At 38.8% G+C, this 72,089-nt stretch overlaps 1 protein-coding gene across 4 annotated transcripts; it reads left to right on the forward strand.

Annotated features, from left to right (window-relative positions):
- The first annotated feature begins 16,274 nt into the window (after positions 1–16,274).
- HAPLN1 (hyaluronan and proteoglycan link protein 1) lies at positions 16,275–57,961 on the forward strand. Of its 4 annotated transcripts, none has more exons than XM_078067087.1 (5): positions 16,275–16,474; positions 26,023–26,148; positions 45,283–45,654; positions 53,373–53,675; positions 55,683–57,961. In XM_078067087.1, exons 2-5 carry the CDS (start codon positions 26,049–26,051, stop codon positions 55,970–55,972), a joined length of 1,065 nt encoding a protein of 354 aa, XP_077923213.1. In that variant the 5' UTR covers positions 16,275–16,474; positions 26,023–26,048; the 3' UTR covers positions 55,973–57,961. The 4 variants fall into 4 exon arrangements, with proteins under 4 accessions (XP_077923213.1, XP_077923214.1, XP_077923212.1 ...); XM_078067088.1 differs by lacking the exon at positions 16,275–16,474 and adding an exon at positions 25,085–25,424 and having other exon boundaries at positions 45,286–45,654; XM_078067086.1 differs by lacking the exon at positions 16,275–16,474 and adding an exon at positions 25,150–25,424.
- The last annotated feature ends 14,128 nt before the right edge of the window (positions 57,962–72,089 follow it).

The raw sequence follows: 72,089 nt of genomic DNA on the forward strand, positions 1-72,089 counted from the left end.
ATTATAAAATAATAAAAAGTTGATAGCTATTTATATTATTTTCATAAACTACTACTAGGGGACATATAAGTGAATATTTGGCCAATAGTGACAGAACAAATCATTGAAATATATTTAGTTAACATAAATGCTTGTAATTCTATTCATAAAAAACACTATAAATCAAAATGAAGGGAAAATGTTTTCAATACGCATTGAAGACAAAAGGAGCAGTACCTTAATATGCAAAAAGTTTTTAAAAATCAATAGCATAGTTTCAACAAGACTGCCAAGACAATTCAATGGAGGAAGTATACTCTTTTCAACAAATGACACTGAGACAACTAAATAGCCACATACAGAAGAATTAAGTTGGACCTCTACCTCATACCATACACAAAATTAATTATATAGATCAAACACCTAAATGTAAGAGCTAAAACTACAAAATTCATAGAAGAAAACAGAGAAATCGACATTCATGACCTTGGGTTAGATAATGGTTTCCGAGATAGGACAGTAAAAGCACAAGCAAACAAAGAAAAAACAGATAAATATGGCTTAATCAAAATTGAAAACCTTTGTGCTCCAAAGGACAATGTCAAGAAAAAGAAAAGATTGGAAGATGGATTGGAAGAAATATTTGCAAATCATGTATCTATTAAGTGGTACCTAAAATATATAAAGAACACTTACAACTCAACAATAGAAAGACAACTTAATTTAAAAATGGGCAAAGAATTTGAATAGACATTTCTCCCAAGAAGAGAATGAGCAATAAACAAATGAAAACAACTGAGCAATAAACAAATGAAAAGTTGCTCAACATCATTAATCACTGGGAAATCGCAAATAAAAACCAAAATGAGGGGTACCTGGAGGTTCAGTCCGTTGGGTGGCCGACTCTTGATTTCAGCTCAGGTCATGATCTCAGGGTCAGTCCCATGTCGGGAGGGCTCAGTGTGGAGTCTGCTTGGGATTCTTTCCCTCTTCCTCTTCCTCTCCCTCCCCCCTGCCCCTCCCCCCATGCATGCACACTTTCTCTCAAATAAATAAATGAAATCTTTAAAAAAAGAAAAGCAAAAAACAAAATGAGATGCCACTTCACACCCACTAGCATGGCTATAATTAAAAAGACACACAATAATTTGTTTAATTAAAACATTCCTGGTGAGGACATGGAGAAATTGTAACCCTTGTGCATTGTTTGTAGGAGTGTAAAACGGGTGAAGAGCAATTCCATTACTAGTTCATATCAGCATTATTCATCAAAGGCAAAAGGTGAAAAAATAACCCTAATATTCACCAACTGCAAATATAAGCAAATGTGATATATTCATGCAAAGGACTATGAAAAAAAATGATGTACTTATATATGTTACAGAATGGATGAACCTTGAAAACATGATGCTAAATGAAGGAAGCCAGTCATAAAAGGACCACATACTGTATTATTCCATTTATATGAAAAGGCTAGAATAGGTAACTCATACAGACAGAAAATAGATTTGTGGTTGTCAGAGAATGGAGAGTGACCATCATGGGTATAAGGTTTCTTTTAGGAGTAACGAAACGTTCCAGAAGTAGATAGCACTAATGGTTGCACAACTTTGTGGATGGATGTATATCTTTAACTTAGTAATCTCACATTGTAGAATTGAGAAAATAAATTTAGACTGCTAAAAATTTACCTATATTTATGTTATTATAATGTTTTATGAGAAAAACAATAAAAATATACTTAAATATCAAAAAATAGGTAATTGCTTAAAATATTTTTGGCATATAAAGTTTTGGCATCCATGTAAAAGAAGATTCAATGAAATGGAAAGATGCCCATATATATTCAATTTTAAAGATCACTTTTTGAAACACCACATAATTTGGTTTTATTTCAGTAAAAATAAAAGGAGCATTTGTATTTGGCTAAAGGTATGCAATAAATATCTTGGCTATTGTAAATAACACATAGTGGTACATATATCGTTTTGAGTTAGTATTTTTGTTTTCTTTGGGTAAACACCCACTAGTGGAATTACTGGATTATAAGGTGGTTTTATTTTTAATTTTTGGAAGAGTCTCCATACTGTTTTCCACAATGGATGCAACAATTTACCACCAACAGTGCACAAGGGATCCCTTTTCTTTACACCTCACGAAAACTTATTTTTGGTCTTTTTGATCCTAGCCATTCTGACTGGTATGAGGTGGTATCTCACTGTAGTTTTCGTTTGCATTTCCCTGATGATTAGTGATGTTGAGCATCTGTATGTCTTCTTTGGAAAAATGTCTATTCAGATCATCTGCCCATTTTTAATCAGATTATTTGGGTTTTTTGGTGTTATGCTGTATAAGTTCTTCATCTATTTTGGATATTAACCCCATATCAGATATATCGTTTGCAAATCTCTCTGCTCATTCAGTAGGTTACCTTTTCATTTTGTTGATGGTTTCTTTTGCTGTGCAAAAGCTTTTAATTTTGATGTAGTCCCAATAATTTGTTTTTGCTATTGTTTCCCTTCACTGAGGAGATACATCCATAAATATGTTGCTAAGGGCAATGTCCAAGAGATTACTGCCCCTACTTTCTTTTAGGGCTTTTATGTTTTCAGGTCTAACATTTAGGTCATTAATTCATTTTGAATGATTTCATTCATATTTTATAAGAAAGTGATCCAGTTTGTTTGTTCCTTCCTTCCTTCCTTGCTTCTTTCCTTCCTTCCTCCCTTCCTTCCTTCCCTCCTTCTTTCCTTCCTTCCTCCCTTCCTTCCTTCCTTCTTTTCTTTGCATGTAGTTGTTCAGGTTTCCCAATACCTTTAAGTGAAAAGACTGTCTTTTCTCCATTATATATTCTTGCCTCCTTTGTTGTAGATTAATTAACCATATAAGTTTGGGTTTATTTCTGGACTCTCTATCCTGTTCCATTGATCGATGTATCCATCTCTCCTTTTGCTATTGATTTCTAACTTAATTCTACTATGGTTAGAGAGTATATTTTGTATGAGTTTGATCCTTCTACATTTATTGAGAATTACTTTATGGCCTAGAATGTAGTATCTTGTAGAATCTTGGTACATACCTGGTATACACTCGAAAGGAATGTATATTCTGCTGTTATTGAAAAAATGTTGTATACTATCAATGAGATCAGGTTGATTTATAGTGCCCAAGTCTTTTACATGTTTACTGATTTTTCTGACTACTTATTCTATAAATTATTGATAAAGAGATATTCTAATCTCTCCTTATAGTTGTATCAGGTTAAAATCTTCATGTATTTTGAAACTCTGTTATTAAGGGCATACATTTTTAAGACTGTAATGTCTTACTAATGATTTTATCATTTTATCATTATAAAATTATTCTCTTTTCCTTGCTGATGTTTTTTGTTCTGTAATCTACTTTGTTTGATTTTAATACAGTCTCCCCAGCTTCCTTTTTATTAGCGTTAGCATGTTATATACTTTTGCATCCTCTTATTTTTAATATATTTTTGTCCTTTTCATTTGAAATGAATATCTTTTAGGAAATACACAGTTAAATCTTTCTTTTAAATTCAATTGACAATCTCTGCCTTTTAATAGTTTTTCTTGGATCATTTACATTTAACATAAATATTGATATGGTTGGTTCTGACTCTATCAGCTTGCTAATTTTTCTATTTGCCACTTCTATTTTTCATTCCCTCCCCCCTCTTTTCTTTCTTTCATTTATTTTTTTTTTAGATTAATTTTTGCATTAAAAAAATTTTCGGTGTGCCTGGCTGACTTAGCCGGTAGAGCATGCAACTCTTGATCTAGGGGCTGGAGTTCAAGCCCCACGTTGGGGGTACAGATTACTTAAATTCTTTCTTTGAACCACTCTCTCTTCTCCTCCTCACCCCTCCTTTCCCCTTTCCTCCCCTATTCTTACCTCTCCTCTCCTCTTCTCTCTTCTCTCTTCCCCATTATTCTGCCCTGTGATCTCTGGCTTCCTTGGATTTCCAGAACTCTGGGTTCCATCCCCTCAACTCAAGCTTCCCAATGGCATTGGTGTAGATTCCATCATCCAGCACTGAAGCATAGAAAATTTCTTTAGGCCATAACCTGAGACAATCACACAGCTCACCTCAATATTTTGAGTGCTGTGTTTTTTTCTATATTTTGTCCACTTCCCTTTTAGTTATTTTAGACAAGAGGGTAAATCCTGCCCCTTTTACTCCATCTTGATCAGAAGCTGAAGTTCTATATGGTTTTATTTTCATATTTTTGCTCTTCTTCATTTTTGTAGTTTTTCTAAAATAATACACATATACATAGAAACTTGTAATAATAAAAATATGTGACTTATTTTAATAAAGGAGACAGGATCGTATTAAAGGATTTATTTGAAGATTAATCATATTAACATGCTTGAATATATAACAAATAATTAGATAGTTTTCAACTTTTTCACCAACATCCAAATTATATCAGATAGCTTTTCCCTTGGAGGAGAAAATCAAAGGCACACAAATATCATAATTTAAGGATGAAAAATGGGAAAAAATCTTTAAAAAAGACATGTGGCTCTTTAGATACATAAAACTCATGTTTAAAAACCCTAAAATGCTACAATGGTACTTAAGAAAATAACATTAACTTGGCTCTAAATTACCCAACATTTTTCTTATTCTAGGTTCCAATGTGTTCCCTCAAGTCCCCATTTACAGATGTTTCTCTCATGACCAAACAGCTAATGAGAATTCCATGGCCTAAGTACTCTACTTTGAATAACATCTTGCACTTTCCCCAAACTCAGATTCATCACACTACTAAAACCTGTTTCTACATCTGTGACTTTGGCTTTTATGATCTCCTTGGGTGGCTCGTTTAATCCTGGCATTTCTAAACCTCAAATTATGAAACAATTTCTCTGAAAAAAAGCATCAGAGATTCTTAACTATGGGTGCTTTGGGTTTTTAAGGGCAAAAAGAAAAGACCAAGCTATTTTCAAAATGATTATCCTTTGCATTATATGCAAATAGATATGACAGAGGACTAGTGCCAGGAATGTGTCCCATGCAATCTTTCCTCTTAAGTAAGCTGAAGATTGCTTCCTCAATTAGTTCAAACTTCTGGGTGGTCTTTTAAAAAAAATAGCTCTTTGCAGAAAACAGTGAACTAATAATACTGTAAATATAAAATAGTATTAATTCTTTAACTTTGAAGCAAAGAAAGAATGAATTGCAAGTTAGTGTTTTTTTGTTTATTAATACAGAATTTCTTATCTCTAACTTTTAAGAGGGAAAAATTCTACATAAATCCAATGGAACAAAAAATATTTTTTTAAAGATGTGTCTATATTTGGGCTTAGAATTAGCTGAGTTTAATTAATTGTGTGTGTGTTTGTGTAAAGTACTTGTGACAATTCAAGAAAACTTTGTCTTTTTAACTGAAAGAAAGCTGACTTTCAATCTTATACCAGCGTACTTTTAAAAACCATTCATTTCAAACTCAGTCCATCCTGACCACACATAAAATACCTTTCCAAAGATTTCCCTTCACAAACCTTCTACAACTTTCCTTCGTATTCAAATTTTGTACCAAGCCATTTTTCTCTAAACAACCAGTCTCATTTAGGACAAAATTACTTTCTTTTACCTTCACCAAAAATGTATTCCCATTCCTTAGATCTTTCTTACACATACAGACTTGCTTCCCTTATTTCCATCAGTCTTAATTACATTTAGCAGAATTTTGCACTCTTGGAAACCTTAGTGAAAATAAGTAGTAACCAATTGTGAACTGTTACACCAGAGCTCTTCAGACAGCAAATTTATGAATCAGTTAAGCACAAAGCATGTTTACCAACAGACCCAAATACCTTTAGTTTCTTTGCAATAGGAAGTCAAAAGCACAAACCTATATCCACTAATCAGTGCTTTAGCACTTTATCCTATTTGGAAAAGACTTAGATGTCCGGTGAATTTAATCCCATTTATCACCCAAGCAAACTTTAAAAAGTTTCAGGTTACCAAAGACTGAAAACTATCTTAAAAATTACCCATGAAAACTTTGAGACAGACAAGATTAACCATCATTTTAAGTCATCTTTTTGCTAACAAATTGCAACAGAGATAACACAAGCTTATTTGCCTTTCAACAAAACTAGATAGAACAAGTTTGATATTTAAAGCTGGTAACTCCAAAGATATATCTATTTTAATTAAACCAACAAACTTAACTTAGTTTAAATACTGAATTATGTTCCACCTGAGGCCACTCAAAAGTCAATCAATTTGGGGGTGTCTGGGTGGCTCAGGCAGTTAAGCGTCTGCCTTCGGCTCAGGTCATGATCCTGGGGTCCTGGGATCAAGCCCCACAAGGGGCTCCTTGCTCAGCAGGGAGCCTGCTTCTCCCTCTCCCGCTGCCCCTCTCCTGGTCATGCTCTCTCTCTTACTTGCTTTCTCTCAAAGAAGCAAATAGAATCTTACTTAAAAAAAAAGTCAATCAATATGTTCTCCGTTATCAATTTTTACCTGGGGCACCGATGGGGAAATCAGAAGTGGGCGGTGTGTGCAGGCCGCATGGCACCCAAGGTGGTGCAGAGACAGGAGAAGGAGCGGGGGAGGCGGAAGAGGCAGAGTGCTGCCAGAAGGCAGAGAAAGAGGGTTCCCGGTTCTAAACCTCGTCAGCTCAGAGAGATGAACAGACGCCACGGTTTTTTCCACCAACGTGGGAATCTGCAGTCCACCTCCGCTGGCTGAAGACGGAACTTGCCCAAAACAAAGGGAGTGTTGTCCGCTGCTTGGGAATATTCCTTAAAGCCCCAGTCCTGAGGTAGAGTAACCGTAGTTAGCTCCAATTATACCTATTAACCTGGGAAATGAGGGAGAAACCACCACATCCTTTAGGAGCAAGAACAGTGAGAGAGAGTCTGCGTCCCCTCCATTACAGATGGCCTGTGTTTCCTCCAATCTGGGTTCTACCAGGAGGAGGCCTATTTAGATAATTATCATCCAGTGTGTCAGGAGGGAGTTGACTAGTCTGGTTACTGACTAAACATATTCTTCCCTGTTTCCTGCAGAAGAGATCTAACTGATAGATTCTACGGAGGCCATGCAGTGTTACAGATCAGTCTTTTCCTAAATTTTGCAATTCATATTGTTTCCAGTGGATTAAAAGGCATCCCAAGGGAGAGTCCTTGGGGACTGAAGAAGCCTATTGAAGCCATACTCCTAGAAAAGTAGAGAAAGTCCATTACCAAAAATTGCCCCGCCCCCGACTCCCGGGTGGCGTCCCATGCAGGATATGTCAAAGATTCTGTGTGTCAAAAGTGATCGGAGGCATCCCTCTAACAAAAATCGCTACTGATCACCACCCTGCCTTACCATGAAGGCATTCCTGTCGTAAAAGGCCCCATCACAGGGATGCTAGCGTGCCCCCGCTTCTCCATTGCATCCTAGGCTACAGATGGGTGCCTAGGAAATGCACCATGCCATCCCATGCCCTGAAGCCTGCATTATTGCCCTGCCCTGAGGGTCGTGCCTTATTTTACCTTGCCTTGAAGAACCTGCCATTTTTAACCCATGGAAAACACTAGAAAAGTTTTAAAAGGGGAAATTACCCAATTTTGTAACTTAAGTAGTTGGTAGAGGACACTGACAAAAAACAGTAAAGACAGAAATCCATTATGATCTAAGAGATATTCTAACACATGTGGTCTTTACAGGCATCTCCTCTAGGAAATGTCCCTGGTTGGGTTTTAATTCAATCGAGTACTGGTTTCAGACAGCTCCGAGCAGAGGGCCGGCAGTCAGAAGCAGCTAGACCAGGGACGTGAAGGGGATCACATTAGACCAGGGAGGAGGAAACCTCACACGGGAGTCTCATGATTGGCAACTCTCCTGGTGACTTAGGTGGCTGTCCTGTGCTCAAGACAGACGACTTTGTATAAGGACAGAAAAAAAAAAAGAAGGTGTCAAGTTGCTGGGTCTTATTACCATCCCTGCCATGGTACTAACTTCCAGCCAAAATGCAGGCTGAGCAACCAACACGAAAGTGTCCCAATGGGGCGCCTGGGTGGCTCAGTCATTAAGCGTCTGCCTTCGGCTCAGGTCATGATCCCAGGGTCCTGGGATCGAGTCCCGCATCGGGCTCCCTGCTTGGCGGGAAGCCTGCTTCTTCCTCTCCCACTCCCCCTGCTTGTGTTCCTGCTCTCTCTCTCTCTATCAAATAAATAAAACCTTTAAAAAAAAAGAAAAGAAAAGAAAAGAAAGTGTTCCAATAAGACCAATAAGACCTTACTCCTTGAAAAGCCCCTGAAATGAAAGTAAAGGAAGAGAAGAGAAAGTACTCACCAAGTTTGCACCAAGACTCATAGTCTGGATGAGAAGACTGTGTGTCTCCCTTTGTGGTTGCCAAATGATGTAGGAAAGAAGTTGGTGTTCAGAGCCCATGGCTAAGAAAGAATTCTTGAGACGTCTTTGGTGGAAAAAGGTGGTTTTATTAAAGCACCGGGACAGGACCCATGGGGAGAAAGAACTACACTGGGGTCATGTGGAATGGCTGATTATATACTTTCAAGTTGGGAGGGGGTTAGGGATAGAGTAAATTTCTAAGGAATTTGGGAAGCAAGGTTTCCAGGACCTTGAGGGGGCCAACTATTGTTAGTAAAATGTCATTTATTACTGTCTAATAAATCTATTAGTCATGAAACCCTTCGGATGTATTTTAGTGGGCCATATGCTTGGGGGATGTTTGCCAATATGTGTCTTGGGAGGTAGAGATACAGGAAGTTTCCAAAGGAATTTTTGTATGTTAAAGTAGGCTTACAGGATCCTGGGGGTCAAGCTAAGGTTGCTTTTTGCCCTTAACGAAGTATTAAGGGCTCTTGGCCCTTAGCAAAGTACCCTAGAGGAATGTCACACCACCTGTCTCAAGGACTTGTCAGGGGGCTGTAGTAGTAAGGACATTTAATTTTCCTTTTGTCTTTGTTTCCCACATGACTTAGTGTACTTATTTTTATATGTAAATAGATGCCTACACACATACTGCATTCTATATGAAAGTCAATGTATAATAAATTAAAATATCTAAGGATATGTAATAAATAAAGAACTTCCTCCATTTCTGAGAAAATTGTCCATGACTTGGCCTTAGTCTGCATGTTTGAGTCCAGTTTCAAGACTGAAATCAGCCCTGTGTGTTCTATAGATATTACCCACCCTCAAGCCCTGCCAGTTACAGCCTGCCCTAGGCAAAATTGCTAAAGTTGTTGAAGTTGTTTTTGTCAGTACCCCATTCTTCCAAAGACTCCTTTTTCCTTTTTTACACTCCGTGGCTGGTCAGTGAAAAACAATTATATTTCAGCTGCAAGGCCATTTATTGCCCAGAAAAATAACCATTTAGGCAGCTATCCCCTCCAGAGAAACATAGGACAGGCTGACATTCTTCGTAATCTTCACTACTCAAATACCCGTAACTGTGGTTTTCATTACTACACTGGCTGTGTCTACCTAAGGGTTGGACGGTGAAAATAGTCACCGTTTAGGCTCAGAATGTTCAGTTTGGGCCTTGGCTAAATCCAGTGACTCCAACCCTCCCCACCAACCGCCCCAAACAGGAAGGATGATCAAATTAATTTTGTCATGAAAAAAGAAAATCTTCCCTAATAGTTGGGATGATTGGCTAATGGACTGAGCAAATTCAAATAAAGTAGACCATGTACCCATTGTAGACTTTGCAAATCCTCCAGGCAAGCTCATTCGAAATGGCATTTTGGGCTGTACTAATGCAATGTCTGTACTAAGAATTGTACATCAGCCTGAGTAAGTTCCCCCGTGGCGCTAAGTTCATCAGCTATTGGCCAAATGGGCCTTGGTTGGCAAACGAATATTGCCGTGGCCTTCAGCTTAGTTTTCTTGGTTTATGGCTTTATAGTGGAATTATTAGTAACTATTTCTCACTGTATATAAGCAGAAAGTGATAGAAGTTTTCTGCCTCTCTCCACCATTGCCCAGAATGCATCATTTTCCACTGCTATTGTCTCCCCAGTCTCTATTAATGCCTCCTATTTAAATAAGCTTTCCTCAAATACCCATTATCCAAAGTTAAAAAAAAAAAAAGACCCAAAGCTGCCTGCATTTGGCATATACTATCCCAGGAAATTATCCACAATTGTGGGTGCCCACAAAAGAGGTCAACAACCACTTGCTTTTCATGTGCATTTAATTATTGGAGAGAATTTGATTTGCCAATTATGGTAGTATTTTGAAGCAACTTCATTTTACAATTGAGAATGAAGGCCTCCTACAGTGGGGATTATGCCAGTGATTTCATGCCAGAGCCATTGTGGATACTGAAAAGTTTAACTTGTGAAGAGAACCAAATCAAGAATGGCATCTCTCTGCTACAGAGAGATAACCACAGCCTGTGCCTCAGAACAGGCAGCCAAGGCGGACGGTGTGATTGAGTGGTCACTGGGATGACTTCTTGAGCGAAATATTTCTCTCATTGCCTAAAATGTTCACTATGGAAGATAAAAATCAAAGGCATTGTTAGAGAAGCAAGAGACCAACAGAAGACTATAAAGATTAAATGCTGGATTCAAGGGCACAGGGGGTCAGAAAGGAGCGATCACTTGGGTCAGGAAAGCAGGTCTGAAGAGAGAGCCTGAAAGTGTAGATCCATGAGTAGCTAAAATGTGCCAGACATCAGGATGTTTTAAAGAGAGAAAGAAGAAAGAATGGAAACAAAGAAGGAATAGACGGATAGGAGAGCAAATTTTTTTTCATCCCATTTGGCCTATTTTGTGATTTAGAAATTCCTGTCTCTCCAGTATTTGTATCCTAATGAAAACCAAGGGGGTAAAACCAGCCTTCTGATGTGTCAGTTGAAGAGCAGTAACTGGGAATGTTCTTATAAATGCATTTCCATAATTTAGATGTTGGAACACCAAAGAACACAAATAAAAAGTTAATCAATTCTCCTGATACTTTCTTTTTTATTCCATTATCCAGATTAAATAATAGGATGTTCTAAAACATTAAAATTGACAAATAAGTTGCAAAATAGTATGTGGGCATTCTTCCAGCCTGCATGCTGGAGATTCGAGGACTGATACACACTCTGGGCAAGGCAGTTGCATTCTAGTTGAGGAAAATGATAATCTAATCACATTAGTATGACACCAAATGCAATCCGATGGGCTTTAAATAAGTCATTCCTGGTTTGGATTCCATAATGGTGAGAGATCTTTGGAGATATGGATTGCATTTTACATACTTGTCTCTGAAATATTGTTGAATAAATTGTTTGAATATGATGCCAGTAAGAAGATATTTATTCTGTCCATGCAGATGACTAAACAGAAATTTATGCTTTTGCTGAATGGGTTATTTTGCAAAGACCTGCCTAAACTATCACTAAAAATGCAAATTATGGTCAAGGTTCCTTAACTGAGGGCCATGCTATTCCTCTCACTGGGAGAAACAGCAGATGGTTCCTCAGGCCATTCACTACATACTGAGAGAATATTTGCCAACTTTACAGTTTTTAAAAATTGATTTTGACTTGACAAGATCATTGAGGTTAATGATTCAATGAGATCATTGTCTTTTCCTCTTTTCCTGTGTTTTTTTTTAATTCTTTTTAATAACCAGTTGCCCTTTCTATACCAGTTATGTTGTAGGCCTTTCATTATTTTTAAGTACATTTCCTCTTTTGTATATATTTTACAATGTATATATTTTAAAATACCTTTCACCTTAACTACCTTAACAGCCAACTTAAGCTATTAACTTTTTTCCCCCCCAATGGCATTTTTACAGAATGAAATTCTTCCCTTGAAATTCAGGAATGAAAAAAAAAACACAACACACCCTTCCAGATGTAGAGAAAATAAGCCCTCTCCTGCTTTGAACTTCCTGAAATTTAAATGACCTTCTTTTTGTTTTGTGTCACTTTGAACCCCACCTGCTTTACTCTCTTCTCCAACACTTTGGCCCCAGCAACACGGATTCAAAGGCTTTCCTAAGTTCACTTGCTGAGTCTCTAAACTGGCCCGGGTGGGGTGGGGGATGGGGCACATGTCTGTGTTGGCATCGGATTTGCTCTATCTCATTTTCAGTCAGCATTAGCAGAATGAAGAGGTGACACAGTTGCCTCAGAATTCATTGCTAGAAATTTCCACCTGAAATCCAGCGATATTGAGCCTTTTCATGTCATCACTGCTCTTGATCTTACCGACTCAGGTAAGAATTCAAGTCTGGGGATTTCACTATCTTTGCCTCTTATACAAGCCAAGGGAGGTTTCTAGAAGCTGTGTAGGAAGAGACAAGCAGAGTTCAGAAAGCCTCACTGAGGTGATTATATTAGAACGACTTGTCTTGTTCCCTCTTCTACCTTTCCACCACAAGTAGCAGCTGCGTCTTTGTGGGGTCTGCCATGCCTTTTCCTTTTTAAGACAAGGTCGGAAAATCATGCAAGGAGTGGATCAAAGGGCACAATCCTTAAGTAAGTTTTAAATTAGCAGATAGGAGGAAATGAGATAGGTAATTTGGTCTCAAGTCTTGTTCTCTCCCCCCCGCCCCGTTGGACTACATTTTACATCGGTGACAGTACAACTTCCAACACTTCCCAGAGCACCAAGGCGAAGGAATAAAATGGTAAATACTGACGAAGTATCAACCCACTCACATGAAGCCTTCGGTGGCTTATGCTCTGCTTCTTCTCCATCAGCGCGAGAATATTCTCTCACTAAGATGGGCTGGGAATTGGCGATGGAGGTAGAGGAGGCGGGCAGTCAGCAACGAGAGCCTGTGTCCGTGCCTTAGTCACCTTTATGCCTTATGTTCGCCCACAAATGCTACAGAAACATGTGTGGACATACATTCTTGCAGGAAGGTATAGGCAGATGCATGCCCTTGGCCCAAAGCGGTCTTTTTATGTTAGAGGAGATTATGCTTTTCAGATGAGCGGCAAACGTGCAAGATCTGCCCGTGGCAGGCTGAGGCTGGGGCAGGCTAGAAAGGATCAGAGCAATTTAGTTAATTCTGGCTCGCCCTGGCATCAGCTGTGCTTAGAACCGCAGAGATGTCAGTCTCCTCTATTCCTTCATTGTACACTCACTGAAAACTCACTAGATGCTAGGAGTACCTTTATAAAATATCATAAACTCACAAAAGATGGTTTTTGTCCTCAGTTGGGTATAAACTTTTGTCCTCGGTTGGGTATAAACTTTTTTAGCATGGAATCACTTTTAGGTGCTTCATTAATCATTTGGAAATTATATGATTGTTTCCTTCACTTGTGTGAAATGTGATGACTTGTTCAAGAGGTAAGTTGTGTGTGTATGTGTGTGGTATGTCTAATATCTAGGGGGCTACAGTATAGGGTTGTGCAGGTTGCGTACTATACAATACCAGGGGTTACCGTTCACTCTGCAGTGCATGGTACAAAACCAAAGCCTCTGAGCTCCTAGTGGGTCCCAGACGATATCGTGGTACATAGTTTCTACCGTTTTGGAGCTTGCATTCCATATGCACCCATGCAATGGGTTGGATTCTGCTCTTGAATCCCATACAATATTCCTAGAACTACTTTAAACTAGTTGACCATCTTTTGATAGAGCCCGATATGGAAATGTACTAAAATTTTGGTGTGCTCTGTGATTACACTGATGCTGAACTTACAGCAATATCTGTGTTCATCTGGCATTCCTGAAGAGTAAGTGAAAATCCAAAACTAAAAGTTAGCCTGATATATTTTGAAATTTTTACATTTTACTTTTGTAAAGCATTGACAATCTTCCTTACTAAATAGAGTATACATGACACGATTAAGACCATCCTTCTTTGTAATGGGTTCTAACAGTTACATTTTTAGGGTATTATTTTGAGATATGTAAAGATAAGGTAAATAACTTGTGGTGGTGGTGAAGCTTTGTTTAGATTACCTGCTAGCATCAGGAACAATGCAAATAAGCGTGACGTGCAAGGCCTTCTTGTCCCTGCCCTGGCTGCCCCTCCAACCTGGCCCCAGCTTCTCCACGTCATCACTCTGAGTCTCCTCCTCTGCAGTCCCGCGGAGCTGTGCGCAGCCATCCAACAGCCCAAGGCCTCCCCAGCTCATTTCCTTGGTGCGTACTCTTCTGATAGACAGCAATACCTGTCGCCCTCTTCTCGACCTCCTTGTCTTGCAGATCCAGCTGAGCCATCATCTCCTTTGTAAAACCATTCCTGCCCCCACATCCCCCCGCCCAGGCTGGGTGAGGGGCCTGCCAAGCCTGCTGCATTGCACAACCTCGGAGGGGACCATCCCCATTGCATACTGGGGAACCCCTCCTCTTTCTCCAGTAGTGTCCTGAGTATGCCTCCATGCACTTAGCATTCCGCTCTGTTCTACTCCTTCGCAGCCACCCTGAAGAGTGACCGCTTTGGGATCTGAAGCCTTATCTCTACTTGAATAAATTGGTGCTCCGTGGATAAGTACTTGAATTGTGGCTAAATATGGCACAGGACTTAATTCAGGGGCCCTTAAGCTATATAAGGCTGGGTTTTCGCTCCCAAAATCTGCTCAGATTGTTCACTTAGCCTATCTGGCGGGTTTTTCTTTGTCGTGATTTCTGTCCTTCAGGTCATTTCTCCCATTTCCAGGGACTGTTGCTGCTGGCCGCTTTTTTCAGGTGTCCATTAGCACAAAGGAACACTGCTCCTTCTCCTCTTCCCAGCTGCTGTGTTTTTCTTCTCCCTTCTCCTCCCCTTCTCCCTCCTCCCAACTCCTCCTCTCCCTCTCCTACCTCCTCTTCTTCTCTCTCTCTCACCCCTCTCCCCAATTCCCCATTCCCCTCTTGCTCCTCCCCTGCTTTGTTCTCTCCTTCTTTCCTCTTCTGAGGGCTTCTCAGCAGTAGGGGCTTTTGCCCTTCAAACAATTGCTTACAAAAGCACGCATGCTTTTTTAGAAGCCAATCTCTGAATCAGCCATTGACATTTTATTTCCCATGACGTTCGTATCTTTAGTGGTTCTCTCGGTATCTGTTGTATGGTATGCACTACAGATTATTTTCAGGTGTGAAGTTGTTACCAACGTCTGAATGCAATGTCTGAGAACTGTGTGTGTGAGGTGCGTATGTGCTGTTTGGGGATAGCGGTTTCTTTTTTGAAGAGTTGTGCAATGCTACCATGTCTCTTGCTTTCTAGGTACTATACTCTCAGGATTACATTTCATCACCTAGGTATAAAAACAGCTGCATAGCTGCTAAAGTTCACAAGGTGAAAGAGAATATTCAAAGGTCATTACTACACAAATAATCCTCAACTGTCCTTTGCTCAGCAGTGATGAGAACTTGGGTCTTTTATGTTCATGGAATGATCTTTGCCTTCTGTGAAAATTATGGAAGAGAAAAAAGGTGGTTTTTACGGTTGCTCCTTTCCTCTGAACTTTGACAGAACCCAACCAGGTACAATGTTTCCTCTCACTGCTCTCACTAGCATGGACTTGAGACTCTCCTTGAAAATTTACAAAGCCATGGTCACATTTGAAATGGAAAAGACCTTGGCAGACTTAGTGTTGGTAACTCTAGTGGTGGGAATTTGGAGCCAGGTTGAAAGGAAGGGTCTGTGGGAAGGGTGGGGGTGGTAATTTTATGGTATTCACGGATTGAAAAACCTTTGAGATTTAGGTGTACATACTTTCCCTACTTCTTGGGAGAATACTGCCCATATTTTTACGTTTTGTACTCGTAGATGGTTATTTGGTTCTGAGTCAAAGATGAGCCTAATACTTATGTATCTCAAAAGTATTAAATGGCATTGTTATTTATGAAAGAAAGTTATAAATTATGTAGATATCTTTGGATCTAGAGTAGTCAGTTCTAAGTGACTAAGTAAATCAGTGCTTCCGTGCCTATAAAGAAGGTTGGTTAAATGGTATTGGTTGTTTTCAGAATGAACAAATGCCTCAGCTAAAGATGTAAATGAGGATTATTTAGTTTTAAAAGCTTCTAAAACACTTTCAAAGATCACTGTCTCTTAAAAACCTACCAGTGTGAATTCTTGGGCTGTATCTCACTTCATAAAACCAATTTGGAAACTTAATTTAGTGAGCTTAGCTGTTGATATTTGCCAAGTTAATTGGAGAGTATTGTATTCTCCCTCTTTGTGCTGTGTAGACACAGCCTTTTGGACTGGGACAGGCTTTGTTACTCATAAGCCAATGAACTGAATTCTGATGAGGATCATGCTTTGACGTAGGATGTGAACCAATAGTAAACTTGCTTCAGGGTCTTGGAAGAGACCTTAAAAGTGGCAGCCAAAAGAGGTGGAGATTGCATCAAGCCCAGAGGAGACAGAAGTTTCTGCTGCTACCGAACATTAATGGATTTTTTTGTTTTTATCATGACTTAGTACAATCAGATACCTCAGTAAATCATCGATCATAAAACTCTTCCTTGTATTTTGTAAAAAAATCAGAATTGATATATATTTAAAATCTTTCTACACCTTCTCAGAGTCTGATCACCGTATAAAATATATGTGAGTTGCCTGATTCTTATTTTTTGTCAACTAGTTTAGAATTACATGGGGGGTTGAGTGGTGAGTTGAGAGTTGGATTTTGTGTTATGTAGAAAGCTTGTTCCTGTTGCCATCACTCTGTGATGCCACAAAGCTATCTTGTAGATGGTTTGCAGTTGTATTTTTAGATCCAGTATTCATATAATGTTTACCTGAGAGCTGTTGGAATTTGGAACTTTTTAAGAAATGCTAAAATTGTGAGTGAAACAGTCTTAAAGATTTTATTTATTTATTTGACAGAGAGAGAGATAATGAGAGCAGGAACACAAGCAGGGGGAGTGGGAGAGGGAGAAGCAGGCTTCCCGCGGAGCAGGGAGCCCGATGTGGGGCTCGATCCCAGGACCCTGGGATCATGACCTGAGCCGAAGGCAGATGCTTAACGACTGAGCCACCCGGGCGCCCATGTGAGTGAAACAGTCTTAAAAATACTGTTTTGCTGGCTCAATTAGAAATACTTTCAAAAACAGTTTAATTAAAGTGATGTTATGATCAATTTTCTACTCATATAAACCCTACTTCTAAATATTTTACTTAAAAACTTTTGTTTCAAATTATAAGGGCCTGTAGACGTTTGCATTCGTTTAGTTGAAGGCATGTGAGCTCGATTCTAAATTCATTTTTACATGACCCACATTTAAAAGCAGTCCTCTCACTTGTCAATTTTATTGATATTTGCACATTAAAATATAAAGAAGAGAGCTATTTTCCATGGTTTTAAAATGATGCCAATGAGTAATAAAAAAATGGAAGTTGTTTTATTTTATTTGCTATAGTCTGTTTTTGGATTTGTTATTTGTAAGGGAAACAATGAGTTAACAATCTAAGCTCTTAATATTCTTTTATATATATATATATATTCATTCTATTAGAGTGTTTCAGAAAAACCTGTTTACTATACATTTTTGGTTAAAGGGGGCCTTTCAATCTCTTTTAAATGCCTGTGCTTAAGTTCTATTTGAATTGCAATTCACTAGGAAATATGTCTACCTTTGCGGAGTTCTTAATGTAGTGCCAAATTCCTTGTTCAGTGTTCAGAAATCATTTATTATTACTGATAATGACAATAAGTCATTTGATTTTTTACATTAAGAAAAAAAATTTTGAAGTTTAATTTTATATTACTCAATATAATGCCTTGTTGTTGACACTACTGAGATTTTTGATCATGGAATCAAAGAATGAATTATAAAATAAGGTCTTTCTTACACAAGTATGCCTAGCAAGAATAGTCTTTAGAGTACGCTTATTCACTTTTAGAGAAAACTTTTTTTTTTCCCCAGAATGACGCTAACATATGTATATGCTTTATTGTTGGTTTTGGAGGAAATTACTCTTGGCCAGAAGAAATGAAGAAAATTTTAGTGAAACTTTCATTTTAGTCAAAATTAATTCTACTACATAGAAGTAATTATTAGTCCCATAATCCAGTCATTGTTATAATGCCAACACGCTGTGTCGGCATTGAGCACATTAAAATATAAAGAAACTCTGAGATAGCCTGAGAAGGGGTAGCAATGTTAATTTCTATCCTGACAGATTTAGTTATCTTTTAAGAATTTTTCATGATGTGGCTTGATTTTTTTTACCATTTTCTTTATGTGTAATGATAGAAAATGAATATTTTCTTCTGTATTCCATGAAGGCTACACTTATAAGAGCATAGCAATATAAGATTCGTATCGATTACAGTCTAATTTTTAATGTTCTATGGTAAAATTATGGTTTTCAGGGCACCAAATGTAGGCTACATTCTCCAAAGATAAATAGAAGGGAAGAGGTTGATTTTCTTTTAATATTACTGTCATCATCAAAATGCATTTATTGTTAATACATTAACAATGTATTTATTGACTTCCTCTACTGACAACTATCTGGTTAAGAAAAAACTATTAATTATAGAAGACATGTTCCTGCCCAACCCTGAAAACTTAGAAATCTCATGTAACTGAAAAGCTTTTGAGTAGATGGTGAGAAGCCCACGGATGATATCTAGACAGAGCTGGCCACAACATGCCAAAACTGCTGGAGCCATTTCTACTACCCTCGAGAACTTGGAAACCATAGGTCTTCTTGTCCACCTGTTGTACCAGTTCTTTCTCCAACATATTGTGAATTATCCACTAGAGTTAGAATTAGAATATTGGAATATATTGAGAGCAAGTCTGTGATACCCTCTGAGCCACCAGAGAGGAGAGTCTTGCTGACTGCCCATGTAAATGCACAGGGAAACAGACGTTTTTAAGTATGTAATGTCAGAATGAGTTGGTGTGTCTGAGTACACTTGCCATCCCACCTGTATGATGTGGCTACACGCAAAAGTCACTAAGAGCACACAATGACAAGAAAGTCCTCTTTTACTAGAGTTACAACTTATATTCTCTCCTTCCTGTCATAGGAGTGAATTTTGAAATTGTCTGTCCGGTGGTATTAACCCATTTTAAGAGATTCCTGGCTGAAAGGGCCACACCACAAAATTGGAGAGGCCTAGTGTACCCTGCTTACTGTTTTCATAGTAGAAAAATGAGTCAAATAAGAGGTAAAATAAGTATATAATACTATCTTTATTATACCTATAAATGCATCCCCAACCTCAGTGTGAGATGGGATAGAGAACACAATTCCAAGTGAAGGTATTGCATGCAAATAAATTTTGAATGAAATGTTTGCAACTTTTAAGCATCACTTTAAGGTTAGGGTTTTACATAGTTTACAACCTAGAAGTGTCAGAATCCTACTGTATGTGCTTTATTCATTTATTCAACCAGCAATGCCAGACTGTTACTTGGAAACAAGAAAAGGCCCTACACTTGTTAATATGTGTCCGCACTGCTTCCCCCCCACACCCTAGGTATTCAACAAAAACTTGCAGAATCGAATACTATATGGAACACCAAATACAAGTTGTACTTTTATTCATGTATGCCTTTTTTCAATTTGTTTTGGAAAACCTATAAACAAAACCACTGCGGAATCCTTTCATAAAACTGGTTTGGGGGAAGTCTAACTCTCATCTCAAGAATTATTTAAAGCAGGTTCAGATGGGTTAATGAACAAATGCACTTTGATTAAAGGAAGGGATGCTGAGTTTGTCCCTAACTCCATCAATATTCTCTGAGAGAGAGAGATGGCAAAGAATAACCAGCCAAAAGCAGCAAGTGAATTGAATTGCTATTTCAACAAGCATTACTGATATTATCCCTTTAGAATCCGTCAATTTATTTGCTGAGGACAGTCCTAAAATGCGATATGAGTAGAATGGAGGGCCTGGACTCTCCAGTAAGAAAAACATCACATAATAACAATAGTAACTAATTAACTACCGTGTATAAGACATTGACATTTGTCATTGACTATTCCAATTGATGGCTAAAAACACATGACCCAAAAGCAGCCGGATGACTTCTGTCAGGATGACACAACTAGAAAATAGCAGAGCCAGGACTGAAACAAAATTTTCCCTTTCTTCCTTTACACTTAACACCATATCTCTCCACCTGGCCTAGGAGAGCTCCAATGGACATGCTACTGGCTTTCCATCGAGCTAGAAATTGTTCTCCTGTTCACTCTGTGCCCTGGTTCGGATGATAAATCATACAATTGTGTCAGATATCAAATAATGTGATAAATATTATAAAACATAGGAAGAGGAGAAAAGTGGAGAGAAAAATGGAGAGGTTGGGTGAGATTCATACGCAATGAATGGAGAAATAGAAGGAGAGAAGAAAAACAAGAAAAGATAAAACAATGATGGAAAATTTAGAGGAAAAATGGAGATAAAGTAGGTGATTTCAAAATACAGGAGAAGAACAGAAAAAGAAATAACCCATAAATTTTAAGATGCAGATTATTCTGAGAGTCATGAGGATCCTAGAAAGCAAAGACTGAGCACGACCAGATTAGAAAGGGCCCATGGCTGGCCATCTAATTCAGGACATCATAAATGCTCTTTAGCTTCTTCAGTAGCTTGTGCTTTCATAGAACAATGCAAGATAATAGGGAAAAACTATGTTCACTTGAAGTTTATATAGACTCACTCCCTGAGGGGAGTTGTATCATCCAACAGAGATTTTTTTTTTTTTAGTTATGGCTTCTCTCTTGAGCGTTGGGTATATTCCAAGCAGTTCTGCATTACCCCATTGTGTGCGATAAATCCTGGGGCTTAGGTAAAGAACCAATTGTCCCTCTGCACACTGAACAATTCAAATGCATCATTAGTCTGAATTCTTTAGCTATCCTTTGGGTCAGAGGTCTGACCTCGGGATTGCGCATACCTGGAGAGTCGAAGCAGAAACCAAAGCCGACCAACAACAGCAGAACACCTGAGGAGCCAGCATAAGGTTATCATTTTTTTAAATCGTTAAACATGAAAAAAATATACAGTTTGAGAAGCCTACAATTTTTAATTCCATGAAATAGAGGCCATTCTAACAGCAATAAGGTAAAAAAAAAAAAAAGTTACTTCACAAAAACCCCCAATTTTAAATGAATTAATGTAACCTAATGAAGAAGTGTACTTTAGCAGTCCCTTCTCTTTCTTTCTTTTCTTTCTTTTGTATTTTTTTTTTCATTTCACTGCACCGCTGACCAATTTTTAAGAAACACTGATCATGAACCCTCTTCTGCCTATAGCTGGATCAGATTTAAAAGATACCAAGGAGGAAAAGATTCAGTCTATTTCAATGTAGTTCTGTTAAATGAGATTCTTATTCAATCTTTAGCAACCTTTGCATTGATTCTTATAATTTTTAAACTAAATTTCAAGTGCTAAATTGAAACCTGGTTTAGTTCATTATGTCCTCAGTGGAGGAAAAAAGTAACTCTCAACATCCTCCATATAATAATACAGGTAACTCTTGAAATAGTGTTAAACTCTCCTCAGTCTTGGCTGCTTTAGTCCTTATAGCTGTTTCTCCCAGGTCCAGTTTTCCATTCATTCTTTCTCTTGGCACAGGGAGGTCCTGGGTCTTGGGCCCACAGTGAGGAAAGCATTGAGACTTTGCACTCAAACATGCCTTGTGCAAAGAGGGCTGTGATAAGTGCTACTCCTATAACCCAGTGAGAGAGGGATGAGGGACAGCATTCTGACCTGTGTGAACTGTAAGAGATCTGGGAGAACCAGCTAGGACAGCTGAAACCGTTCCTCAGGGCACACAGGACCCCATGGATGGTGCTGGAGAGTGCAAGTTCTGGGGTCAGACTGCCCAGATCCCCAGGACCTCGCTCTGCATGCTTGGGACTCCACCACACTGACTCTATTGCAGGAATTACAAAATGTGTATAATAACATACTTCTTTGGGGCGCCTGGGTGGCTCAGTCAGTTGGGCGTCTGCCTTCAGCTCAAGTCATGATGCCGGGGTCCCGGGATTGAGTCCCACGTCTGGTTCCCTGCTCAGTGGGGAGTCTGCTTCTCCTTCTGCCCCTCACCCTGCTTGTGCTCTCCCTCCCTCCCTCCCTCCCCCTCTCTCAAATAAATAAATAAATAAATAAATAAATAAATAAATAAAATCTTAAAAAAAAATAACATCCTTCTCCAATTGGGTTGTTTTGAGAAATAGTAATTAAATGGGTGAGGTCCCCAGGGCAGTGGCTAGCATGTAGCAGTTGCTCAGGAAATATGTGGCCTAGCTCTCGTGGCACAGCAAACAGCACGCATGCCTTCCAACTGGCTTAGCTCCCCACTACCTAATACAGTAATTTTATTATTATTTTTTAAAATTGAAGTATAGTTGACAGGCAATGTTACGTTAGTTTCAGGGGTACAATATTGTGATTTGACAAGTCTATACGTTACCTTGTGTTCACAAGTATAGCTACCATCCTAACACTAATTTTTTTAAAGGTTTTTATTTATTTATTTGACACAGAGAGAGAGACAGCTAGAGCGGGAACACAAGCAGGGGGAGTGGGAGAGGGAGAAGCAGGCTTCCCGCTGAGCAGGTGCCCGATGCGGGGCTCGATCCCAGGACCCTGGGATCATGACCTGAGCCGAAGGGAGATGTGCAACGACTGAGGCACCCAGGTGCCCCACTAACACTAATTTTAACACAGTAGTTTAAGGACTAGCAATTGGCCACTTTGGTATTAGACTGTTGGTATTTATCTTTATTTCTATCAAACTATTAGACTTTTATGTTGGCCACAGTATCTTGCTTCTGAATAGTGGTTTAGTTATCACCCAAGCAGAACTGTAATATTACAGTCCTATCATAGGTCTTTGACCAAGAACACAGATACTTCCACGTGAACTCCTCTTGAAACTGGTTGTGGCATCGGGCGGCAAGGTTTGGGAGGCTGTAAAAAGAGACCATTGATGTGTGAGTTGCAGCTAAACTGAGCACTAGTTCAAGGCTGGTAATAACAGGTTGTATGAAAGTCCCCCAAATTTCCCAAGTTCTACTCATATCAAAAATGAAAAATTTTTACCTAACATAGCTGGATACCCGGAGAAAACATTGTTACAAAATGCAAACAAACAGGAGTCCATTCATTCACTCGCAAGACCACCCGCTATGCCTGAGGCATCCCTCACTGAGGCCCAGCGCTCAGCTCAGACAACGTGCACAGCCCTTGTCCTCAAGGACCTCCATCCAGTGTGCAGTACCTCATGTTGTACTGCCGTTTGCTTAAACACTGAAGATCGTGTCCCTAGTGTTCATTTGTCTAGTTTCACCTCTTTTGGTAAGACAGTTGTTATGCTGCTGGGATAGCAAAGATAACTCCCACTCTCTCCTACCAGGAGTGTCTGAATGCCTGGTGGGCGCTCAGAAGCGCTCACTGACATGCGCCTCTCTTCCAATCACAAATCACTGAAGATGTGCAACATCCTTTTTAAATTGAAGATGATGATGGGGTGTGTGTGTGTGTGTGTGTGTGTACGCATGTGAGCCACCAAGGCAGTGTTCATGACACCCGATGGTATTATAAATGAATAGAAATGAAGCAGGGCACAGTCATGTTAAAGAAAATACCATCTAACTTCTCCCATGTAAGTCTTCGGGCAAAAAGTGTATATTCACATAGAACACAAGTTAAGGATTTAAGACCATAGTAGGTTCAAGTTAAAGAGCCTAAATAAACAAGGCAATTAAACAAAGAACACATTAAGCTTCACTTTCAGAAAAGTAAGTGCAACTTTTTAAAGTAGGTGTTGCTTTTGCTTGAAAGCAAATACAAACTTTACTGCTTACTAGATATGGGACCTTCAGCAAGGTAACTGTCTGAATCAGGAAATACGGAAGTTTTGGTCTCATGAGCTCAAGCATCGCATGAACCATGGTCGGTACCATGCCTCGCATAGCACTTGGCAAATAGACTTTCAGTTAAAAGGAATTGCTGTTAGAATTATTATTTATCACCCCCACACCACCTGGGATGTTTGCAATTAAAAACCGAGTCCTTGGACAGTTAATATGTTAATTCAATGGGATGAACCCTTGGTGATATAACTTTTAATACTATGGTATGGAATTAAAGGAGATATATAAATTTGTGTGTAATATATTTTGAGGAAAAGTGAATAAAAATCAGGATGACTGTAGTGATAGGATGCACAAGTCTAAAAGTGTGTGTGTGTGTGTGTGTGTAAATTATGCTGTAAATGACCACACAAATGGGAAAATTAATATAGCAACTTCTCCGCCGCTGTTCCTCTGATCCCTCACTTTTCGAATTTCTCCTTTCTTTAACTGCTGAAATTGTATGCTTTCCTCACACTCTCTTCCACATTTTCCTTTCCTTTGATTCCTGTGGCAAGCAGAGAGCCCCCGATACCTCTTGTGCTGGTTTGCTCATTGTTTTATGTTTGTGTATATAATTGCAATGATATCCCAAATTCCAGGGGATCACCTTTATTATGTTTATTCACCCAAAGTGCAATTCTGGGCTGAAAACTGATAATATTTGTAAGTAATATTTCCATGGACAAACATCTGTAGCTTCAAAAAAAATCATCATTTCCCAAAAACCCTCAGAGGAACAAGCAAGTGAACTTCAGAAAATAAGATTAGCAACTCAGGTAGAATTTTGAAGGTGACACTCTGAGATTCCTAGAAAAGTAAGTTTCTTAATTTGCTCATCCATCATCTTCTTTCTGTGACATAAGGAAGAGAAAGAAAAGGAATAAAGCTAACACGAACGACTGAAGCCGTAGGCATCCCAGTGATGCTGAGTTTTAGAGGGAAGAATGCAGGGAGGTGGCTCTGTCCCAGGAGAGACAGGGGACACCCGTGACTCGTGTTATCATCACGCTCCGGAGTCGAGGCTGGCCTGCAAGGACCTCCAGGAACAGACTCAAAGCTCTTTAATAAGTATTCCAGGGAGTCAAGCTTTCCTGGAAAAAACAAATTAGTGTGAGAAGCCAGTACTGTGCAATTTCAGTTTTAAAAATAGCCAAGTGTTGTTAGGGCTGCTATGTGACGAGAGAAAAAGAAAGCCCTTGTTAATATTTGCCTCAGCTTTCACATTAAAACGGAGGAGCGACCCTGAAATTCTTGCCTGGCAAATACGGCCAAGGTCATGAGGCTTGTATCCCTTGGAGTCACTTTTTAGTCCTTCAGATGACAAAGTTTGGGGTGACCATGTCCCCTTTTCTCAAATTGGTCTTGCAATAAAGGACAACCCAGCGATGGCCCTGCCTCTTTCCCTTAGGACCAGAGCTGCGCTTTGCTGTCCGGTTCTGCTCTCCATCCGCCCCATTGCCCCGGGAGGCTGGCAGGGACGTTGCCTGCAGCCGGCCGAGCCTCGGCCCTCTGCAGAGACCCTACCTGGCGCTCGGAGTTGGTGCGTCAGCATTTCAGGTAGAAATGAATGAAAAATCAATCAGGATGACTGCAGTGGTAGCATGCACAACTCGAACCTAGTTTGTCCCTCATTTTCAACTCTTCACCATCGACCCAAGCAAGGTTTAAGATGGTAAGTGAATCTGTAATAAATGTGTTGCTTTTGCTTCACCAGGGATTTTTTTTTTTTTTTTTTTTTGGTCTTCTTTTTTTATTCAGAACAAGCAAATCTAACCTGCTCAGGAAGCTACATGTAAAATGAATGATGATGTCAACTTTCAAGCACGTATTCTTTATTTGCCCTGGTTGAAGATTCTAATTAGACCAGGGATCACTCCCCTATAGATACATCGAACGGTTGTTCTGTCAAGTAATACTTCAAATTCAGAGATTTAAATATTTTTTAAAGTCTTTCTATATCATTGCCATAGCTTTTTGTAACCAACTACAACTCTTTATATCAAAACAATACTGATTTAAATTTCTAGATTTACAATTCTGCAGAGATAGAGTTAAACACTGTTTGGACTCTGGCTACATAAGGGAAACTGGAATTTTTCAAAGCTGCAGTCTTCAGCTCCCAAAGACAGCTACAGTAACTTTCTGAACAGATTGGGTTAAATATTTTTACAGACCCATTCTACGATGATAAGGCGGTAATAGGTAGTGCAGTGCAACACTCCAAAGGGTTCCAAATCTCACAAGCCTCTTTGTATGTGATGCTCTCACAGTGAAGAAGACTCCCTGGGTTATAAAGATGAAGAGTCTACTTCTTCTGGTGCTGATTTCAATGTGCTGGGCTGATCATCATTCAGACAACTATACTCTAGATCATGACAGAGTTATTCACATCCAAGGTAAGAAAACACAGGTTCTCTTATGAAAGTCAAATTAATTTCAGGTCACTTGGAGTTCGGATGTTTGGTTGGTGCTTCTGAATTTTAGTTCTGCTGCATTGACTTTTTCTTTTCCTTTCTGTTAATTGGTGAACATGCTCTCCGGCTTTTGACTGCTATTGCATTACAGTAGGGTTAAGAATTGAGGATGATTAAAGTGGAATGGCTTACGAATGTCCAGCTGCAGGGGGGTTGATGCCATTGTTCAAGGCTTTGTAATACAGTTGCTGTCTTCTAAGTAGAATGCAGGGCATGAATTTATTTAAATGTAAGCGAGAGAGGGGAGACAGAGGAAGTAAAACTCAGGATGTAAGGTCATTCTGTGAGAGTGATCATTAAGAAAAACAATGTGAAAATGAAAGTCAGACAAGCTAAGGTTCAAGAGAGATTAACTCACTTTCTGACACTCTCCTCTGCTAAAGCTTTAGTTTCCCATCCAGTATATTGCTCCTGCATATTTCTTTATTTTTGTTTTTTGGGGTTTTTTTTTTTCTTTTTCTTTTTCTTTTTTTTAAATTTTATTATGTTATGTTAGTCACCATACAATACATCATTAGTTTTTGATGTGGTGATCCACGATCCATTGTTTATTTCTTTTCAGCTCGGCTGAATGCTAAGCCTGAGAGCTGTAGCAAGATTTGAGGCTGCAGTAAAATGCAGCTGTCTCCTCAGTCCCAGCTTCAGATGAGGGACATCCTGCATTAAGAAAACTGAGAGACTTATGCAATAAGAAAAAGAGAGTTTTGTAGCGTCTCTCTTTGCCCTTGGATGCTGAATAATTCAAATAAGAATTATAGACCATAACAGCTTAAACATATGATGATATTAATTTTAGATGAACTCAGTTTGGGGACAAGAGGCATTCTAAGTTTGCCAAGAGACATAAAACATTAAGTTATATCTTCAAGGTCAAAAGTGTACTCTCACAAAACTGCCATCCACTGTTGGAAAGTATGATTTGTGAAGGTCAAATGATAGTGTAAGTCTTGCTAGAAGTATTTTCCTGCCTACATTATGACTACACAAATAGAATTCTGAATTTGACAATGTCTAGCTATTTTAGACATCTCTCTTACAGTTCTCTTTGCTTCCCACAGCTTTATGTTTTCCAATGTTGGACCGTGAAAAGGAATTATATAATCGTAAATTTTACTATGCAAGCTGCTGACTCAGCTATTTCTTTTAATGTGTATAGTAGAATCCAAGCTGTCTCCCAAAGGCTTTACGGTATTTACACACAAAGATTTCTTGAGGAGGGATAACATCCTTTAACATCTAATCGCAGAATTCAATTCAGCCAAAATAGTAATACCTACTCATTAACAATAGCAGTTTTAAATCCTCTGTAAAATAAATTTTGGCTGTGGTTTCAAGTAATTATTAAATTCCTGTTACATTATTAACCATGTATAAAACATTTAGTCTAAATTGCACCCGGAGTATGAAAATATCATTTTTAAAATACTCCTGGGGAGTCTGTAAGTCAGACTCAAGTGTTCTCAGTGAGGAAAAGTTCTGTTGCTCCAGCCTTTCCAACCCCATATACTCTGCTGAAATTTAGTGCAAAGGCATTTTTGACACAAGTGATCAGAATTATCCAGATCATTTGCATATACTACACAATTTTTTTTAAGTGACTTAATAGTCCACTTCATTTTAATTGTAAATTCATATGCTTAGAAAGTTACTCACAGCTTTCAAGTAATAAAACTACAAGGCCTATACTTTGCTTGTGGAAGTTGATACTGAAATGTGATTTGGGACAAGATTATGATGCTACATCCATGAGTCGGAATTTATTTTAAAATTGCTCTAAATACCCATCATCGTTATTTTTATTCAATAAAAAGTTTTCTTTCTCCTTTATGATTGCATTCAGATCGAACTTTCATACTCTTCAGTCCCTCAGAAAAATACGTCCAAGTGGTCTGCCATACTTTCAGTTGTATTTTACAATGCAAAAGTGAACCACAGAGCACAGTAAATAATCATTGAAGCAGATGACCTTTACTACGTACTGAAATACTATATTATTTTCTCACATTTAAAACTGTTATTTATCAAACTTGGCCCAGAAGGAATTTAAGGGAGCTGAAATCCTCCTAAAATTTTATATGAATTTTACAGTCAGAAGATTAAATTAGTAATCTAAATCTCAAATTCCTGAATTGGACTGATAAGCAGTATGAGCTTCTCTCAGTGATAAGAAATTGTTCAAAATTCATGTTACTACAAAAACAATTTTTCTATCTCCTGTTTTTCATTAAATTTCTATTTTTGTACTATAAGTTCTCCAGGCCTAAATAATACCAGAGGAATAATGCTCATCATCCTCGAATTCTCCTTTGCTGCCATGATAAAGATGTTCAACACTTTAAGACATTCTTGAGTCACATGCGTAAAAGTTACCTAATTATTTTTCTGAGGGCTTCCTCCCAGTTTTGTTGTGGGAGCTTTCATAGAGATAGAGGCACAAGAAACTTAATCTGGGTTAAAAAATAAAAATAAAAAAGTCAGGTTAGAGGGGGAAAAAACAGCAAGTGGGGGTCCCTGTGCAAAGTGTTTCTAGTGAAAAGCATTTTCTTGTGATGAGAACTCTCCCAACTTCCCATGGGGAAAAACACAGATTTAAATAAAATTGCATGAGTACTAATTCATTCCCTTTATTTTTTTTTTTTGTTGTTGTTCAATTTGGTTACACGAGAAAGCAAATTCCACTTGTCCATGAAGTCTGTTGAAAATGCGTAGTCAGTATATTCACTTGTATATCATACACTGTCCTCAGTGTAGGGAAGGGTAATTTCCTCAATTACTTCTACAGGAAGAGATAGCTTTCGCTAATGTCTTCTCCATAACATTCTCAACTAATGGATTAGACTCCTCATTTCATAAGGTGCCTCGTCAAACAACTTCTAAATCCTTTGAAACTTGAGATCATTAGGAAGAATTTTGTATGGAGTACCAAATCACACAGAAGCACAATTTTTTTAAATATTTGGATCGGGTCCAAAAACACTTTGTGTAGACTTTCAATTTCCAATAGAAATTCAGAGATGATGAATATACTTTTTAAAATACAAGTCTTAAGACAGCAGAGAAATGTTATGACCACTTGCCCATTAACCAATGTGAAAAGCAAAGTAGTTACGGTTACACTGAATATTGAAGTGCTTGACCTTACCCAGATTGGAGAGCCAGCACTTCCTGCCTCTGATGTTCAAGAAAAGGGGTTCTGATGGCAAGTTCAAGATTGCTAGCCTTACTGCCACTTACTGGTTTTAGACCTTGGACAACTAACTTCATCTCCTCAAGTCTCAGGTACCACATCTAGAAAACTGGGCATGATCACAGATTCCACAGAGCATTGTGAGAATTAAATTAGATAATACATAGAAAAGTGCCTAGTACTGAGCCTGGCAAACAATAAGCTCCTGATAGATAATAGTTGTTGTCGTCATGCTTATTACTTCCCAACCATCACGGAAAACTGACTTTTATGGGCTTGGGGGGGATGGGTTAAATGGGTGATGGGGATTAAGGAGGGCCCTTGTGATGAGCGCTGGGTGCTGTGTGGAAGTGTTGATTCACTAAATTCCACATCTGAAACTAATGTTGCACTATATTTTAACTAACTAGAATTTAAATAAAAACATGGGGAAAATATTAATGAAAATAATTCAGCAACAAAAAAATGACTTCTAAACATAAAAGGGAGCCCAAATACTGGTGAAAAGATGTCAACTTGTCAAATTCATTTGTTAACAGAACCGTATCATTATCTTAGTTCTAAGGAAGTAAATATTTTCTAAGTTGCCTTCTTTGTCCTCTTTAATTTCACAATTTAAGATTTCCCCATCATCTGATCATTTTTACTTTCCTTGTGGAAACTGAAGCTTTCCAAACTTAAGTAATATTTAAGGTGAACACATATAAGCTACCTTAAATTTTTTGAAAGAATAATAAGAGGAAAAAATAATGTATATCTGGAAGCCCCGCGGGAAGTGGACACTCCCACTCAGGGTGGTTGGCCCCTCCATCCAGTGTGTGTCCCAAAAAACCCCTCTGTTCCAGTGTAACATGTGTCCCTTTGTGCTAACACGCCTCCCTTGCCTCATCACACTGTGTGCTTTGGAACACCCCAACTGTATAGTAGTGCTTGGCACAGAGTAGGTGCTTAACATGTTTGTCGAAAACTGAATGAGTGTACTGAGTACTATCATAATGAGGACTTCTGAAATCCTGTGGCATTCACAGCATTTAGTGACACATGGTGAGGGCTGGATGAACATTGTATGACTGCTTCCATTCTGTAACGTTGGCATAAGTTAAATCATCATTTATGGGATTTAGGAACTTAAAAGAACTAGTGTAGATCATCTAGATCAATATCCCACCATACCAATGAGGAAATCAAGACCCACAGCTTTTATGTTGCTTGTTCCAGGTGGCATGGCTGATGAAGGGAAGTTTCTCTCTGCTAATCTCCTCCCCTTCTTCAAATCTGGGGTCATTTCCCACTTTCTTAATGAATTCTCCCTGTCAACTGCATTCTGCCCCTCCTCTGGCACCCCAATCTCTCTCATACCTTCCTTTCCTTTTCTCTACAGCACTGGGGTTATCTATTCTACTTATTTTTATGTAATTGTATCCATCTCTGCCACGTGTGTCCCTCAGCTCCACAAGGGTAGGTAGGGATCTTTGTCTGTCTCCCAGTCACCTAAACGATGACCTGGCACATAGTAGGTGGTCGATACATGTTTGTTGAATAAATCCAGGACCAAAATCCAGGTACTTTTCCTAATCAAGTCCTAGTCAGTCTTTCCAAAGCTCAGAGATGTCTTTCTAGTTCATGGAATGAGATGAGGAAGAGGATTATGAGTTTGGTAGCAAATTCGGTTGTATGCATGGTTCTCACACTGCACATGGCATCTTACACTCCATGAGAGTCCACCCAGGGCAGGAGGCAGCAATCTTCCTGATGTGTGCATGAAGCTTTGAAGAGTATCCAATTTACAAATGGCCACTGCAATGCTATCCTGTTCCTTGTAATATCCGCAGAGTCGGGATCTGGTGGTGCAGAGTGGATCAAAGAGGGTGGAGTGAATTTAATAATGTATGATCACAAATGATCCACAGAGCCAAAATTTCATGTGAGAACTAGATAAGTGTTACTCCATCTTAATTTTCTCTCTTCCACTTAAAACTCATTTGGACTCTGAGTCTGTTTTGAAAAGTTAAATTAATTCATTTTTATATTTTTGAGGCAGGGTAATGCTATTTGCCACAAATGCAAAATCCACAAAGATCAAGTATATTTTCCAAACTGCATTTAGAACATATACACTATTAGTAATTAATATGAATAATTCAATCTAGAAATTATTGGCTATATAATATCAACTAACTTAATCATGAGATTATAAAAATTAGCAACATCATAAGTATTAGATGACCTTTCTAAAATCTACTAGTTTATGACAGGACATAAAGCCAAATACAATAATAAGAACCAATTATATTAAACACAGGCTTATCATTTGATCAAACTAAGAATATCACCATATGAATATAATAGATGAGTCCCCCGATGCAGGCAAAGTATATATAGGCATACACATACATATGTAAAAATACTCATACACTGCACACATACATATATACATTTATTTGGGCTGCTATGAGACAATACCATAGACTGAAGTGGCTTATAAACAACAGAAATTTATTTCTCACAGTTCTGGAGGGTGAGAAGCCCAGAATCATAGCTGTGACAGATTTGGTGTCTGATGAGAGCTAGCTTCCTGGTGCACAGATGGCTGTCTTTTCTCTGTGAATTCACATGATGGAAAAGAACAAGGGACCCCTCCTGGGTCTTTTTTTTATAAGGGCACTAATCCCATTCATGAGGGTTCCACCCTCATGAACTAATCACATACCAAAGGCTCTGCCTCTAAAAACCATGACATGGGGATCACCATTCCACATATGAATTTTGAAGGAATACAAACATTCAGGCTACAGCAAGCTCCTCCTCCATTAGGCACTGGGGGTAGAATGATGAAAAAACACCTGGTCTTTGTCTTCATGCAGCTTTTAATCTAGTGAGAGACAGACATTACTAGGAATATGGAACTACTGACTATGATAACTGATGGAAAATTATGGAATGCTACAGAGAGAAGACAGCATTATCTTGTTATTACTTTTTTTTTAAACAGAAACATACAAAATATCAGTTTCTCTAAACTATAGCTAGAAGTCAAACATGACAATACCTTTCTTCAACTACATAGTTGCTACATTAGATACACACCCATATATAAACATATGTGTGTATATATATATGCATACATAATGGTTATAAATAGAAAGGCAAGGAATGAGAAATGGTTATAGATTAATACACAATTTCTATAAATTCCTTCATCTGGATTCAGAAATATGTATATTTTCATACCAACTTTGCATCTGCTAGCCCTGCCCTAGTCTTCTCTGCATTTGTGTGTCCTTTTGAGAAAATCTGCAGTCACTTAATAAACATTGGCCTCTTTCATGCAAAGCATTGGGTTACTCTCTGAGGAAGGACAGACCATCTCCTCAGTGAGCTTGCTGACAAGAGTATCAGCACAAGAAAAAGGTGACAAAAAGGAGTAAAATAAGTAGTAAACAGAGGGAGAAATATAGAGAAAAGAGTAATTAGCTACTAAACAAAAAAACTCTTACTATTTAGAACTTTATATCCATACTCACTGAACTTTTTTATCACGTAGATTTAAATCCATAAAATACATCTTAAGAATATTTCTAAACTTGTTATTGAGTACCCTAGAATGCTGATTCTGTGTTATGCTATAAAGCATATTAAAGCAATATATTTTACACTATTTCCAGGTATAAAAACCTACATTTAATAATCTCTTCAGGTAAAAACAAATTCATACTACCAGCTATTGCTTTCTCTGTTCCATTCTGGGTGCTGAAATGGGCAAATCATGTGGGAAGCCAATAATTATTTGGAAACTTTCCCAAGTACCCAGAAAATCCATTAAACAGAGAAGCCTTTCCCTTTGGTTGCAACTTTTCAAGAACCAATGTTGACTCAGCTAAAGCACTGACTTATAGCTTAATGGCTTAACGTTAATTTTAACATGCTGTTTCTCTGACTTTACTAGATATCAAGAAAAAAATAGATTTAGATTTCTTTATTGCTTTGGCTCTTTATTTTAAACATAAAGTGGAAAATTACTGTTTCAGGAAAGTCTTCTGGCATAGAAAAATCTACCAAAATGCTAAGTTAAAATATTCAATTAAGAGGTTATCAAAGTGATAATACACAGGGGGGATAAATCTTTGTTTGGAAATATTTTTATTTCAAAATGAAGACACTGAAAACATTAAGAAATCTAAAAGTTCTATAAAACTTCTTCAAAAATATTTTGTGTGTGTTATAGTAGCAATAAACATGTGTGCCCCCAAAAATGATTCTCAAGTAGCCAATACAAATAGTAGCCATTTTAATCTTGTTTTAATTACACATGTTGGTTACTTGACTTCAGCGTTTACTCAGTGACTAATTACCACATGTGTGAGTTCTGAGCAGTATGTTTTCACACACTTACAGATTACTCTGTGAAGTTTATTGAACAACTTAAACAAGAATTCTCCCTACCTTTTCCAAACACTGTCGACTCAAAAGGGACAGGGACATTACAGGTAAAAACACAGAAAGTCCATAGTCCATTGCATATGAAATTAACAAGGCATCTTAGAACAGGGAGCGTTCACTACAGTCAAGTGTGTCAATTAGGTGAAGAAGGTGGGAAAAAGAGGAGTGTCTTACCTTGTTTCTAAAAGAGACTATAAATTTAAAATAAGAATACCATTGAAAACATATCCTTGAAGTGAGCAGATTCCCACTTCTAGATGATTCTATTTGTAATGGTGCTCGCTTTGCCTCCTTGCTTTGCCTTGTTCCTAGAAAGCACTGGGAATGATGTTTGTGTATTTGGCCCAGAGTTACTGAATGCTGGTGAAGGCACAGGTGAACGAGAGATATGGCAGTTAAAGACAGGTGTCTTTACAAGTCGCAATAGGCATTACGTAAATTTCTTACGTTCTTAGTTATATGACTATTTTTTCACTATGGGTTTATGATTATCTGTGACTAATAATGTTACTAGGAAAAATAATTAACATTTTCACACAAGGGTCTTTTTTTTCTGGTTTTTTGCTTTTTTTTAAGAGGAGAGGGGTAAATTTTAAAATTTTCTTCCCTAGTGTAATGTGGGTTATGAGTAATTCTTACTTTCTCTTGAAAAGTGTCATAAATTATGCTGACAGGCTTTAAATCTCCAAAACCTGCATATGAATATTTTTAATTCTCACTTTGCTTTGTCTTTTATGGCACAATCATTAACAAAGGGTCTTATGGCTTAAAGTACTGAAAAGCTGATTAGATGGTTAGTACTGTACTTCGCTGAAATTATTTTCATGTAAAAAAAATACCTTATCCTAAAAGATGAATAAAGTAACAGGTTTTTATAGACTGCCCACAATATATTAAGATCAACCTTGCTTCAAGACCAAGCTTCTTGAACTTTTCTTATATCTATTTAATATTGGCCTGTATAGTAATTAAATCAGTGAAACAAATGAACTCATAAACAATTAATATAAAAGTGTTTTTAAGGGAAAAAATGTTATGAGGGGGGCCCCAAAGGGTCATGGGATGAATCGCTTTAGAGGGGAGTCAGGAAGGGTTCTGTGAGGTGAGATCTAAATAGTAAGCAGGAACCAGTCACATCAAAAGCCAGGGACAAAGCTCTCCAGGTAGTGAGTGAGAAATGAAAATTCTCTGAGATGGGAGTAAACATGGTGTTTTCAAGCTGGAAAGAAGCTGGGGGCACTGCAGTCTCACCGTGACGAGAGTATGGTTTTAAGATGAGGTGGAAAGAGTAAGCAGGAGGAGACCATAGTACTTTGTATTTGGTCTATAGTACAGAGTTCAGATTTTATTCTAAAAACATTGAAAAATGGAAAGATTTTGAGCAAGAGAGTGCTGTAAGATGATTTACGAATACAAAAGACTACATGACTACTGGATTATGGTGCGCCAAGAGCAAAGGTGAGATCTTTCTGAGGGTTTTGAGGTAGTTTAGGTGAGAAATCATAGTGGTGTGGACCAGGATGCTAGCAGTAGAGATGGGTGGTAGAGACAGATGGAGATCAACCAATTAGGGGGACAAAGAAAAAGGAGGTAGAGATGGCAGCACGTGCTGACAGACTGGATATAGAGGTTAAGGGAAAGGGATATATCAAACACACCTTCTAGATTTTGCCTTGAACAAATGCATGGATGATGGAGGCATAAATAAATTGAGGAAGATCAGGGAAAGGACAGGTCTGGGCAGGGGAAGAGGGACTCAAGTTGTCCCCTCAGCATCCAACATATGCCCAGCAGGTAGATGGATTTACTCATTTGGTACTCAGGGAAAAGTACACTGCTAGAAAGTTTTGGAATCATCAGCACACAGTGCTATTTTTGGCCATGGACCAGCTGAGAACGTCTGGAGAAGGAGGAAATGAAGGTAGAGATAAGGAGCTAGCCTGGTCTGAGCTTTGGAGACCCTTAGCACCAACAGGTAAGGTGAAAAGAGGATGCAGAGGTCACATATTTATTTTTTCTCACATAATTTTTTTTAAAAAATCTAAATTAATTGCAAGCATTTAAAAATAGGAGACATTTGCATGAAAATCTGCATTTCTGGCATCTGTTGTAAAGTCCAAAGACCTGCTGTTTTTCAACCGGCATTCGCATTGGACAACATCAGCGGGAACCAATACCCTGCTCCCCTTCAGAATGGAGCATGCGTGGACAGCACTGGCATGGTCTGTTCCACTCCCTGGTGTTCTCAGCACCGTGGTGCACCCGTCACTTCCCTCAGCCCTGCTGCCCACCTGGGTATTTGCTTTCAATTTACCTTTCACTTGTTTCAGTTCTCAACACTTGACACATTATAAGTTATCAATTTCATTGTTTATTAAGAAGCAAAAGATCCCTTTTGCCTCCACGATTGATTCTGTGATAGTATTATCTTGATGTCTTGCATACTGAGTGAAGACATTAACCATACCAGTGTATAAAACCAACAATGTCTTTTCTGCAAATTATGGATAACTGGACCTTACATCTCACCACAAAGTGGAAGTGGTCTGAGCAGAGTCAAGTAGATTTGAGCTCTAGCCCTTTACCACATAAAGACACATTTCCAATAATTAAAGAGTGTGTGGTTAATTACAGCCAAATGAAGAAGAATGACTCATGCTAATGTTTTGGTTTCCCCGTACCCTTTGAAAGAAACCTGTATGACAATTAAAATCTTGGAAAGTGTGTTTATATTAAGAATGCCATTGACCATATTAGTGAAATATTCAAATTTTATTTTTCATTTTTTTCCTGTAACATATTCCTTAATCTCTCTATCACTGTGATAATCCAATTTGGTTTTTTAGTCTAAAATTATAAGAATTAATTACTATTTTTTATGCATAAGTCTTTGATAACATAGATAAATTTAAACTCTGAAAACTATTAACCAGAGCAGATAACCCTGAGTTGACAACAATACTGTCTCTAGTTCTGGGGCGAGTTATATTGGACTTAGCAATGGCAATAATATTAATTAGTGAATATTAACATTTAAAACCACTATGTGTGACGCACAAGAGAAAATGCCCTACCTAGGTCATCTCATTTAGTCCCCACCACAGCTCTGTATGAAGGTGGTTATCCCCACTGAAGTTGAGAGAGGTTCAAAGCTTGCCCCTAGTCATATGGTTATTAAGTGGAAAGCTGAGATTCAAACTCAGGCAGGCTGATTCTCATGCTCCTAATACAGCTTCCGTCTAAGCCTTTTCTTAGAGACTGTTGAGTCAATCAGTGGGTAAAAATGGCTCTCATTTTATTCCATTCAGTTGATATAAATATGTCTCAGAAGAAATCAAATCACTATAAAAAAAAAAAAGTTCAAGGTGCCTGGGTGGCTCAGTTGGTTAAGCGACTGCCTTCGGCTCAGGTCATGATCCTGGAGTCCCTGGATCGAGTCCCACATCGGGCTCCCTGCTCAGTGGGGAGGCTGCTTCTCCCTCTGACCCTCCCCCCTCTCTTGTGCTCTCTCTCTCTCTCTCATTCTGTCTCAAATAAATAAATAAAATCTTTAAAAAAAAAAAAAAGTTCAGTGTTGGACCTTGGAGAAACTATTCTTTTTTTTTTTTTAAGATTTTATTTATTTGACAGAGAGAGAGACAGTGAGAGAGGGAACACAAGCAGGAGGAGTGGGAGAGGGAGAAGCAGGCCTCCCGTGGAGCAGGGAGCCTGATGCGGGGCTCGATCCCAGGACCCTGGGATCATGACCTGAGCTAAAGGCAGACACTTAACGACTGAGCCACCCAGGTGCCCCTGGAGAAACTATTCTTATGAGAGGTATTCCTATTTCTATTTTTTTTTTAAAGATTTTATTAATTTATTTGAGAGAGAGAGGGAGAGAGAGCAAGAGCGATTGCACAAGCAGCAGGGAGTGGTAGAGGGAGAAGCAGGCTTCCCACTAAGCAGGGAGCCCGACGCCGGGTCAATCCCAGGACCCCGGGATCATGACCTGAGCCAAAGGCAGATGCTTAACCGACTGAGCCACCCAGGCGTCCCTAAATTCTGTTGTCTTTTAGCGCCCCATACAGCACCTTTCTTCTGCTACTTTGTGAGTAGTTGGTCTTACAATTCAAGTGAGACAATTTGCCTGGATTTTGTGTTGTGTATGAAGATACATGGCCGAAGGCAGACACTTAACTGACTGAGCCAGCCAGGCGCCCCAAGAACCGTTCCTATTTCTTGGAGAAACCTGACCACCATGGTGATTCTTAGGAGTTAGAGGGGCAAGGTGGGGTGGTGACTGCAAATGAATACATGCCATCCCTATCCACAAATGAAGACTATCTGGAACCCCCAGGGAAATGGAGGAGACATGAAGAAGTTGGATTATATAGATATAGATTTGGGGTTTTTTGAAAAGTCTTCAAGGTGGTGTTCCTGAATGCACTCCTGTCCTGTTAAGCACTAGTAGGTTAGAAGAATCATCAAAAGCTGATGAGACGTGGATTTCTCAGGAACCAATGCCTTCCAGGAACTGTCTTCAGAAAGAGCACAGGAAAGAAGTCAATGTCGAAGATAGAAGCCGGTTCGCATACCTGCCACACTCTGGACCTCAGTAAACGTTGGGCAGTAAGAGCCCCTGGGAACTCACAGTGTGCCAGGCACGACGCTAAGTTCTCAATGAACCACCTCACTTAACTCTCATAAGAAACCTAGGAAGAAGGTGGCTTAACTCCATTTTACTCAGGAGGAAACTGAGTCACAGAAAGGTTAAATAACACAGTTCGAGAGTCCATAAGCTTAACCAGTAAATTATAACTGCCAAAAAAACAGATGAAAGAATCATGAACGTGGAAAAACAAAACCCACAAAGAACTCAGCAGACAGAGTTAAACACCCTCATCACACTTTACTTCTTCCTGCTAGAAAAAAAAGATGAAGAAGAGACGGAATATCCTTCAGGATACTAACACAGCTTCAGGTTTACCTCTGAGAACAAAGAATTTTAAACAGTGGATCCCCTAAAGCTGCTTGGAGGCTCCCAATGCTTGTTTCAAGCAAAGAAGCTCACCTTTTATCAGATTTATGTGGCAAATTTTTGTCTAAGACATCCTGTGGGAAGAAAAAGTTCTACCGTCCCAGAAAAAAAAAAAATCTTTTTTTTTTCCAAATAGTGCCATAGATCAACCTCGAGTCTCCAAAACAATGATAACATTTATCCTTATTTTTTACTATGAAACTTGGATAAAACAATAACATGGTACACATTCATGATAAACATCACTCAAAACAATACTATAGTTTGGTGTTGGGCAGTTTCCCATTACAGAATCAATTTAGCTCTAAGGCAAGGAAGGCGGATGGATATGGTCAATACCCAAGAGCATGCCGTGAGTGTCTTCACCACAAGCATTTTTGCTGCAACCATTTTCATGGTCTGATTGGTGGTAAGGCAATTGTGCCATAAAAGATAAAATCACAAAAAAAATTTTTAAAGGGACATTCATGGGGCACCTGGGTGGCTCAGTCGGTTAAGCATCTGCCTTCAGCTCAGGTCATGATACCGGGGTCCTGGGATCAAAGCCCTGCATCAGGTCCCTGCTCAGTGGGGAGCCTGCTTCTTCCTCTGCCCCAGCTTGTGCGCATTCTCTCTCCCCCTCTATCAAATAAATAAATAAAATCTTTTTTAAAAAGGGACATTCATTTAAAAGGATATAATGAAACATGAAATATGAATAACAAAATTAAAAAGATTTTATTATGAAATACAAAATATTTGAATACTTTTAAAATGTGTGTAGAGTCATGGCAAATCTGAGCAAAGAACTGATTTTATTCTGTGGATTACACCTAAGCACTCGTCTTCAGAGTCTTTCATTCATGGTATTATGCCTTTTTGTGTGTGTGGTATGTATGTATGTATGTATGTATGTATGTATTTTGCTCTTGGTTCATTTCCTTGTTCAGCACCTTACTTTTTCTTTCTTCGATAAAATTTCTTCCTTCATTAAGAGACTGACCAGTTTCCAAATACTTGGATGCATATTTGTAACTTAGGTGTTTTTTTTTTTAAAGACTTATTTATTTTTTATATATATAGAGAGAGAGTACACGAGCAGATTCCCTGCTGAGCACGGAGCCCCACAAGGGCCTCTATCCCACGACCCTGGGATCATGACCTGAGCCAAAATCAAGAGTCAGCTGCTTAACCAACTGAGCCATCCAGGCGGCCCTGTAACCGAGCTTTGTGTTGCATTGTAAAAGCCTGCTACATTGTTGTTTGTTCTTGGCATATTGTCACCTCTCCCTTAATAGATATTCCAAAGTTCTATGGGAAACATGGGTTCAAACTCTGTGTCGCTGTACGAAGGCTAAGATTTATATGACATAAAATGGGAATATTGCGTCAATGGAGAAATGAAACCAAACTGTCCACCAATTGACAAAACCAACAAACTATCAAACCAAATGGGCAACCAGTTGTTTTGTTGTGTTTTGTCTTGTCTTATCTTTTATGGCAAAATTGCCTTATGGCCAATTATTTATGCAGCTAAAGATTTGCCGCAAAAATGCCTGCTGGCAAGCAAGGCTCCAGTGAAAACCCCCTAGCACCAGTCTGTCTACCCACAGGAAACTAGCACCTTCCACAGTGTGTCTTACACATCCAAACCCGCCATGTGGCAACAAATACCACAAAAATAAGGAACCATTTTTAAACCTGGTGCAGTTTTCTCAAATGACTCATCATGAAGCTGACAATTGAGTCTCTGCCTACCAGTTTGGAATGTCAGGAAGGAATTAGCTTTTTCTTCAGAGTGATGAAAAAATTTTGCTAGTTTCTCAACACTGTGAAAGTAATTAATGCCACTGAATTCTACACTTAAAAATGGTTAAAATGGCAAATTTCATGTTATGTACATTTTTACCACAATAAAAAGAATTCAAATGATGTTGGCAGAGTTTTTTTCTTAGGAGAGGAGTATTTTTTTTTTAAAGATTTCATTTATTTATTTGACAGAGAGAGACACAGCGAGAGAGGGAACACAAGCAGGGGGAGTGGGAGAGAGAGAAGCAGGCTTCCCGCGGAGCAGGGAGCCCAGTGTGGGGCTCAATCCCAGGACCCTGGGATCATGACCCGAGCTGAAGGCAGACGCTTAGCCGACTAAGCCACCCAGGAGCCCCAGGAGAGGAGTATTTTTAATGTCCTTGTTTAGCCATCTTAAATATATTGCCCACTTTTCTTTTTTTTGTGTTTTACATTAGTTTAGGAAATTCAAAAATCTTGACCCTAATTCATCCATACCCCAATGAGAAAGTAACCAACACTAACACTGGTTATTTTGCACAATCCACAATTCACTGTAAAAAGACAAACTTCAATCCATAACACCTTCTCTTTTTTCCACCACGTGTATTTCTTTGGCCATGAACGGCCATAAAAAATGATTATACTTTTAAAAGAATTAAGAACAATAGATAATAGTCCAATACCATATTTCTACATTGTTTTTCTGCAGCTAATTACTTGTATCCTATTGTCTGAAAGAGTTCATCTAAATGACACAGCAATACAAAGGCGAGTTGTTTGGTCATGCAGTTGCTTTCATAATTTGGTGAAATTGAGTGATGTCCTCTGGATTTCACAGCAGAATTTGTAAAATAATAATGAGGCCCTGCTGTTTTCCCTGGAGACAACTATGGTCTTTGAAGGGTATCAAATCTTTCAAGTCACGGTCACTGACACTCACTAATAGAAATATGAAATTTCTGTGACTTACAAATTAAACTTTTAAAAAATCCAGTCCTTTAAAAAAAAAAAAGAAGAAGAAGATAGCAGGAAGGGAAAAATGAAGGGAGGGAAATCGGAGGGGGAGACAAACCATGAGAGACTATGGACTCTGAGAAACAAACTGAGAGTTCTAGAGGGGAGGGGGGTGGGGGGATGGGTTAGCCTGGTGATGGGTATTAAAGAGGGCATGTACTGCATGGAGCACTGGGTGTTATACACAAACAATGAATCGTGGAACACTACATCAAAAACTAATGATGTAATGTATGGTGATTAACATAACATAATTAAAAAAAAACAGTAAAAAAAAATAAATAAATAAAAAATAAAAAATCCAGTCCTTCCAAAATGAGCATATGTATGCTGCCTAGTTTTATTTATTCTTTTATATTTTTTATTAAAAAAAAAAAGGAAAACAAGCAGTGCTCATTCTGATGATCAAGTTGTATTTTTATCTTTTGCATTTTATTTGCTTTGCAACTGCCTATTGATCAAACAGGTTGATTTAAACATTACTTTCAAACTGCTTAAGTTTTTGCATCCAAAGATGAGATTTGAGACTTACTCTAGGCAAGCCGGGTGCAAAGTTGGTCATCGGCACTCATGCTCAGTTCCCTTTGCTGCTCTTTGTCCCTGCGCTCTCCCCTCTCCAGCTGATGTGTTTCCTGGTTCATCCCCATCATGACTACCCACTATGGGGAGCCTGACACAAATCCCAAAGTCAATGTTTCCATGAGGCAGACCAGCCAGTGAAACACCCAAAGATCCTGACTCACTGACCAGTGCTCCCTCCTATGTCTTTTTTGTTCTGCAACAGGCCACGCTCGCCAAAATACTCAGTGCTATATGATCTGCAGTGTCAATCTTCTAAAAACAAGCAAACCAAGAAAAAACATTGTTCTCAAAGCCATGCTGGTGGTTTAGATTAATGAACACTGATGGCGCTCAGTCACTCGATGTGTTACACATTACACATCTTTCTTAGGCTTTCAGCCATGCACTTCTGGCATTGATTACTTCCACGCCACAGCACCTCCCACCGCCCCCCCCCAAAAAAAAATAAGAATGGTAGAATTTTATACATTCTGGCAGGCTTGTTAGAAAAGTTATTTTGTGGGAAATCAGTAGATTTTTGGTATCTGCTCTATTCTCAATATTATACCACATAAGTCATCATCGACTCATAAAAACAAATCACCTAAAAAAACCAGAAGCCTACACTACTAAAATACTACAAGATGAGGTACAGTAAACCACAGAAAAAAATTAGAAGTCCCAGTCCCTTGTACAAGACTTTTGATCTTTGCTTTAACTCTTTAATTTATGAAACACTCAGACCTTGTATTCATTCTGGAACACCTTATGATTATGTGAAACCACAGAATAATTTCTACATCTCCTTTATAACACAGGTGGCATTTTATGTATTTTTCACCCCACGGGATCCAAAGCTTTATAAGAAAGTAGAAGGTTAACGTATGCCAAAATTATCCTCGTTATCAGGCAGTATCATATTTGAGAAACACTGGAAGACCTATGCAGTAGGAACAGTCAGCCAGGAGTGCACGCTCAGCTTTTGATCAGACGTGATTCTCAGTGCTCTCTGTGTCTGTGAGGTCAGCTGTATATGATAGATGCTCCTACCCCTAATTCACGGATAAAGAAATTGGAGCTTAGAGGTTGCACACCTTGCTCAAGGCTACAGAGCTAGTAAATTGAGGAGGTGAGGTTATAACGAGGTGTCACATTGCAACCCTCGTTCCTAACTACTATAACACCCCTTATCCCTGTGGATTTGGACATTCATTTTGACTTTAAAGTAAAAATCTTGTGAGAATCATGAAACTACAACCTCCTGAAGCTCTGTGTCGGGTCTCAGCTCAAGCCTTGGAAGTGTCCTTCCAGGTACGAGGTAGGAGCTGTTCCCTACAACCTTCAAGCAGTACTGAGCAGTCTACAGCACTTTCCTCCTCCTGGAAAGAGGACACGTGGATGCAGTCATTAGGGATATTGAAGGGGGAAGATAACAGGTAGGGTAGAGTTGGAGAGATTTACCTTTCATCCCTTAGGATTCTATGATCCTAAATAAAAAGATAAAGAATAAAATATAAAGGAGATGCCTAATGAGCTGGATTTATGATTCATTTTAATTAAGCCATTATCCTCTTATTTTATTATCTATTCCAAGAGGGGGCATTAATGGCTTTGTTAAACTTTTCAGTTTCTGAGGATTGGGGCTGACTTATAAATGGCCATTTTAAAATACTCATTCTGATCGCTGTATGTTAAAAATATAACCACTTGTCTATTTTTGGACACTTCTTATTTTAAAATCTGAATTCTGTGTACGCCATTAACTAAGTTAAGTTATGGGATCTGTCCGGAGGTGAGTGGGTACTCTTCCTGAGCTGTGTATCCTAAATGATTCACGGCCAAGATTCACTCAGTTCCTACCTGCCCCAGGCAGGAAGGGCTGCAGGGCTTCATGAAAGGCAGCTTTTGGCAAGCTTCGAAAGCTGTGTGTAGATGCGAAGGTGTGTCTGTGACCGGGAGTTTTTATATTGCTTTGTCATTTCCAAATCTTGCACATCCCCAGGAGACCCTGTCAAGGTCAAAAGCACAGTAAGCTAACCGGGGAAAACCCCAGAGAAAGCCAAGATGTGACAAGCACAGCTGGCTCCCTAGAGAACGGCAGCCCCGCTGACTTGGCAGGATTGGACTATTGCAGTGCTCTCTGGAAAGCTAGCTCATTCCTGGAGGAGGGAGGAGGGAAACCAAAGGGCAAGGAAGAGAAAGGTGGGAGCGAGAAGATAGACTATAAAACAAGATGTAGCGGAAAGCAAAGACGAGGGGTAGAAAGAGACTTAAGGGAACAAAGAAACAAATAATTATGTGGTTAATCAGGAAATAAATATAACTTTGGATATACTTTTAGCAATTAAGTTTTGAGGAATATATTTCAAAACCTGGAGTTGTTTTTTTTTTTTTTTTAAGCATTGGCTAAAAATACCTTTCTGATGTCTACTCTTTGTGTGAAAATAAAATACATACATACTGCTTGAATTGCTCCAGAATGACATATCACAAGTGTATATTTGAATAGAAACCACAAATGTGAGGATACTCTAAGTTCTTTGGCCAGAATAGGATGAAAATTGATCATGTTGCTTTATAATTTTGCTGTAAATAAAATAGAGATTTATCGTATTAGAAAGCTCAAGAGGGAAGAGAAATTTGCTTACCTTGAAATTTTTTGGTTTGTATTGATGAAATTCATCATAACCTATGTCATTTCACTTGGTCTTGATTCCGCATTTTTGATATTTAAATGTAGGATAAAACAGAATTTGTTGTTAAATTATCAAACTTTGATGACTGTGGAGTTTTATATTCAGTAATTTTCAGCTATTGTAATTAACATCCTTCTTTTTGTCAGTGGTTTAAAAGACATGACTACCTTGTAGGTGCCCTCTAGGTATTAGAGGTTACCTTTCTATGTGGTTCAAAAAATATTACTGTACAAGAATGCAGAGAAGCTTATCACCCAATGCTACTCTTTGTCAGATACCCTGTATGGGTAGCATATTTCATTTTATTAAAAAAAAAAAAAGCCTAAAAGCATATTAATGGTTCTTCTTCTTCTTCTTTTTTTTAATTATAGCAGAAAATGGCCCCCGTCTACTCGTGGAAGCAGAACAAGCCAGGGTGTTCTCATACAGAGGTGGCAATGTTACACTGCCATGTAAATTTTATCGAGATCCTACAGCATTTGGCTCAGGAACCCACAAGATCCGAATTAAGTGGACCAAGCTAACTTCAGATTACCTCAAGGAAGTGGACGTTTTTGTTTCCATGGGATATCACAAGAAAGCCTATGGAGGCTACCAGGGTAGAGTGTTTCTGAAGGGAGGCAGTGATAACGATGCTTCTCTGGTGATCGCAGACCTCACCCTGGAGGATTATGGGAAATATAAGTGTGAGGTGATTGAAGGATTGGAAGATGACACTGCTGTGGTAGCATTAGATTTACAAGGTAGGTATCTATAAATCATTTTAAACTTGGAAATGATAATTAATCATTTTTCATGACAAGTAATGTCTAGTGGTTACCATAGTGATAATGTGAGAAATCAGAAGTCCATGCATAGCGGGTTTCTTTTCTTTTGTATTTTGCAGTCTGTCAATGATTCCAGCTTTCATATTTGAAACGTACACACAATGGTTATACACAAAATTGAAGCTATTTGCAAGTAGGAGAAACGTGCAGTGGAACTGAATTACTAATATTTGGAAATGGCCTTATGCTATTCAAAATTTAAATCTTATGACATGGTTATGGAGAAATTCAGATAGGATGCATTTTTATTATGCTTCTAAAATTATCTCAGTTTCAAAATAATGGCAACTTTTGTGAAGGACATCTGCTAACTAAAATACGTGTAATTGTATTCTATAAAGTAACTGTGAAATCTTAACAAAAAAGTGCCCTCCAAGTTTATTTAAATAAGTAAGAAGTAAACTCTTTTAATGGTCCAGAGTCTTTTAGACACCAAATACCAAACAATGTAGGCATTCTGGGAGAATTTTTTTTTTCTTAAGCATGTAATCTACTCAGTAGGTTCAAAAACCAAAATGTAGAGAATGCTAAACAATAAAGTGTGCTCGCTGCCCAAAGCCCACCCTCTATATGCCCCACCAAGAGGGAAACTCTTCTCTGTTTCTCACGCATCTCAAAACATCTTATATTCACGAATTTCAGTGTTTCTCTACACTGAAGGATGAATTTTTTTGGCTACATTGATAGAATACTTTCCTTCCTTATGCACATAAACTATAGGTGTGTGTTTGCTAGAAGCTCCTTTCACATCCTAGGACAGATTTGTGCCTTTGGAAAAGAATCTGTTTGGTCCACTGGAGTATCACTGAAGAGTTGACCTTCTGAATCCCACAGAATCCCATCACACGTATGGAGATTTATTAGCTTTATGTATCTAATAAATTGCACGATGTCATAAAATACATTTTTGTGACCTTCTCCTGTCTCTCCTTTTTTCTCTTGTCTCTCTTAGTTGTAGTTCTTGGCTCCTGATTACATACCACCTTGTACTTTCAGTTTTTATTGAGTCACATGAATATCCATAAACATTGGCATTATTCAAGATGAAAGAAGTGATGGCCTTAGAGAAAAGAGTTTATCATCAAATATTAATGACAGCCGATTTTCCTGATCGAAGGGGCATCAGGCAGTGGACAGACCCTCAAGCTAGTAGTACCAACCAAGACTTTTATGTTAGTCCCAACTCTACCAGTATGAGTTCCGTAACTGGGGCAAGTTATTTAATCCTTATACCTGGCTTCCTCATCTATGAATAACAGGTTGAACGATATTACCTGTTCAGTTACTTTTTCATCTAAAATTCTGTTTATATACCATGTATTTCCTAAACCTAAGTAATTCACCTGCCATATTTACTGTCTCCCTACATTTATTTTAAAGTGAAATTTTAAGTGCATAGAAAGCAGTAGAACTTGCCAGAAATAGAAGGGAACCATAAAAATAAATACAACGAATATAAGATACTTCCATATTCCACCTGGATACCTGCTTGCTAATAGCTTTGAGCATGGAGCCTGCTACACCTTTGTTTAAAAAGGAGATTTACAATGTGTCAGAGGATGATGCACTCCAAGGTCAAACTGTATTCCAGACATAATTAGAGGTGTTGAAGAGAAACTGTAAAGAGTAACTTTTTCCTGCCTAGGCCCTTCAGCATCCCAAATCACCACGTTTTCCATGCTATTGGAACACTTCCCTACCATATAACCCATTAGCATATGAGCCAAGGAAATGTGTCCAAGAAACCAATTGAACTGATAAATATTTTTATAAGTACTGTTTCAGTGCCAGGAGATGTGAAGATTTCCAAATCTTGGTTTTTTTCATTCAATAGTCTGACAGGCTACTAAAGATTCTAATATACTTTCAAGAGTAAGAATTTTAAAATAAGGCAGAAATTATTATCTTGTAGGTCAACTACACTTCAGATACAATAAATAAAGTAAATGAGGTAGAATTTGGTTATAAAGTAAGCGGGTGCAAAGCAGTTGCTATAATCCCGGGCACTGTGCTTGGCTCACTTTCAGGAACCTCCCCACCCCCGACAGATGAGACTCAGGGAGGACTTCTTTTCTAAGGTAACATGGCCAGTAGGAAGAGCTAGAACTGGAATCTGATACCAAGAACACTGGAAGAAGCCTATGCTTTTATCCACTGTGATCTGGGGGCTCACAGGAAGGAGAGATTCTCCGGTGGAGAGAAGACCAGAGACCTCGAACAGGCAGAAGGGCAGCCACCAGCTGCAGGGGATTCTTAACGGCCCCAGAGGGACTTGGGTGACAACCTACAGGCTGTCTTTTGGTCACACGGCATTAACTGGTGCGCTCATGGTAGCGCTTCCGTTCCCCTCCCTGCAGGTCGTGCATTTCCGTCTTTCTTGCGTGCTGCAGAAAGTGTAGAAGCAGCCATCAGCCAGAGGGCCTGCCTTGAAATAGCTAACATTTTAACATGTAGCATTATACACACAAATCCATTTCTGAACAACTGAACAAAATACAAATCTTCAAAGAGTAAGATCCGAGTTCCGCTCCACAGCTGTGATGCTCTCCAAGCCCCTTACAGAGATTTCCATTATAGCTCTCATCACACTTTGTTTTGTAAAGGTTTGTCAACTTGCCTTCTCCACCCGTTAACTACAATCTACTCGAAGGCAGTCAGGGGCCAAGAACAAAGTTAGTACTCAGTAAAGAGTTTACAAGTGATTGAATGTTGGTTAAAACTTTCGAATACACAAACAAAGCATGCACACCATGGAGAGGCTATGGAAAGGCCCACAAAGGAAGGAACACTTGATTTGGGCCACGGAAGTTGAATCTGGTCCTTCCAAAGGTAGAGGGCATGAAAAAGCAAGGGACAGGACATCGTGGGGTTGAGAGAAATTTCTCAAAGGGAAAAAATGTGAACAACAGATGCCATAGAGAGTCTGCATCCACATGGACTGGTTTAAGGCTCTCAGCTTGGCAATAGGATAAGATAAAAATTGTTATCATAGCCAATTTCAAGCATTTGGAAAAATAGACTCATATACTGAATCCCCATATACCATTGTCCAGCTTCAAAAGTTATCATGATAAAGACACCTTATTTTATCTTGCTTTATATAATCCCAATTGCACTGAATAATGTTCAAGAAAAACTCAGCCTATTATTTTCTCTACATATGCTGCAATATGAGATAAGGACTCATTTTTAAATGAAATTGCAAAAAAAAATTTTAAGATAGTCACTGTAGAATAGCATTTGAAGAAGCTTGGTTGCTAACCTGAGGATAAACATTGAAAGTGACTTGGTAATTTCCACATAGTCTGGGACAGATGAGCAAGGTGCAGTGATTATATACCTAAGAGTTTAAGGGCTATGTGGCAAAAGAGATTTTGTGGTTATCCCTTAATACCTTCAACCCAGTTTTTTACTTTTTTTCATTATCAGTTACATTCTTACATGTGACCATCAGGCAAGTTTCACTCAAACTCCTTGTCAATCTTCTAATGTACATAAATAAGGCCAGGGAAGCATATCATTTTAAATGTCATGATGATGGTTTTTCAGCTGTACTTGTACAATGTTTTAAATTATATTGGTCCTTTAATACATGCTAAATGCTATGTTCTCCAAAGAATTTTTCCAATTAGGAAAAAAATCATTCTTCTTTAAGATGTCCAAATTAAATGGTTTGTATTTATAGTACAAGATTTATTTTGTCTTGGATTCAAACTAATATATATATATATACATATATATATATAGTTTGCATATCAAATTATGGGCCCTTTGAAGGAACAGGCCACACCCCAAACCTGTATTCTAGAGCACCCAGCACAGTGCCTTACTCTTAGCTGTGACTTAAGAATTGTTTCTTTTTTTTTTTAAATCATACTGATTCAAAATTTTTTTGAATTTTTTTTTGAATCATACTGATAAAAAAATTGTAAGATTTTTTGAAAGACTGAGTTGGAGTTAGCTGTGGAAACAATTTTTTTCGTATAGAATCTTCGATAGGGTAACACCCTCTGATTACTACCAATTACCCACACTGCTAGAAACAACACCCAACAAGACTAGCCTTATGTGACTATAACGAAGAGATTCAGGTCACTGGAAATTAATGAGTAGCTTGGTCTACAGAATTCATTTCAGCAATTAACAAATAAATAAGGATATGAAAAACGTGATACTTTTTTTCCAATCTCCCATTGTACTGGTTTTCTGCTGGTGAAAATGGGGCTAGATACACAAAAATATAGTCTGAGAGGTTTTAGAAATAGAAAAAAAATCAGATATGTGTATAGCACTGATAGACAATAGAAGGGGCACTGAGGAAGGTAAAATTATACTCCATGGTGTCTGTCTTTCTATTACTCAAGTTCCTGAAATTTACGTTAGCTTTCATATGGGCTACGGTATGGACATCTTTCAGATGTCTAACAAATTGATATTTGCCAACAACTAGGATGAACTGGACTGTGCAATTATAAATATTAAAGAGTGTGTTTTCGAAACATATTTCTACTGACTAAACTACTCACATTCTTTTCCATACAATAGATCATCCTTATTAATTCCCTTTGTCGTGATGTATACCAGCTCTTCATGGGAAAAGAAACAACTTTTGATTACATTTTGACATATGAGTATAAAATAATCATACTTCGAAAATAATCACATGCCCTTCGTTTTCACCGATGGAAGTTTAACTTGTATTTTTGTAATGCTGGATGAAAGCAATAAACATCCGCTCCATTATTCAGCTGCAGGAAGTGCACGTTTTTCCACTGAGACAGGTTTCTGCGATTATAGTCTTAGATGTTGAAATCTTAACTCGCTGGAAGTAAAATAAGTGAATAAATAAAATACTAACAAACATGCAGTTCCAGAAATGCCCCTGCTTGTAAGAAACATCTGATTATTGAAATCTGTGCACCAAATGTGCACAGTACAGTGAAACTTTTACAACTTTGGCTGAGACACAGAAAATGACCTCGATTTACTTGGGATGTATTCTTTCCATAATCATCAAACATTAATTAAAATTCAAGTAAATATTTTGAATTAATACAATGATAAGTTGACCATTTATTTCTACAATTGAAAAATAATGACGTTTCAGTACTGGGTTTCACTATGACTTTAAGAAATGTTTGCATGAAATTATGTTAAATTTGAAAGGAACTTAGAAATACATTACACTGAATTTGGAACTGAATCAATCATGGTTCAGTAACATTCAATGGTTAATCAAGAACCAACTACTCAAGAAAATTTTTTCCTAATGCCCATGAGAGTCCACCAAATAACACCACAGTGAGTTTAAACCAGAAAGGCTGTCTAGGTCTTGAAAATCATTGTAAATTAAAATATCCTGCAGTCTCCACTGTTCCCTTCTTGAGACATTTGGGAAACGGAATCCAACCCAAATGGTTTCTCTCTCCAGACTGAAACACTTTGAGACTTTTCTCTCACTTAGGGTCTAGCTGCCAAGGAAATCTCAATTGGATAAATTAAATATTTTTATTTTCATTGGCATTTCTGGGGTTCTGAGGAAAGAGGATGAAAGGCATGAGGGGACAGGGAGAGTTATAGCAGTTCCTTCCCAGCGCTAACTGGGTTCTTAGCTGGATGCCTGGAAATAGCTCTTCTTAGATAGAACCATCTCAGGCTCCCCTCCACCCCCATCACTGCAGGGGGCAGTGGCAACTGAGAGAGTCTTTTCCTCCTTCCTTTTGGCGCTGATTCAGCTTACAGATCCTTCAGCCAAGAACCTGAGAAGGCAGGATGAGATCAGGAAGCCTTCCTGGATCCCTGCCTCTTACGGAACCGTGCCAGCTGGACTGCCCCAGAGGGACAAACGTGTCCTGCGGAGGCCTTGGGGGAACACGACTTGATTTAGGCTATTGAAATTTCTTCTGGTAGAGTCTTCCAGGACAATTTATAAAAGAAAACATTTCCTGTGTCCTGGTTACATGATGAGTGAATTGTACATTCATCTTGAATAGGGTCTGCGGTCTCATAAAACAGCACTTGCGATATAACCCACCAAATTACTGTGTCAGTGGGACAACTGTTTATATTCCACAAGCTAAAGTATTAATTATTTCTAATTATAACCAAAAATCCAAGGCAAGGCCTTGACTAACCACTCTGAATTAATTGTCTTTTACGGGGAGACATTTTGGTGCAGGGGTCCTTCTGAAAGTCCAGCAAATGATACAAGTTTGCTTTCTGTTGATGTAATTCTTAGTGGTTCAAGAAAATGCGCCCAAAAGTCAGGAGGTGGCTCAGTCACCTCCAGTGATTATTTAACCAAAAAGAACGCTTTGGGGAAGCCATTGCATCTTCCCAGGCAAAGTCAAGTGCCAAGTCACACTGTTCACGTTTGTTAAGGGTTTTTGCCCAAATAGTTAATTCTTTGGCATTAACTCAACTGATGTTTATGCTGTATCCACCTTGTATAGGACAAGCTTTGGGAAGGTTTTTTTTTTTTTTGTAATAAAAATGTTTTTAAAAGCTGGTTTCAATTGGCAACATATGAATATGGAAGCTGAAGAATTATTTTTAAATGAAAGCTCTCATTTTGGTTGTGCTGTTCAAGGACACAAAAAATATAAGATTAAGGGCTACCCTTAAAAGTTGAAATGGATAACAGAGCCAGGATACCCTTAATGGAATATGGAGTGAGGTATGCCCCCACTGTAAAGAACTGGCTTATTAATATGAAATAAGGCTGCTTAATTAGGTTTCTGTTAGATATGTAAACTCACTTTGGAGTTTCTCCAAGTAAGAAACCTCCTAAGTGAAAGTTACTTAGATAAGTAAGTTTTTAGGAGCATATGTAAAAGAAAATATGTATCTACATTTGAATCATTTGTTACCATATTTGTTTATACATTTAAAAGGCTATCCTAAGTGGGGCACCTATGTGGCTCAGTTGGTTAAGCATCCAACCCTTAATTTCGGCTCAAGTCACGATCTCAGGGTCTTGGGATCAAGCCCTGAGTCTGCACTATGCTCTGCGCCATGGAGTCTGCTTGAGATTCTCTCTCCCCCTCTCCTTTTGCTCCCCCACCCATGGTACTGTCTCTCTAAATAAATAAATAAAGTCTTTTAAAAAACAGATAAAAAATGAAGGCTATCCTAAGCTAATTACTAATTATATAAGAATAACTACTAAGAGAAAACATGGAGAATCCTGATAAATACCTTCTCTCTGAGCACTGTTTCTACATCCTCTACCACTATTAGTATTCAATATTGACTTTTTCCTAGCTGAAAAGGACTCAGTAGTAATCCATTTTAAGGTTATTAACAGAAGTAGCAGAAGGTAAATTCTCAAGGAGGCTATTTGAAAAAGATAACCTATGGGTGAATCATTCCAGAAAGGAGAATTTTAAGGCTTGTATTGAACTCTTAGCGAAAGGGTAAATCACTGAAGTCATCAAACCGCATATCTCACTGTGAGATGCTCAGAGCCGAGAGGCTGTTTGCAGGGGAAAGGGGCCACAAGAAACCACTGCAAGTTGACCAGAACCTGCAACTTCATCTGCTGGAGATTCTATGATGTTTTCACCAGTCAAGCAACATTTGCTCACAGTTGGTACTTTCTGTACCATTAATCCCTCGGTCTCTCCTTTGGACAGGTGTGGTATTCCCTTACTTTCCACGACTGGGGCGCTACAATCTCAATTTCCACGAGGCACAGCAGGCTTGTCTGGACCAGGATGCTGTGATTGCCTCCTTCGACCAGCTCTACAATGCCTGGCGGGGCGGGCTGGACTGGTGCAACGCCGGCTGGCTCAGTGACGGGTCTGTGCAGTATCCCATCACAAAGCCCAGAGAGCCTTGCGGAGGCCAGAACACGGTGCCCGGTGTCAGGAACTACGGGTTTTGGGATAAAGACAAAAGCAGATACGATGTTTTCTGTTTTACATCTAACTTCAATGGTAAGCTATTAACTGTACTGCCTTCTTTCCTGTCCTGGGGACCAATACGTGCTGTAACACCACACTCAGTTTTTAATCTTATCTACTTAAAAAAGAAAAGGACATGGCTTTGATGTATTGCCCTTAGTTTGAGAAGATGCAATGTTCTTTAACGTCCTAAGTTTTAAAAATACCCACGCGAGCAAAAGTGCGTATTTCCACTATTCCTAGGTGTTATTGCATCCGATTATAGTTAGAAAATAGTTTAAATTGAGATATTCTATGGGGTCTGTTTCTTATTGACAAAGATGATGCTGCCGCTGTGTGTGATAGAGATGTGTGCCCTGGGATACAGGTCTCTTAATGGAAGTGAGAGTAGTCTCTACGTCACGCTCTCCTTCTCTAAATTACAAAGTCGATTATGTTCATAGTTGATCAGCAAAACTCAAATAAAGAGAAAGCTCAGAGTAAAGAGAACTTTGCAAAAAAATAAATAAATAAATAAGTAGCAATAACACTGGAGATGAAAGCAGAAGAAAAGAGATCCAGGTTGCCTCCGTGTTGATGATTGATCTGTTGCCTTCAGTGTAACTCCCAACCCTGTCTTGCCCCAACCAGAACCAGCCACACAATTTGTGGGGCCCAGTGCAGAATGAAAACATGGGTTCCTTGTCCAAAAACTATGAATTTTAAGATGGTGACAGCAGCACCTTCAACACACGTGGGGCCCTGTGTAACTGTCCAGGTCACACGCCCATAAAGCAAACCCCGGCCCCATCATTTTCTATTTCACTTCCCTGGCGACATGCTTGGGAAAAATAGCAAGGGATCAGGGATGAACCAACTTTCTGTAAAGGGCCAGATGATAAGTATCTTTGGCTTTGTGGGCCACGCGGTCTCTGTCGCAACTACTCAATGTAGCTCTGTATGTTGTAATGCAAAACAACCACAGACTGTATTAAACGGATGGCTACAGCTGTGTTTTAACAAAACTTCTGGTGACCCCTGTGCTGTAGTTTGCGGACCTCTGGTATGGACGATAGAGCCAACCTTCTAACTCATGTTCCCAGTGGCCTCTACCGATCCTCCAAATCACATTGTCTTAGTCTTGCCAGAAAGAACTGGCCAGCATTAATTTATACTTCAGTCATCTATATGTAATGGAGGGCGAGGAGACATCCCATTACAATGTGTAATCAGGTAAGAGAGTCTGATTATAGTCTACCTGAGACTCAAGTCTGAGGAAATCTTCAGTGCAGCACTTCAGCCAGTTGATGCCATACTTTATACACTGTATGCATCTTTAATATACATGGAAGGCATTTCAGTAATTAACTTTATTCAGTGAGTGGTTAAGACTAATTCGCTCTTTCTTGTGCAATCAAGAAATGGTTAGGTGTCAGGGCTCCCACTGAATAAATAAATTCATCCCCTTTGCTAGTAACTGAACAGACTGGGTTCACATTCCGGGTCTGCATTACTTATGGCAAGTGACTTCCTGTATTTTTTGCATTTTCATACTGTAGTCTTTGAATCAGAATAATGTCTTATTGATACCTGTAATGAAAAGGACTTGAGGGCTTTTGATTTTTTTTAAATGGACTTTTATGTCAGGAATGTTTTTTGATCTTTTCACATTCAAATTTTGCCTCTCCAGAAACTTGTGCTAGGGTTCAGTCTTGCTACAGCTAGAATTTAAATAGCTCTTGCTTTTAACATGGAATTCTGTCCTCTCTGGTATTACAGAAGGGCCCTTTTAGTCACTAATTAGCTAACAGAAACCGCATCTGTCATTTCCCTTCTCGGTTTCAAAGCTATAAAAGGGCATGTCTGAACACATATTAAGGGGCAAGGAAAATGGGAGAATGACCGAGGGGCGCTAGGTTTAACTGACAACCCTATGTTCCCCGAGCTTGACAGACACTGCATCTCCCCCTTCCCTGAGACACACTTCCGTTTGGGCTCCTTCCATCTCTGGGCGGCTCAGGGGCAGACAGGCCCCCTGACTCTCTCTGCTTCTCTCCACAGGCCGGTTTTACTACCTGATCCACCCCACCAAGCTGACCTACGACGAAGCGGTGCAGGCTTGTCTCAACGATGGTGCTCAGATCGCAAAAGTGGGCCAGATCTTCGCCGCCTGGAAACTTCTAGGATACGACCGCTGCGATGCGGGCTGGCTGGCGGATGGCAGCGTCCGCTACCCCATCTCGAGGCCGAGGAGACGCTGCAGTCCCAGCGAGGCTGCCGTGCGCTCCGTGGGGTTCCCAGATAAAAAGCATAAGCTGTACGGTGTCTACTGCTTCAGAGCATACGACTGAGCGTGCCCCTAGAGCACATCAGTTTTAAAGTCATTAAGAACATGTGAAAGGTTTTTTTGGTGTTTTTTTGTGTTTTTTGTTTTTTGATTTTTTTCAACACGAACTCATGCAAGTTACCAAAACTGTGATAACCCTTTTTTACTTACTGGAAAGAGTCATTTTCATAAAGACCAATTCATGAATTTGTTTTTGTAAAGCTATCATTCAATATATATTATAAATTAATATAATTTTAAGGGAAGCGCTAGATAAGGAGGTTTTAGAGCCCAATTGTTTAGGCTACATCGTTCCCAGTGAAGTATCCTTTCATGAACGGGGCATGCAATAGCTTGAGGATTGCGAGGATTAAATTAAGGAAAGTACAGCTACTCAGAGCAGCAGTTTCCACAAGCACAAATTTTACACATTTGTACAATTTTGAAATGCACTATAATCTACAAATTAGAGCAACGGATTTGAAATACAGGCTTCTTTACATAAACTGAGATTCTGAGAGGTTGCACGAAACTCAGTTTCACAAGGGAACAATCTACACTTTTCTAAAAGGTATTATTTCAAGACTCCAATAAACAGAACGTTTTAGTCTTTAAAATCCTGCCTTTTTGACCAAAAATAAATAAATAAATTCATATGGACTCCAATGCATAGTAACAAGCACAGTTAAAACTCCTTAATAACCCCATTTATATGAAGTATGAAACGTAAATACGCAGATAATATTTAACCAATGAGAGACTCCTATCTTCTTTTAATTGAAATGACACATACCTGAGAAGAATCGTTAAATCTTTTGAGTAGCTTTACTGAGTTATATTTAAATTCTAAGGGCCGTCTGCTAAGCAGCATTAGCATCTACTCAGGGCAGTTATATAGATAAACTGCTGGACAGAAAAATTGTAAAATTTAGCAGCTTGATTTTATGTTAGCCTATGAAATATATTGTCCTATAAAAATAACTTTAAACTATTTAATATTTCCTTCTTATTTACCTTCCATGAAAAAAATTTAAATCACAAAAGGAATGGATAACTATACACTTGCCTAACCAAGAAATACAGACCCAACTTTCAAAATTCCCATTACTCTTCTTTGTATATCTACTAGAAAGCCCAACTGGTGCCTGTGTGAGGGCAAATGAGTGAACAAAGTCGTTCTAAACCTTCCTCCATATAGAAAATGCGGTCAATGATGTCACTTTCCTTGCCGGTCATCATTAGGCTTAAATGAAATGCAGAAGCTCCCATCAAAGAGTTTACACTAAAATCTTCAGGGCTTTAAATGAAAGGGTAAGGCCAGCTTCAGAAAAACAACTTTAGACATTAGCAGCTCCAATATTAAATAAAGCTCTGTTTTCCTATATTTTTATGACTGTTGAGACCCTGCAGGGACCAATATTTGTATTCAAATTACATTTCATGGTTTCCCATTGTTTTACAATGAGTTCTAATAAATGGGCTTTAGTATAAGAATCCAAGTATGACATAGCTGGTATGCTTTCATCAATGTTTTTATGTAGATTTTCCTCCCATGAACATGAGTAAATAAATCTGTTTCCTGAATTGATTGTGGTTGCATTGAAAGCTCTGTAATAATTCTAATAAATTTACTCTATAGATATAGAGTTACATGTGTGGAAGGTATAAGAACAATTGGAAGCCCATGAAACCATAATTATATCCATACATTATCTAGAGAAAATATTGTAAATAAAGGCAGATCATTTCTTTTATCGAAGCATATCTGGGAAATTTCAGATGCGTTAATATTAAAAGAGGACAATGTATGCATGTACATTTTTACATTAGGTTGGATATGCAAATTGTACAAAAATATAAATCCAAAGAGATTGTAAAGTTTAACTCAAACACTGCTGATACAACTAGAACTCAAACTTCTAAATTAAAAATACCTGAATGGTCTAGGATAAGATGGACACATGATTTAAAGAGGGGACTATCTCCAAAATACCAACTTTAACACCTCAAACATGGGGGTTAGCATATTGGAGGGAGCCCATACTTGAGATTAGGACCCACATTACAAGCATTTTATCGGAAATGCAAGTGGGAACACATTGCTATTGAAGCAGATATGTAATTTTCAGTTATTGCTGCAGAACTCTACCTTTATAATATTAAGCATAGTAGCTTTTCTTAACTTTTGAATACTTACTAGTATTGGAATTGGTGCTGTTCAAAATCTCTGGAGTGACTGTTAGCTAATTAAAATCTATACTGATTGCACACCATTTTTCCATGCTTGTAAAAAAAAAAAAAAAAAAAAAACTTAACAGAATGAATACTGCTGGGCAGAATTTTTATCTTCTGACTTCCCCCAAAGGATCAGAATCCCCTTACTCCTTTGGACTCCTATCTGAATAAGGGTTTTTCTAATGTTCTTATTTTACCATTTTTCCATCAATGTCTATTTTCCTACTTCATTCCCCAAGATATCTGACTGAGGATTTCTAAAAAAAGAAAAGCTATCCTAATACATACAGTTCCTAAAAGAAACTCATTGCAGCACTGGCAAATTCAGAAATTACTCCTCAGACTTGGGTTCCAAGAGTATCAGAGGGATGAGGTGGGAGTCTGGGTTAGGAAATCTTGTTTTGACCATTTTGTCCATCATTAACAGTTGTGGCCCATATAAGGAACAAAGTTGACTTGTAAATTTCACTGAGATACCTCCATTTGAGAATACCAACAAAAAGAAATGATTCACATGGAAAGAAGGAATAGGAATGAAAATAAGTCATATTAACACTGGAAACCATCTTTAAATGACTGCTGCCATATTTTATCACAGTAATTTTTAGTCAAATACGGTATTTGTAAATTTAAACCTTCTGTCATAGAAAGGGGGCCGGTACCTGTTTAAGCTTTATTTTATGCAATAATATAGTCACTTATTATTTTGGCAATTAGAAGTAGACTCAAAGGAGATTCCAATTTGGTTGCTGGCAGCCATACTGGGTTTCTTGATTTCAGCGCTCCAAAGAATACGGTGGTCCCATGGAGTAGCTGACCACTAAGGAGGGGAGGAGTAAAAGGGAATTGCCTATCAGTTTTCAGCAGAGAATGCATCAAGAAGGATCAATGGATAACTGACAAGAGTTTTGCTGAGAAGTGAACTGTAACAGAGCTCACTACTGCCAGAGCAGCTCTGATGTACAACAAAAGAAATGAAAAATTCAGAAGTCATTAAACCACCTGATTAAAAGAAAAACCAGTATTTAAAGGCATTTAATACCTACTGAGTACAAATCTGAGAAGAACCAATCTGTATTACCAAAAAAAAAAAAAAATGTTTTCATTTTCTGTAAGATACAGTGAACTGGTAAACAAACATTAAAAGGCAATTTTGTGTTACCACAGCATCTTTTGATTCGTCTGAGTTGTAGAATCTTAGCTATTAATCTTTGGTCAAACTCTATAAATACATTATTTCAAGAAAAGACATCTAACCCATCCTTGTTTTGATACATTTCAGTTCAGACTGTAAACAACATAACAAAATTTCCATTTCCTATTATTATTACAAAGTTAAGGGGCGAATAAAGTGCATATCAATGGTAATGCTAAATCAGCCATAGTATATCCCAAAATCTATTGGCTTTTTTCTTTTTTATATGATTCAAATCTTCATTTATTTTGCTCACCAGGTTTGCAATCCCAGAAATCTGTGGCATTGTTAATTAAATTAATATGTTTGACATGCTTTATGACTTCAATTATTAGCATTGAATTAAAAGAAAGATTCTTATTTTCGTAGTAAAGTCCTATACCCCAATAACAAGGAATATACCTTCCCTGAATTTTCAACATGGAGAATACTTTCTGGAGATCGCTGCCATATAGAAATCGCTTCTTGGGTACGTGAGTCTATAGCTGGTACAATGACTTGAATGCAAACACACCCAAAACAGTTCGAGTCATTGACATTCAAACAGAAAAGTACACTTTAAGATTTCTCCTGTACTTATTTGGAATACAACGAACAACCTTGGAGAAGAAAGTACAAGAGTAAATATGAAATTAAATAATCTTTAGGTGCTTAAGTTCTGACAGAGATGAAAGATATCATCTTCGACTTTGCAAGCAAATTTCATGTATGACTATTGCCCGGTCAAATACAAAGCCTGCCTGGTACCAATATCAAAGAGTCGTATGGAATTTCAAAGTGCTTAAATAAAAACAAGTTAAACTATTCACATGTGATGCCCTTAGTTCCATACCAAGTGATAACGCCTAATACTGAGACTAGTCTTGAGTAGAGCAGACCCTGTCCAGGATGGTCAGATATTCAAGGAGACTAAAACCAGTAAAGGGTTATGGGGTAGTATGAGGGAGATAAGTAGGCACTAAGAAGAAACTGATACAAAAGTGTAAGAAAAGGATCTTTTCCGTTCGTGTCTCGATTTCTTGGGCTCTCTATTTAGAATTACTTAGACGTGCGGCTTAAGACGTCTCTATGGTCTTTACTTCTCTGTAGATGATCTATTTAGGAAACTGTCAGCAGGCTACGCAACCCAATCTTAGGGAGGAAATTCACTACGCACACTTTTTTTTCACTAAGAAGCAAACAAAGCTTATTTATTTTCTCTATATTTCTTTCCAGCCAATAAAGTTTGTCACCTCCATAGCCACTCATCATCTGAAAGAACTTGGGTCAGCCCAGAGGGTGATTCCATGTCTTTCTTGAAATCAACCAATTTTCTTTCTCAGCTTATCTCTGTCCACTGGGGCTGTTCAGCATCACGGGCTTCAGCTATTAAAAGATGGCTCTTTATTTAGTTGGTGTCTGACTACAGGCTGAGGTCTGTTTACTTAGGGGAATACTTCCATGGTGGAGAGAAAGCTCAGATTCCCCAGTACCTAACAATGAAAAACTACTGGCTTTAACAACAAATATGATTCTTGGATGGCAAAAGAATTCTAGGAGTATTTTATTGCCATCTTTTTTCTAAGGGCCCTAATCATCAGCTCTTCATTCTGCTTAAAATATCTGGGTTTTTAAAATTTGTTTGTTTTAAAGTGTTTCTCCTTCTGATTTTGATCAATGAAAATTCTGCCTGCCAAAACTCATATATGTAGAGAGCAGAAAAAGATAAAAAGCAATTGAGTTTGAGGTTTTAGAGTCTTTGAAAGGCTCTTCTTTGAAGATGCTGGGAATCTTGCATGTGAATCTAAAATGGAGCTTGCAGAACCACTCATTTATTATTCTGATAAATAAACATATTCCCGTGTAATGATTGCCATGAGCCCAGAGAAAAGATAAAGTCCTTTGTGGTTCTTCCTGTGCTTGAGTTCTGCCAAACCGAATATCCTTATTCCATGGGAAGATACTTAATCCTGTGATGAGAGCCAAATTTCAAATGGCTGAGAAGCAAATTCTATTGTTCTGAAAGAAATAATGTTTTTAGGGGCACCTGGGTGGCTCAGCCAGTTAAGTGTCTGACTTTGGCTCAGGTCATAATCCCGGGGTCCTGGAATCAAGTCCCGCATCCAGCTCTGTGCTCAGTGGTGAGTCTGCTTGTCCCTCTGCCTCTCCCCCTGCTTGTGCTCTCTCTCTCTCTCTCAAATAAATAAATAATAAAATTAAAAAAATGTTTTTTAAAAAAAAGAAATAATGTTTTTAAAAGCCAACCTTGAAGTTCAATATACATGAAAATTTAGTGATCTGTTAAAACAGTTGTATTCAGCATATTGCAATCACCTGGGGGAACTTTAGAAAAACACTGAGATCTGCATCTCTCCCCAGCAGATCACGGTGAAGGGTGCTCTCTGGACTTTGGAAATTTTTAAACCACCCTCTCAACCCCAGTCAATTCTAATATGTAGCCAGGGTTGAGAACCACCTGCCTTTTTTTTTTCTTTTATCTTTGTTAAAGATTTATTTATTTATTTGAGAGAGAGTGTGTGTGTGTGTGAGAGAGAGAGAGAGAGAACGCAGGGGGAGAGGGGCAGAGAGAAGGGGAGAGAGAGTCCCAAGCAGACCCTGCACTAAGCACGGAGCCAGATGCCAGCCTGATCCCACTATCTGAGCTGAAACCAAGAGATGGATGCCCAACCGACTGGGCCACCCAGGTGCCCCTGAGAACCATCAGTCTTAACAGATTTAAGATGAAAAACCAAAGCCATTTGATTAATGTATGATTCAATTGATATTTATAGCTCACAATTAAAAATGATTTTTAAACCAGTATAATTCGTTTGAATTTATTGAACTTAGAATAGTCTTCAAATATAAATATTTAATTCATTTGACTTGTTTTTCCTTCTAGTGATGGTTCCCATCATGTCAGCAAATGTGTATCTAATAAGCTATTTTTCGGCCTGCCTGCCCTATTATTGTCACTCCTCCTATAAAAACGACTTGAAGCCATTTACATGTTATCCTGAAATCAAACTCTAACCTACCTAAAGTACTGATAGTCAAGGACTATAAAATAACTGTGGAGAACATTTTGGGGACAAGAAACTCCATGCTGAAGTCAATGGCTTTTGAGATTCCAGTTCTATCTCAGGAAAAAAAGACCAATGTCTACCATGAACTTTACTTACTTTACAAACATGGACACTCAGATTAAAAAAAAAAAAAAAAAGGAAAGAAAGCCAACACAATGCCAGTGAGAGAGAAAAGAGGTCGGGGGTACAGGGATGGAGGAGACACAAAGATTAAGAGAGATAAAGGAAATTAAGGAGAGAAGAGAAAGAATTCCGCCCCTGCCCTGAGTAAGGACATATGGTTTATTAAAAATAGCTTGTCAAGTACCAGAGACAACTGTCTACTTTCTAAAACTCTTAAGAGTTCACATTAAAATATAGAAATATTGCCATTTTCCAAAAACATGCTTATTCCATGGCATGCATTCCTTAGTACTTTATCACTAATTCACTCATCAAATGAAAGCTATGGGGCTATGAATAATCTGAAGACAGAGTTCCACACGGTTGCTGAACATAGACACCAGAGTGAGGGCGCTGCAGTTTGAATCTAGTTCTGCCACCTACTGATTCTGGGAAAAATCATATAATATTTCTTGGCTTTGGTTTCCCCCCATCTAAAAGTGGAGATATTAGTATTAATGATCTCATGAACTCCTGCCTCATAGGATTATAAAATTTGATTGAGTTAATATATTTTGGTAATAGCTAACACAATATACCACACTATATGAAAAGTACTTTACGTATACAGTTTATTTAATCCACGTAACCCTATAATATATATGTTATTACCCACATTTTTACAAGGAGAAAATAAAGGCCCAGAGAGGTTAAATGACTTGCCCAAATCACAGAGCTTCTTAGAAGTAGCAAAGTAAAAATTTAAAGTGAAGCAGATGGTTCAGAGTTGCCCTCCTAGCCACCGCACCATACTTAACCTCATGGCAAATGATAAAACAGCTCCTAGGACATAGGAAGCAGTCTGTAAGTATTAGGTCTTCTCACATTAGAATCTATACATAGATTCACAAGTCAAATAGAGAAACAGGCCTCAGTTTCCTCATCTGAAAAAAGGGATCACAATACCAACATTACAACTTCTTTTCTCTCGTAATGAAATGAGATTATTTGAAAGTATAAAGTTCATTATCACTCATCATTACCTACTACCTTGAAGTATCTTTATTGTTCGTTTTTTTACTATGTAACTCTTTAATATATAATTATTTAAATTTTTATTTACATAATCTCTCGGTCAATATGCTACATTATAAGTTTCCGAAAGCACAGACAATATATTACTTTAATAATACTTTACAGCAAAGGCTAGCATACTGCTATACATGTAAATTGAAAATTAATGTTTTTATCACAAAATAATACATATTTATAGCAAAAATACCAGAAAATACAGATAAGCACCCAAAAAATGAAGATCACTCATAATCCAAATTACCTGGGGCGGGGGGGAATCTCTGTTAAATTTTGTTTTATTGGATCATGTTTTCCATTACGCATGTGAATAGGTCATAATTTTTAATAAAAATTAGATCATTATAGATTTTATTTAAATACTAGATAAATTAATAGATTAATCAATTCTACAAATTATAAAATGCATACACAATGCCATTAATAAAACTATAAGTGTTTTCCTAATTGGCTTACGGGTCTGGTTTAGCTACTTGAGTCTGCTACAACACTCTGAGGCAAATGTAAGGCAGGAACAATGCGGTTCAATGATAAATCAGCATGAAATGTCCTTTAGCGGTCACCTTCAGCTTCCTTAATTCTATGGTTTGTGCAGAGCACAGAAGCCAATGGTCTGGCATTGGCAGAGGGGATAAAGGCCTACCCCTTCCATCCCTAGCTTTAGACAAAACCAAGGCAAGACTGGGGGCTAAAGACATGAAGACTTCCTATCGGAATACTTCCCATGCAAAAGAAAGAATGAAGTTCTATTCTGTATCCTCTCTAGCGGCGAGAATAATTCTAAATTTTAAAGACAAGAATGATAACCAATTACCTGGCTGGATTAAAAAGAATAAACATTAATTAGAAAGGTGCATTGACTACGTAACAGCAGTTAATTCCTACCAAAAAGATACAGGAAGCCACCAAAACCTGACAGATTCATTGAGAGCTGACTCCATATTAATGCCTCCGTGGAGGGAAGTTGAGGCATCAGGGTTTGGAGGGTTTGGTGGGAGAACACTGTTTGGGATGTACTTTGGAAACAGAAATACTAAACCAGCTTAACAGTGTCTAGGGACGGCGGCCTATGTTTGAGAGAGTCCGTGGAAGAAAGCTAATCAGGGGGCAACTGGTCTGGAGAAAGGCATGCCTCTTACCAGCTCAAGCTTGCCTGCACAAGTCCATTTTGACACATAATGTAAATAAACTCCCTCCAATCTTGTTTGAAATAATACAAGCATAAATAAAACACTGCAAATATAATTAAAGCTTACTCCTATCTGAAATATAAATATTTAATGACTCGTCACATATAGAAGCCTTCAAAAAAACATTTACAAGTACACAGTATTGATCTGAGGCTATGAAAGTTCTTCACTTCTATGCAAATAATCAAAAATATCAATTTTAAAAAGTCTGTTGTCTTTATGACCTCAACTATCTGTAATCAATCAATCAATCACATGCCTAGTAAAACTGCTTCTTGAGTTTCCACAGCCAAGATATGTTATACAAAAATTATTTAACAAAGTAAAGTGCCACAATGTTGGTGCCTTGGAGCCTAACAATTTTGGAAAAAAAACTGGAAAAAACATTCCATATTTAATTCCATACACTCCTCCCCACTGCCACTTAACATCTCTCCCTTTTCAAGACACGCATTGCCAGAGATTACTCCCTTCCAATTATAACAACTCAAAACGCACCATATATTTCCCTACATCCCCAAGATAGGCAGTAGCGCCTTTCTGAGAACTGCCTGACTTTTTTATTACAAGGTGGCAGATCTGAGTAGAAGGGGAACTCAAGGAACTGTCATGTTCCCCAGTGGACCTTCGTGACATCTGCTAGATGGCCACAACCAAGCCCCTGCCTTAATGTCCACCAGAGCTGGATGGGGATGATCCTCCCTCAACCAGCCAGCACTCTGGGGCTCAGTCAAGGTTGACGGCCTCCGAGAAGCCCCAGGATATTTTACCCAACCCTAATCTTTTATCTGCTGCCGTCCTTTGAGGAGTGCCTTCGATTATGAAAGAAATAAACTAATCTCAGTATTTATCCCATTGGTTAAGATTATTTGTTAATGAAATCAGCTAATGTGTGTAAGCACTTCTAAATGTTCAATAAATGTTATATTCTGGCATTACTACATGATCGATAAATGCTTTATTCGTCGTCAACATCATCATCATCGTCATTTGTGATTTCCTTTGCAAGCTCAGTATATTAAACAGCAATTTTGTGCAAAGGCCCAAGCCTGGATGCTTATAATGATTACCCTTTAGTCTACCATATGCCAAGCTCTGTACAAAACAAGTTATCTCCAATCTGGTGATGATCAGCTTAAGACCTCAACAGTTCGTGCCCAACAGTCAAAATTTGATCCCTGTAAGTTGTACCCGTATTTCTAATAGACACATGATTTTGTCCTTGACAACGTATTTTTCAAAAAAGATTACCAAGATTCTTAACAAATATGTTTTTACAGTTACTGAGTGGTAAAATCAAATACAATGTAAAATTTATGCAACCATGTGCTCTGACAATTTTCTCGTGGGCTGAACTGGTTGAAGTTTCTTAAAATATAAGATGGGTGACATTTGAACTGAAAATATTTTTTCCTGGTTTAGCAAATCCTCCTGTAGCAAGTGAAGCTTTCTTTCATTGACCAAAGATCCTCCGTCTGGGATTTAAAATTAGAGTCAACTGTCTTGAAATTGTTCACTGTCAACTACATGCATGAAAGGTTTGAGATATCATCAAATGATAATCCTGAGATACCTGTTGTCTGGACCTGTGGTGGTAAAGTCTGAGGTTCCTTAGCGGAGGTAAATGCAGTTTGGGTAGTTAATGCATTAATTTAAAATCTATTTTGCAGGCATGGTTTAATTTTAGGCAAAGAGTTTTTAATTTAATATTCACAAGTGTCGGCATCCTTTTAGTTCTCTCTGAAGGAAAAACAACATGGTGGAGCATAAGGCTCAAAATAGATGTATTCATTAGTCCTTGCTGAGGATCTATACATAGTCTGGGTTGCCACATTTTATGTCCCAATTTAAAAGTCATTCAAGTTCAAATTCTTTTCAGTTTCAAATATGTTCAGGATCCCTGGGGTGTTTGTGACAGAACCAGATGGCTGGCAAATGTGCAGAGTTCCACCTAATCTAACTTTTTATCTCAAAATAATTGAGTTTCTCCTCTTCATGTAGTCTTTAATGAAAAGCAAATTGTGTAAGGGAGCAAATGTTATTGATGCTTTTTCGGGTTTTGTTGGGTGATTTAATGTGAGTTAGTCTTGGTAAATATGGGAAGAAATTAGGGTCCTAAGATAAATTTCCAAGTCTGCAGGTGCTCTTCAGCTTGGTAAATAAATGAGTGGAAATGTATGTAACTTGTCCCAGTGGAACTTACAAGAAACCACAAATTTTCAAAGCAGACCAATTTTCTGACTTGACTGAAATATTTCCTGACTAGTCAATGTTACGCATTTCAGTTCTCCAACTATTTTCTGTCACCTCACACACCACAAACAATACAGAGTTTTGTGACACAGTGCAATAATATTTTGAAGTAACAGTTTGCATCTTCCCTCCCAAATACTGAATGTGTTCACTTACACCCTGAGGGTTTCCTTTGTCCCCCAAATCCTCAGAGGCAGACACAAGTAGGCAGACACAAGTAGGCAGACACCTATGCAGAACCTAAAAAGAAAGCTACGATACTCAACTCTTCAGCAACACTCTGGCCTGATAGGAGCTGAGAGCTTCAGACGAATGCTTGCAGACAGGTTTACTGCTCCCCAGGATTAGAAAAATGATGCAGGACAGTGGATCGAGAAAGCCAGGGAGACTCTGGTCTGGGCCTGAGCCTGGGCAGAACCGATGCCAGTGCTCAGCCCACTGCCTATCCATCCACCATCCACGATGGTTTGCACCCCGAGACTCTGCCCAGCCCCCGACTCGACCCATCCACCACACAGGAGACGTGTACACTTTGCGACAGAGGGAAAGCCCCTTCCCCGAGCAAGGAGAGCTGTACAGAATGGGATCTGAGTTGGAACACACAGGCCCTGCCACACTCTCTTTCTCAGGACACACACGTGCTGAAAAACCAACAGCAACAAAAACAGCCTATTCACTGTATACCAATAAGGACAGCTCCGAATGTGAGGGCTCAAGTCACTGACGGTGGATGACCTCTACCCGGGAATTCACAGAACACAGCACAAGTTTTGTTTTTTCTTTACAAGTTCAATCAAGCCGGTGTTTTCTGCTCTTACATGATATAACAACCGAGGACACTCACCTCCAGCCTGTGTCGTGTCTTTTTCCACTGTCGGTCTCAGCTGTTCTCACATTTCTACTTCACGCCGTGGGGGCCGTTACTCTTTCCAAGCTTCTGAGAGCTGTCTTCAGAATGCCTTGGCACCGTCTCCCAGGTCCCCGTCAGGGTGTTAACTCCCAAGTCACATAGTGAAAAACTACCTCTTCCCCAACTTTACATTCTATTCCTCTGACCCAGCACCCTCAGGATCTGGTCCAATCCATGGTCCCCCCAGCTCCCGTTGGTATGTGTGGGCTAAGTCCCATAGCTTCTTCAAGGTACACTGGCTTTCCTCCCTTAGTAGGCCTGGAACTTTCTGGCCAGGTTAGGTTGTGACTCAACTCAGCGATTGATCTGGTTGCCAGTAGCAGAGGTGGGGTTATATCCTAAATGGGGTGCTTTTCATCTCCCAAGGCAGAGGCCTGAGTGTCATCATGAGAACAAGGGCAGAGTGCTAGCCCCTCATGGGGAGTGGGTCACTCCTGCAGACTCAGACAGTTCAGAGATCTAAGGTGCTTCAGTGCACCGAAGACCCGTCTCAGGGCCCCGTACTTGCCCCGTGGTAGCCCAGACTTTGAGAGACAGACTTGCTGGCGGTGGGATTTCCACACTGCTTGTCTACAGCTTTGCTCCTCTTCCACTGAAGTCCTGAGTCTGATCCTTAGCTTTCCCTGCCTCATGGTAACAGAAGGTTGAGTTGCCTCACAGGCTTTCAAGAACACCTGCTGACTCACACTTTGCCTTTACGTGGTGATTAATCACCCTCAGCTGTTCTTTGTCTTTCACTAATGTATCAGTGGCCACTAGCAACAGCCATCCCATTCCACAGCCTTTATGATGATTATTTTTCCCTGAATCTCTGAAACTTTTGAGATCTTGCACCCACAAGTGCATTTCCTTCACCAAAATCCGTAACAATTTACCACCAGTGAGACTTCACAATTGCAATACCTTAATCAGCCAGGGGCTTGCCAACCTCTCCCTGTGAGGGGAGGTAGGGTTTTTCCTGACAGCCAGCGGCCCAGGATTCAGGTCCAATATTTCATTGTAGTGTCTGTTTCTGTGGATTAGCCCTGGCAGCAACTGTCTCAGGTCTACTTCTCCTAGAACCACCCAGATTCTAAGCTGCAGATTTGCACGCAGGAAGCTTCTAGGGCAGTGGTCTCAGAATAACATTGTGAGGGAGCAACAGAAGCAGGACTGAGCTGAGGGAAATGCTGAACTGTAAGGTGCGGGCCGCAGAGGCCTCGGCCCACCCCACAGGCACTTAAGAGCGAGGCTGGACTTCCCTGAATTAACGCTTGTCCTGAATTAAGAAAGGGGCAAGGTCTATGTGTCCCTGAGCTGACCAGTCCTTGGATGCAGGCTGCTCCAAGAAGTCCCTTCAGCAGAGATCAACTCCAAGGGAGGGACTCAGATGTGAGTTTTCCGCAGCCAACGTGCCCAGCTGCTGGGGGAATGAGTGCCTCCCCAAATCAGGTTCTTTCCTCCCTGTCTGCGACCATTAGTATCAATCCCCATGCTTACTTACCCCTTGGGTTTCTGATTACAGGAATTGCCAAAGTCTTGCAAATCTTTTTATGTCAGCTCTCTCCTCTCAAGTCACGCTTTGGATTTGTCCCCTACGGTGTGCTGGGACCTAACTGTAGGTTTGGAAAAGCGAGAGATAGAAAGTGTCCTGTCAGCCAGGAGGGGGAGGCAGCTTCACCTTTGCAGGTTTCCAGGTGAGGCAGAACCAGCTTCCCAGACAAGGAAGGAGGAGCTACTGTGCCGGCAAAGGAGGGCCCTTGGGGACAGCCATGCTCAGCATCATCCACAAAGATACAAATGCTCCCTTTCCAATCCCTGTCGTGGTCTTCCTCCTTCCCAGCCACGGACATGTGATCCGGGGAGGCCTGAAGTTCAAGTTCCTTAATCACTGGCAAGCCTCTGGTCTTATTTTAGCTATGACAATCTGGTGGTAATAAAAGAGAAATTATTCTAAAATAATCCTGATCCGCTGACCACGCCTTGAGCCAAAATTTTAAAATTCTAGCTCATATTTTTTTTTCCTTGTAGCCTTGCAGAACACTTGGAAGCAGCCAGCCCGTATCACCGTTCCTGCTATAAGGGGTTCCGGGCCAGGGCTGCAGTATCATCGAGGGGCACGTCTGCACCATCACTGTTGACCACAAACAATCTGTCCGAAAGACGGTTTTCCTGACTTCCATAGTTAATTTACCTTCGGATGTCATCTGATAGGTCAAATGACTGGTTTTCAAGATTCTGATGTACGTTAGCCATGGCAATAAAATATTAATGTTTTTAACAGTTCTTTTCTTATGCATTCTGCTCCAACAAAAATCGAAAGCTATGGAATTGCACAAATAGCATCAAGGAATGATAATTCAAGAAATAAGCATTTTAAGTAAACAATTTCCCTATAAGCATTGAAGAGGAACTTAATTTTTTTCACATATATACATTTTCTTTACGTGTCGAGAGCAGGGAAACTTTGTGAATTCAAAGTAAATTCTAAATTAGTATTGGTGACAACCTCATGATAATATAGGACTACTGCTGAGCAGAATGCTGGAGAAATGGGACTAAGGTTGGCAGAGATACAAGACAAACATGTTCAAGTAATTCAAGATTGGACTAAGAAGAGAGAATTAAAAGTGTGTGTGTGTGTGTGTGTGTATGCTCAAACCACCATGCATTGATTTAATTCCATTTAAAAAATGACTATTTGGATTATTTTTATTTGTTAGACTCATGTCATTTTTAAAAAGTGTTCAGCCATCAGATGCCACTCACCAACTGCATAACATCCTTTTGAACTATCATTGATAGCATTTGTGTCTTTAGAGAAAAGTGTTTCTAAACGAGCAACTAGGGTTCTTCTAACATACAGGGCGATAGCGCTGCTGATACTAAGTTTGTTAGGAAAAGCGGTAATATCTTGAACTATATCATATCCTACCATTTTATGTGACTAAGTTTCTCCACAATTTAAAATAACGCTGTTTTTAGATAAGTAGTCCCCAGAGAAAAGTTTAAGTTGTGATTTCCCAGAGAAATCTTTGGAAAGAATGAAACTGCAAACTGGTAAAATTTCTGGACAAAATGTTCTTAGTTAACAATGTACATGCAAAGGATATGTAAGGCTTTAGAAATCACAGTAGAGTACCAGCATCCGAAGTTAATTGGTTATGACAATTTGTCAAATTGGAATAATAAATTGCCTTTTAAATAATAACAATCATAACTTGCCATATAAGAGGTAGGATGAAGATACTTTAAACCCCCAGGTAAAATTACTTTTTAAATAGTCTAGACAAAATTTCAAGTGGGTTCTCAAAAAATGAAAATAAATAGAAAAGCACAGTTGCAAACAACTTTTAACTATTGTTTAATTCTGCAAAGGCCCTAGACACGATACATACATTAACGTTCTGATTAACATTTTAACATCTTAAAACTATGCTTAAAGGGGTGAATAACAGATGTCAGACACTTACACATATTTTTATTCTTCTATTATTTGCATATGGCTCCGATGGCCAAAAAAAAGAGCTGTCTTAGCAACTACACCAAGCCTTGGGGTACCCAGCTGACTGCATCGACTTTCTTCATGAGCCAGGACGAGATATGTCATGTGCAACATAAAATTTCTAATTAAGCATTAGGAATACCTATTCTGAAATGTTGTTTGGCATGTGTCCCCTTCAACCACATCTCTGTTTCTCCTCTCCTTTTGTCTCCCTTCTCCCCAGACCCTTGTTTATTCCTAATGAACAACCACTCCCCATCTCTTCATTTGCCTCCATGCTCTCATCTCTAACCCCGATCCACTGCACAAATGATTTCCCTAAAGAAAGACACTTTTCTCTTTAACAGAAATTCCACCGTGGGTGGTTAAGATCTTCTCTTCAACCCACTACCCAAGCAAATATCTATAGCCTATAGATAAATCTACCTAAGTGAGGTTCAAACAAGTACGCACACAGGATATTCCTGGTCCTCAAGGAGAAAGGCTTGGAGGAAGGTTCTGCCCAGAGCTTCGTCTGTCCTGAACTTATGATCTTTATTGTCTGCTTCTCTTCTTCTGTGTCCCGAATTGGCCTGCCCTGAACGTATCACATCTTTGTGTTAGGGATAGCATATCA

The sequence above is a fragment of the Halichoerus grypus genome, chromosome 2, assembly GCF_964656455.1.
Source record: "Halichoerus grypus chromosome 2, mHalGry1.hap1.1, whole genome shotgun sequence".
Taxonomy (NCBI): Eukaryota; Metazoa; Chordata; class Mammalia; order Carnivora; family Phocidae; genus Halichoerus; species Halichoerus grypus.

Bases quoted from the DNA above. Each gene is read 5' to 3' on its own strand.
- HAPLN1 (XM_078067087.1), top strand. From the start codon at position 26,049: ATGAAGAGTCTACTTCTTCTGGTGCTGATTTCAATGTGCTGGGCTGAT. The intron at 45,655-53,372 runs GTAGGTATCTAT...TCCTTTGGACAG, and splicing joins GGTAGCATTAGATTTACAAG to GTGTGGTATTCCCTTACTTT. The intron at 53,676-55,682 runs GTAAGCTATTAA...TTCTCTCCACAG, and splicing joins TTTTACATCTAACTTCAATG to GCCGGTTTTACTACCTGATC.